This window comes from Pistacia vera, unplaced genomic scaffold (assembly GCF_008641045.1).
Source record: "Pistacia vera cultivar Batoury unplaced genomic scaffold, PisVer_v2 Contig489, whole genome shotgun sequence".
Taxonomy (NCBI): domain Eukaryota; kingdom Viridiplantae; phylum Streptophyta; class Magnoliopsida; order Sapindales; family Anacardiaceae; genus Pistacia; species Pistacia vera.
Window position 1 is genome coordinate 639,426 of NW_022196322.1, and position 70,869 is coordinate 710,294.

At 34.9% G+C, this 70,869-nt stretch overlaps 8 protein-coding genes and 1 pseudogene across 9 annotated transcripts in view; 5 read left to right on the top strand and 4 right to left on the bottom strand.

Annotated features, from left to right (window-relative positions):
* Window positions 1-2,501: 2,501 nt before the first annotated feature.
* LOC116104948 (RNA-binding protein with multiple splicing 2) lies at window positions 2,502-8,865 on the bottom strand. Its single transcript, XM_031391374.1, has 9 exons — window positions 8,577-8,865; window positions 8,102-8,281; window positions 7,936-8,011; window positions 6,675-6,804; window positions 6,391-6,505; window positions 4,400-4,491; window positions 4,217-4,286; window positions 4,010-4,092; window positions 2,502-3,905 (listed from the first exon to the last, which is right to left on the bottom strand). The coding sequence occupies exons 1-9, from the start codon at window positions 8,721-8,723 to the stop codon at window positions 3,809-3,811; spliced, it is 990 nt and encodes a 329-aa protein (XP_031247234.1). The 5' UTR covers window positions 8,724-8,865; the 3' UTR covers window positions 2,502-3,808.
* Window positions 8,866-13,422: 4,557 nt separating this feature from the next.
* On the top strand, window positions 13,423-25,462 carry LOC116104946 (small nuclear ribonucleoprotein E-like). Of its 2 annotated transcripts, none has more exons than XM_031391373.1 (6): window positions 13,423-13,578; window positions 13,683-13,709; window positions 13,808-13,870; window positions 15,070-15,148; window positions 15,251-15,296; window positions 25,385-25,462. In XM_031391373.1, exons 1-6 carry the CDS (start codon window positions 13,537-13,539, stop codon window positions 25,392-25,394), a joined length of 267 nt encoding a protein of 88 aa, XP_031247233.1. In that variant the 5' UTR covers window positions 13,423-13,536; the 3' UTR covers window positions 25,395-25,462. The 2 variants fall into 2 exon arrangements, with proteins under 2 accessions (XP_031247233.1, XP_031247232.1); XM_031391372.1 differs by lacking the exon at window positions 25,385-25,462 and adding an exon at window positions 15,433-15,709.
* Window positions 16,026-18,755, bottom strand: LOC116104944 (D-3-phosphoglycerate dehydrogenase 2, chloroplastic-like). The gene is made up of 3 exons (XM_031391371.1): window positions 18,719-18,755; window positions 17,260-17,360; window positions 16,026-17,172 (listed from the first exon to the last, which is right to left on the bottom strand). Exons 1-3 carry the CDS (start codon window positions 18,753-18,755, stop codon window positions 16,405-16,407), a joined length of 906 nt encoding a protein of 301 aa, XP_031247231.1. The 3' UTR covers window positions 16,026-16,404.
* Window positions 19,202-25,331, top strand: LOC116104922 (annotated as a pseudogene).
* Window positions 25,463-26,516: 1,054 nt separating the features above from the next.
* LOC116104943 (D-3-phosphoglycerate dehydrogenase 2, chloroplastic-like) lies at window positions 26,517-30,086 on the bottom strand. The gene is made up of 4 exons (XM_031391370.1): window positions 29,383-30,086; window positions 27,952-28,328; window positions 27,751-27,861; window positions 26,517-27,663 (listed from the first exon to the last, which is right to left on the bottom strand). The coding sequence occupies exons 1-4, from the start codon at window positions 30,023-30,025 to the stop codon at window positions 26,896-26,898; spliced, it is 1,899 nt and encodes a 632-aa protein (XP_031247230.1). The 5' UTR covers window positions 30,026-30,086; the 3' UTR covers window positions 26,517-26,895.
* A 2,165-nt stretch (window positions 30,087-32,251) lies between these two features.
* LOC116104932 ((R)-mandelonitrile lyase-like) lies at window positions 32,252-40,015 on the bottom strand. The gene is made up of 3 exons (XM_031391356.1): window positions 39,889-40,015; window positions 32,404-33,919; window positions 32,252-32,306 (listed from the first exon to the last, which is right to left on the bottom strand). The coding sequence occupies exons 1-3, from the start codon at window positions 40,013-40,015 to the stop codon at window positions 32,261-32,263; spliced, it is 1,689 nt and encodes a 562-aa protein (XP_031247216.1). The 3' UTR covers window positions 32,252-32,260.
* A 102-nt stretch (window positions 40,016-40,117) lies between these two features.
* LOC116104933 lies at window positions 40,118-41,814 on the top strand. Its single transcript, XM_031391357.1, has 3 exons — window positions 40,118-40,147; window positions 40,630-41,082; window positions 41,626-41,814. The coding sequence occupies exons 1-3, from the start codon at window positions 40,118-40,120 to the stop codon at window positions 41,812-41,814; spliced, it is 672 nt and encodes a 223-aa protein (XP_031247217.1).
* A 3,334-nt stretch (window positions 41,815-45,148) lies between these two features.
* Window positions 45,149-45,916, top strand: LOC116104934 (mitogen-activated protein kinase kinase 5-like). Its single transcript, XM_031391358.1, has one exon. It carries the CDS (start codon window positions 45,149-45,151, stop codon window positions 45,914-45,916), a length of 768 nt encoding a protein of 255 aa, XP_031247218.1.
* Window positions 45,917-68,317: 22,401 nt separating this feature from the next.
* Window positions 68,318-70,869, top strand: part of LOC116104941 (tropinone reductase homolog) — a 2,581-nt gene continuing 29 nt past the window's right edge. The window contains exons 1-4 of the mRNA XM_031391366.1: window positions 68,318-69,923; window positions 70,034-70,250; window positions 70,343-70,455; window positions 70,722-70,869. The exon at window positions 70,722-70,869 is cut by the window's right edge and continues 29 nt beyond it. Coding sequence (XP_031247226.1) covers window positions 70,103-70,250; window positions 70,343-70,455; window positions 70,722-70,869 — 409 coding nt within the window. The 5' untranslated portion in view covers window positions 68,318-69,923; window positions 70,034-70,102. The remainder of the gene's footprint in view (window positions 69,924-70,033; window positions 70,251-70,342; window positions 70,456-70,721) is intronic.

Consider the following 70,869-nt stretch of genomic DNA (forward strand, 5'->3'; position numbering starts at 1 on the left):
TTGGGGAGGGAGTTCCGATGAGTCCAAAGGTGGTGAAGGGGAGTTATTTCTAGTGAGTGAATCAACCAGAAAAGACAAAAATCGATCAACCAAAACAATGAGCTATTTGCCGACAATTGGTGGAATGAACAAGGGAAGGATGAGATGGGTTTTGGTCTGGATGCTAAGGGGAGTGTTTTTGTGGTGATGAGAAGTGTTTTCATCATTGAAAACATACCCTATTTGGCCTGGGTTGTCGACCTCTACAGTGGTGTTTGAGGTTTTTTAGTAGAATTTCAAACCTATAGGACTTACATAATTTTTAGGGGTGTTTTTGTTAGATTTCAAACCTTTGAACATGCTGATGTCACCAATTTAACCCGTTGGTCAAACCGGTTCAACCAGTCAACCCAAGACCCAACCACTTTGACGGGTCTCACTCTCACCGCAGGTCAGGTTTTAAAACCTTGACAGCCATAGGGGTTTTTAGTAAAAATTGTGACCAATGTTCTGAAACCCGAACCGGATCGGGGGGTCAAACCGGTCCGACCGGGTTTCTCTTATATTTCCGATTTGAAAAGAGTAAAAAACCGAAATTTTGCTTCAAACCGTTTCAAACCGCGATTGGACCGTCGCACGGTAGCAAACCAAGAGTCCACCTGGTATAACAAAGAATTTCGGTCCACACCAATCCGGTTTAATCATGTGAAATAAAATTAAAAAGTAAAAAGTAATAAAAACCACAGTCCGCAAACACAAAGTCAAAATGTCAAATCCCCAAAAATTTTAATACATTTTCAATTTGCTTTTGCGTTGAGCTGTGAGTTACTGAGATGTCTGCCACTTGAAAATTTTCCTTTTTGCCTTTTTCATTTTGGTTTGCTACTTTGCCATTCGCAATCTCCACTCTCCAGTCCAGTCCTCCTCCTCCTGTCCTCCATTCGCAATCTCGGATCTCCTTCAAGCTTCAGCTTCAGTGGTTCAACCTTCAAGTCTTCACTCTTCAAGTCTTCGGTCTGCTACTCTGCTTCAGTGTTTCTTCCTTGTCGTGGATGGTCTGCTGCAAGTCTTCATTCTTCAACTTCAAGTCTTCAACGGTTAAACCTCTTCAATCATCACCGTCACCATCTAAAAGTCTGCTTCTTGCTTGTCGTTGCTGGTATGCCGGATTAGTCACTTCAGTTCAGATTTTAGCCTTCACATCTACCGTCGTCTGTCGTTTGCCGTTTATGATGTGTAGAATATGTAGATTTTATTATCTTCTTGTTGTCTGTCCAGGTGGCCTGCTTGTTTTATAATGCTGGTAATTTTGCTTAGACTTTTTGGAGATTTGGTTCTGTTTTTTTGTTTGTTCATGTGGCCAACCTACATGTTTTACAATTTACACTTGTAGATTGTGTAAATTTGCCCCTTGTTTTTTGTTTTGAATTGATTCATTGAATTGATTCATGATACTGTATTATTAACTTATTGTGATATGAAATTGTGAAATGTGAATACTGAATCTGTCAATTTCTCATGGAAAAATAGAAATTGATGATGAAACTGTGATAGTTTTAATTTTTATTATTACTGCAGGGTTGGTTTGATGGTTTTTAAATTTTAGTTAGATGAAAAACCTGGATTTCTTTTCCCTTTTTTCGTTTTTGCTGATGTCAATATGTTAATGTCACCGATCTAACCGACCAATCCGACCGATCCAACCGTTCGACCCGCAAACCGGGCATTTGACCAAGTCGACTCCCGGTCTGATTTTCAGAACATTGATTGTGACTATAAAAATATTCTTAAGAAAACTAATTATTGTCATTAATGACTTAAAATTCATTTTATAAATACTTCCATGAGATCTGTCATTAAATCTGCCACAGTTTTCTCGTAAGAAGTCTAATGGCTTTTATACTTTTACAGCATTTTGACTGATTCTCTTCAACAGCCAGCCATTTTTAAACGCCAAGGAAATGCTTAAACTGTTTGGAGATCAAAATTTTGACTATGATATAGCCCTTATAGCAGAAAATGAGCTTGGTTCTTTTATACTTTTTAGTTTTAATTTGACAAGCCAAATATCCATAAAGCCGATTAGCAAATAAGAGTTCAAAACCGGAGCATTTGTTGAATCCTACAAATACAATATTACAATATCGAGAAAGTAGAAAAGCTCTGGTTTTGAATCACCTGGTCATTTAGACAACCTAGTCATTAAGAAACCAAGCATACATCAAAACTATGAGACTATTAGAACTATCAGACAAATAACCTATTAGAACTATAAGATTTATGATAAACGTGCTCTTGTTCTCATTCTCTCACTCGTCTTCATACATGTACAAGAGACAAAAGACGATATTACATAACCACATTATCACTTTTTTTCTATTTGTCCCTTATACACGTGCCAAGAGACGGCCAAAATATGAAAAAGAGAATATTGCTGGCCTTCAGACAAAGATGTAGTTTTCCTAGGACACCCTAATATATCTCTCCCTCCTCCAGATTAAGAATTCAAATACCTTAAAAAGAAGGACACAACAAAACCAAACATGAGATAAAACAATATAATACTTCTTCAGTTGAACACCTAAAGAAACATGGTCCTCAAAAAGAAGGAGACAGAGAGAGCATGCCAAGGATTGAGTAAGGCCAAGTAGTATGAGATACTTTAATCAATATAAAACCACAATTAAACTGTCCATTTCTATCTTTCATTTATTCTCGCCCTATAACACTTTTCTGTTGCAGATTTATCAAACATGCATCAAGGACCGCAAACAAGAACCCAAGACTTCCTCCAAAATCAGAGCATGCAGACCCCATTTGACTATAAGATCACAGTTAGAAACGAGCAGAAAAAGCTTCCTCGTTGATGACTAGTCTCCAGCTCAACATTTTGCATCTCAAACCAGCATCCAGTGAAACTTAACATGTTTAGTCCTAGGAGCAGTCAATTAACATCCAGATAGGGATGCTTGACCGGCTTTCTTGACAGGTATAAAGCACAATTACCTGTAACAAAAAGCAGCTGCAGTACCTGATCTCCTCAAACAAATGGAAGCTTGGTCATTTAATACAATCCTGCATATAAGATCACAGCATAATACATTTTCTGACATTTCTCAGAGTATTATGCTTTGAAGAGTCTGAATGTTAAAGCACCAATATCAGTTCTTTGCTTAACTGATTGATTTAATTCCCTAAATACCCCTATTGTGAAAGTGGAGATGGATGGCAATGGCAATGGCAATTGCAAGTAATTTTCATTAATAAAATGATCGATGGCGTGATTTCCTAGCTCTCTTGTACCATAATAAACTCGTGCCATGAAATGAAACTTAGGATCACTCTCAGATGTAATGTTAGGTAATGTAATGTAATTAAACCTTGCACAAAACTCACATCAACTTCCGATGTCATGTTGAGCAATGTAGTGTAGTTGAACCTAATGATATAGAAAAATAAGCAGTAGAGGAAGGCATTCACTTAAACTAGAATCTTAATCTTGATGTGCCACATGGTCAATGGAGTGGTAAAGCACGTGAAAACTAAAAATACGGCAACACATGCACCAGTTCTACAAATTTAACAACATCCAAGCCCCTATTAATATATCCACAAATTAACACATGCTGCTGATAAATGCATGTCATAGATAATTAGCATAACACGACAATGGTATGGTCATGACACCACTATGTGCATTCTTTCACATGAGAAAAGATGCTAATGCTGATGTTGACAATGAAATGGATGCATGCAACAGCTGCAAGATGCATCCTATCATGTAGTTGAATTTTCCCGAGCATAAAGAACAGAGTACATTCCCTTCGAGCTACTGATAGGTCAGAGCTGGTGGAGCTCCATTTGCTGCTGGAGAACCAATAGCGTGGCCACCATCCTTCCTTTTTCCAAATGGATTCTTCGAATATGTACTCTAAAGTCAAGGGAAACAAATAGTGGTGCACCATATACCCAACATTTAGACGATTAAAGAAAAGAAAGAAAAAGCACATCAGAAGAGCTAAAAGGATATTGTATCCGCATGCCAACAGAACCTGAACTGGGGATAACAGCACCCTGCAAATTATGATGCACATTGGTTGCACTGTTCACATCCTGCAGGTTGTCGACCAAAACTTTAGGCATAATTGATCAATGAAACCTTGATATGTGAATTTGAATAATATTTATAGAAATAACTAGATCAAACCAAATGTGAAAAGGAATCAATAAAACCTACTTCAAACTCAATAAAGCAAACAGTATGTCTTTCTTGTCTCAAGACCTTCATTTGCTTAAAACCAGGTTGCCTGAACCAAAAGTTAGAAAATGAAACATAAGATTCTTGTCACCAATGCAACCCATGATATCAAACAAAGAAATAATAAAGCTCAGATAATAGCCAGGGCAAAGGCATCCTTACGCGCTGAATAGCCCCCTCAGCTCTTCCTCATTTATATTCTCTCCAAGGTTACCAATAAACAAGGTATTGCACGGAGGATTATCTTTTGTATTCTGTAAGAAATTGTCATATAACTTTAAAACAAAAACTACTGAGTGAACAACATATATAAACTAACTCATCACAAATACACATACACACAAAGGAAACAGGTTTAAACTCCTCAGAAACTTGATGAAAATCACAATACAATATGAACACCACAAGTTACCAAAAGTGGCATTAAACACCATAAGATAAAACTGTGTCAATACAACTAAATATTTCATTACACCATCTAGACACAGGTGGCAACATCATAGTTAAGAGATCTAAGGATAAAAAAACAGTTAATAATGGCAATTACTTTTCTTCTTTCTTTATGTTCTAAGAAATGAAAAATCCACATAATGTACATCTTTTTAATTAATAGCATCAGTAGCATCCATCTTAAAAGATTATGATTAATTGGCCTAAGACCTTAGATGTTGATTTTATTATAGAACACATATTACACAGATGGCAGCAATTCAACTCAATTTAAAAAGGTTGATGTTTGTGGCTACATACAAAAAATGTGGTTCCCGCCAGAAAGAAAGAATATAAAAAATTAAATCTTTACACTTGTGCTCGGGCCTCTAGAACATTATTACATCAAGTAGAATTAAAATTAACAGAACAGAACTATTATTTCTGTTCAAATAGGTACATACGACCACTAACCCAAAGACCCAAAATTCCTCTACAACCCAACCCCCGCCCCCCATCCCACCCACCTCCCCTTTCTCCTCTTTCTTTGAAATACCTAATGGCAGGTTTTAGTTATTTATTTGATGAGTAAGATTTGAGAAAAAGTTTGGTTGGAGGAATTTGTCAAGGGATAAAGAAGAATCCCAAGCTTTTTTCCCATTTGATACAATCAAGACTCAAACTTCCCAAAACCCTGTCAAAAAATAATGTAGTATCTTGCTCTATGGTGAGTGATTCGTACTAAGATATGGAACAAATGCAACATGATTTTACATGTCATTTTGTCCAAGTCAGTTTATGAGAATTTAACATGTTCAATGCCCTTATTTTACATGGATAATGACTTCAAACATATGGTTAGTAATTTATTGTCTATAATTGAGTAACAAGTTCTGTAAGTGAGATAGACAATAGGATACTGAAAGATTGCCTAAGTGCCTAACATAATCAAGTAGCAGGCTACCAAAAAGGCCTTACAACAAGTAACAGTACCAGATTACATCAAAATCTTGAGCAGATGTAATTCCTTCGTGACAAGCTCTTAGTGATCACAAGAGTGTCTGCAGGAATACAAGTCACATGCCCATGGCAAAATAGGATTTTTGAAATGAGCAGACCTAGGGAAAAGTGTCAACGATAGGACATAAAAGCAGGATTTCTTAAAAATGAAAAAGAGAGAGACACAAAAAGACAGATTAAAGAACACGGTTAAAGTTTTTTCTAGGTACTTTGAAATCAAAGGTAGCCCAAAAGAAGGAAAAAAAAGCATTACTAACATTCTGTTAAAGCTTTGTTTCAGAGTGTGGCTGAAGATGATTTGAAACAAAATGAAAAGTAAAATACATCAGGATTAAACAATGACCTTCTAAATCCTAAATAAATTTAATGCTAAGAAAACTGCTGTGCTACATTGTAGACTGTAATAGATATATTTCTAACAAACAGCATTGCAGCCATAACACTAAAAGCAAAACAAATATCAGTAAGCATGTCATAGCTCTCAAAAGAACTAATCAGTTAGTATGAAAAAACTTTGTTCTGAACGATGCTGGATAAAATCACATTTCAAAGCATAATTGAGTACCAGACATCAAGAAGAAAGCAAAGAAGAGAAAGTAACTAATGCAAGAACACAAACTAGTTCTAGATTGGTATATTGAAGAAACAGCAGGGAACTTCCACAAACCCAGACACAAGCAACAGATATGGCATTTGATCATCACCTGAACAGGCACATAACTGCTAGGAGCTGGTACAGGAGCAGGTGTAGGCATTGATACTGGAGGAACTGGATAACCTCCATATGGGTCATATGGAGGTGGAGCAGGAGCCATATACCTAGACCAAAAACAGATGTATGAATCAGAGGAAATGCAATTTTTTAACAAATAAATACTGTGCATTTATCCCAATGACTTGCTGGTATCTAAATTAATTTCCCTATTCTAGGTGAGTGAGATGTAACAATAGAAGAAAATTTTCATGTTTGGAGGAAATAGTTTCTTACCCATGTGGACCCCAAACAGGAGCAGGAGGAGGGTGAAATGGAGATGGAGCTGTATAACCAGTATGTGAATAGTCACCACCAGTCCGCAAACGTTTGCTTTGATCGTACGCACTAGAATCCGCAACTATTCCTAAAAAGGGAAAAAACCATTAGCATATTGCAATAGCTTAACAAGATACTACTTGATTAAAAAACCACAGACACTTAAAAGCATGATATAAGAAAAGTGGAAGAGAAAGAAAAGAGTTCAAAATTCAAATCCAGCCATGAAACTGATTCAGTTTTTTATCAAATTTGATGAGTACAAATTATATCAGACCCAAAACTATAAGGGGAAAAACAAAAAAAGAATCCTGATCCATCTAGTTTAATTGGTGAAGTTCATTGTAAAAATTGCCAAAACTGCACAGATCATTTAAAAATGCATATTGTTTTTATTCAGAGTAGAAGATTTGCTTCCCTTCATACATGTATTAGAAAAAAAAATAATTCATTTGGATTGGATTTAGTCCTTTGAATTTTATATTGGATTGGATTATTTTGAATTCAACTAGTCATTGACTTGGTTTGGTTATTGACAAAACCAATTGCATCCAAATGAAGAACACATCGAGAGATGGCCTAGCCATGTCCCTAAAGAGACCTTGGTGAGCCTTTGGTATAGTCCTTTTATTCCCAAACTTATAAAACAAGGAATTTGCTTCACAATTCAGAAAAGAGATTGGTTCTGATCAATGGCAGCACTAGATCTGAATTCAAATACAAATCAAGAAGCATTATTCTCTGAAACACTTCCACAAGTAAACCATTCTTATGAAAACTGGAAGATAAAGTCAATGAGTTTCTCTATTACATTTCCACAAGGTAGTCACTCTCCAGAAGACAATTGAGAATATAAGTTTTAAGAAAGATAGCAAAAACAACACTCATACTACATTTAATAATTTCTTTCCCATACCATCTGGCTTTACACACACCATTAACTGTTCTTAACTTCAAAAGGCTTCAATGAAAATTGATATCCAACAGAAATTATTGATTTTCTTACAGAAAAATGAAAATACTTTTTTATGCTCCTAAACATGATCAAACAGCAAAATTGAAGTTATCAATGTCGATGTAAAATCATTTCAGTCAAAAAAGTTTAAATGTTATTCTCTCTACCTACATTTCCTAAGGAATCCAACAATCAAAAACACGAAGTCTAATTAAAAAAAAGAAAAGAAAAAGAAAACAAGCACCTAACAAGTATAAAACTCACCTCTCTTAACAAAAAGATTTTTCTTGGCCATCTCTGTGTGCAGCACAGATTTACTATCTGCATCAAATATCATTTCCTACAACCCCAAAAAAACTATTTTTTTTCAGCAAAGGTGAATAATAAAAGTAGTGAGTTAAAATAAGTCCATTAAATCAATAGGAGAAACCTGAAGAGCATCTTTCGCAGCAACTGCAAGCTGGGCAGTCGAGAAGAGAGCAAAGCCCATGGGTTTTTCTCCCTTGTAGTTCACTTGTGACGCCTCGTAACCTGGTAGCCATCTCAGTAGGTTCTGTAGCTCTCTCTCCTTAACGTCTTCAGGCAGACCAGTAATGAAAATCGTGCGAACCTAATATAGAACAACAATTTCCCATCGCTTCAAACAATTTACTAAAAGATTGAACCAATCATCAATTGCATTCTCCTAGAAAAAGGAAAGTTGCTAAAATCCTTATATTCATAATCAAATCAAGGAATAAATTTATTCCAGCTGAAAAACCAAATCATTAAAAGAGAGCCAATGTAATCCCCAATTAACACGCCAAAGCAAGATTAAATCTTCTTTTTTTTTCATTTAAATCAACTAATTTTGATTCCTAGGTTTTCCGTACAATTAGAGGAAACAGAAAGAAAGAGAATAATACCTCATCATGACCGGGGCGGTTAGCGTTGTCATAAGGAACGGGAGGAGGAGGAGGCGGTGCTGCGGCGGATGCAGCGGCCGGTGGCGGAGGTGGAGCTGGTGCCGGCGGCCATTGCTGGTGGTATGGGTGGATTCCAGCGCCTGCCATGACAACGAAATCTACAGAAAAAAACCTAATCTACAGAATCGAAAAAAACAAACCCTAGAAACAATGTACGAGGGAGAGAAAAATTTATGGCAGAATGGATTTCTTGATTATTATGCATGTGTATATAAAGATTCTGTTTCTCGTTCTATTTCGCAAGCTTTTGCTTATTTTTGATGTGCCCCAAATAATTCATTTTTTTCTTTTTAATCCCAACTTCCCCATTTATCATTGTTTCCAATTTTCCACTTTTATATATATTTTATAATGTAAGCCTAAATGAAGATTTATTAACCATCATCATAACTAGAAATCTATACCCAAATTTTATTAATACTTTGCACCACCCAAGTTGTTATGAAGATTCATATTTCATCACTCAAAATGGTCTGAAACAAAAATGGCATTTTCGGTGTAAATAGTAAATAAGGTCTCACCCAAAGGACCATTAACCTTGTGCCTATAGTTCGAGAGGTTCGAGGTGTCCTCTTAGCCCCATTGATATCACTTGTCAAGATCAGGCGCTTACCATCATTCCAAAAGCTTAAGCTATCAGCAAATACCCAACATTATTTCTTTAAATCATCAACCTAGGCTGACGGTTCGAGGTGACTTGGCCCCAAGTCTCCGCCACAATAGGGTGTTGGCTCACCTAACAAACGTACAGTTTACTTTTTCATAATTGAGTATTGTTGTTATAAAAATTCGTAATAACTAAAGGGATTCGATCGACTTTGATGGGATTGAGTCAAATGGGTGCGTTATTGTGATTAACCAACAAAATGAGATGAACTAATCGAAAACAAGGAATGAACACATTGAACATTAAAAATAATAAAGAACAACATAGAATTCTTTTAAAGAGATTTGGTGGGGTGATTCCCAAACCTATGTCCTCCGCTACCTTATTGCGAGGGGCATTCTTCCCTTTGATCATAGATTACAAAGAGTTGTTCTCTTCTCTCAATGAGATATGTGTGTTAAGTAAAGAAGATCTCCCCACCGAAAGGGCTTTACATGAGTGAGAAAAAGAGGGAGAGAGGGAGAGAATCTGAGAACTCCCTTTGTTCGAGTGGAAAGCTAGCTTATATAAGCTATAATAGTAACAAACTTGTAATTAAAGTTTAACTTGTTGTGAGCCTTTAACTTGTGGGTAATATTTAACTTGGGATAAGTATTTAACTTGCAAGTGGGTGCATAGCAAGGTGATTGCTCTTACTGTTCTCCTTTTTGAAAGGGAATGGACTTTCCTTCTGTGCTCATGTTAGATAATGGTTAGCAATTGATGATTACGAGGGGATTTGCACGCATAATCCCTTTCAATTTTGATATGAGTGACACGTGGGACAATCCTAATCGCTTGGATTTGGCTTGGTTAGAAGACAAGTGGCACAAATCTGATAGCCTGGAGAATCACGCACAACAAGTATCCACATGTCCATACTGATAAACACTTTCACCCCAAACTCCTTTAATCGATGCTTATCTTCAAAAGATTGGGACCTCCAACTGTTAGTGTATGCCCTAGGAGTGTTGTCGGTTTCAAGACATTATATCTTGTAAATGTATTATGAATAAAAGAAAGTGTTCTTATTTCACATGTTGATTTTCTGTTTCATTTATATTATATTATATTTAATATTGCATGTGAAATGTCCGGATAACACAGATCTTCAGAAGATCAAATCATCAAAGAATTCCTTACGCAAGTAATGTTAACTGGGCAATAACATTGCATAGTAGGCATGTTGAATGTCTCCATTGAATATCATGTGATGGTATTAGTATGGGTGATTATAAGAGGTATGTCACTAAAACATTAGCATGGATAAATGGTTAGTGAACTATTTATCGAATATGACCAATTACGATGAATCACATGGATGTGGTCAATGATGCATCGTAGAATCGTGCTAGTATTCCACTTATCCTTAGACCTGAGACATCACGGTTGAATTCAACATAGGATGTATATGGTTCATATGGTGTATAAGCATGAGACTAGTCATGTCTTGTGTAATAAACCGGTTTAGTCATATGTTATCCATGTGCGAGGACAAGTGATGGTCAAGATGGGATCTATTAACTCAAAATAGTTCAATCTCGAGTTCCCAAACGAATGTCAATATACATTGGAAAAGGAAAATCTCAGGCTAGAGTATAATGAACGTTAGATGAAAAGTAGTTTTATGTTGACGAGTTTCATTGTATCGATTGAGAATTCGATTAAAGATTAAGTTAAAGGTTTTGACATACCATGAATCATTCTTAATCGAGATTAGATAACGGAGGATTTGACTACACGGTACGTACGATCAGAATAGGTTCATTGAAGTTTACACTTTATTGTGGTTTATGGGTTATGGAACATTGCTAGACGTCTACCATAATCAGTGGGAGTTTCGATTATAAAGAGTTATAATGAAACATATCAAAATCCGATATTAGGCCCACGGCTAGATCACAATGAACCAAAATGGCCACACATAAAACCAAGCTCAAGGAGAGAAAGTAATACATATCATTAATCAGATTAATGATGTTTGGACGTAAACAGCTGCATCCGAATTAATGTATTGGTGAGAAATGATTATCCATGGGTAGCTAGCACTAACCAATGGTAATAAAGATTTATTAAATATTATTATTGAATTGGATTCAATGATGGGGGCAAAAGTGCATTATTTTTATTTTAAAGGGTTAGAATATTTAATAGAACTAAAATTTGGTCTAATTATGAATTAACCATAAAACCAAGGACTTGACATAAATGTTTATTCTCAAGTTAATTCTAAATTGTTTGATGCTTTCTCAAAATAATTTAAAATTACACTTTGTGCCCATGATATATAAATTAAGAATTATACTATTTTAATGCAATTGCAACAATTGAAAACAAAAAGCACTATCTCGGCTCTCTCTCATCTTTGGCTTGGGTGGATTTTATTTTGAGTTTTTTCATTCTCTTTTGAATAATCTAGACTCCAAGTTTCAACATAAAGCTTTTAATAGCAAAAGGAGTTTGTAATTTTCTATCATTTTCTTACATTAATAAGTTAATATTTTAATTGTTTATTTTCTACCTTATGCCTATTATCTTAATAATCATTTTCTCTTAATTTTCATGTCCAAAATGCGTGAAACACAATACTAACATCGCCTATTATTTGAGCTATGACCATTACCACCACTATTCCAATACTACGACTCGCGGAGATCTTCAACCTAGATCGCGGCGTGACTTGAGCCGTAATTGGATTAAGATTCATTGATGGTCAGCCAAGACTAGTGACAATTTACCAAATAGCCCAAAAGTTCAAAATTCGAATGCCCGACGCCTTAGTTCATAATCATTTTTTGCACCTATATATCCAAAAGCATGCGTTAACAACTATTTATTAAATGGAGGTATAGATAATATGTTGTACTCGTCCTATACTTTCTTTTTAATTTCCTTTTCATGTGCATTAACCTCAATTGAACACCTCTCAAGTCTTTTAATATGAGCAAGTATTATTATACAAAGTTTTTACATCAAATTTTACATCTTAATGATGTGACACTGTTTTAGAGATTTATAACATAAATTACATCATTACATTTCTCATAACAATTATAAATTAATGACATGTCACTTAGGATATAAAATCTGGGATACAAATTTAAAATGTAAACCCTAAGTGATTAGTTTGGTAGTTAAAGAGGTTTGTTCTCTTTTTTGAGTTCCTAGGTTCAAATCTTGAGGTCACTTACTACAATAATATTGTAGTTTACTTAATCTTTGGGTTTATAGAGTGTTCAATAAACTCTGAGGATTAGTTGAGGTGCGTGCAAGCTGGCCCGAACACCTCGATTATAAAAAAATTAAAAATTAAAATGAATAACATAATTTATATAAGAACAGTTATAAAAGGAAACTATATATCTCACTTTGATGTTATAGAATAAAACAATATTTATGAGTAAGTATAAAACATTCAAAGAAAACAGTGTTTTACATAAATTAATGTGTAAATTTTTTAATGTATTTTTATAGCACATGTAATTTGAAAAAAAGGAATATGTAATCTTATAAAAACTCATTTTACAAACTAGTTTGATATTATTTTACAGGGGGAACGACTTACACATACCCAAAGTTTGTTGTATGGACAAAGTGGTACCCAAAAGATTTAGAAATGACAAACACCCACTTTCTATCTTATTCTGTTAGGAATTTCCACCTGCTAAAAGACAAAAATAGTGAAAAGATTGGAATACCCACTGATCTCCATTCCCAACGTGCGCCAGCAAGGGCCAATGCCACTGTTTATCACCGAACTTCGTAGAAAAATGCTAAATCTGGTCAAAAAATCGATTGATGACGCAAAAGGACTGTGCAAACGGGCTTGGGGTGAGAATGGATACGGAGAAAAAGATTTAAAATTTAAAAATTTTATGCCTGTAGATGAAATTACTATACTTTCTTTTAGCAGATAGAAATCCCTAATAAAATATAACAAAAAGTATTTGTTTGTTATTTTCAAACTTTTTGGGTATCAACCTATTTTTATGCCAAACTTTGGGTTCGGCCTATTTTACAAATTGATGTATTACAATATAATAAGATGAATTGAAAATTAAATTGAAGTATTGTAATATAATAGGATGAAATGAAAAGTTAGGACACATTTCTCAGGGTAAAATGGTCAATTAGACATTTATTGGGTTTTAGGGTTTAGCAGGGTACCGACTTCACTTCACACTTCGCATTAAGCATTTGTGAACAGAGAAGAACAAAAGAACAAGTTTGTGGAGTGAAGGCGCAGCAGCAACCATGGCCAGCACTAAAGTTCAGAGGATCATGACCCAACCCATTGTAATATTGCTTATTTTCTTCATCATTTACCCACAAATTTTAATTCTTTTTTATTATTTCTCATAATTAACATATTTCTTTGTATTCTGGTTTTGTTGTTGCAGAACCTGATTTTCAGGTTTCTCCAAAGCGTAAGTGTCAATTTTCATGTTTTTCTCTTTGTTCTTTTTCGTATAAGCTGTTATCTTCGTTTCCCACTTTCCTTTCCTAATGGTTTTAATTTTTGCAGAAAGCTCGCATTCAGATTTGGCTGTTTGAGCAGAAAGATTTGAGGATCGAAGGCCGTATTATTGTAAGTTGTTTTAATAATTTTCTTTTGTTTAAAATTTGTTATTGCAAGATTTAAACTATACCCGTCGAGATTCTTCACTTAAATGGTGTTGGAAAAATATGGGACGAATTTCATATTGTTTCGTGGTCTTTTAACTTAAAATTTTGACTTAATTTCCAACCATTTCAATTGCTGAGTTCGGAATATTAATTGTTACTTTTTTGCTTTGAATAATAACCATTGAATGAAATTGAATGGATGATTGAGAATTTGTGTCTCATTTTATGTTAAAAAGATCCTAAACCTTTATTATTGACACAATGTATTTTATTTTCTTTCATTAAGCAGTCCATCTTGAAACTTTTACACATCTTATATAGACTGCAAATAATTTCTTGATTTTGTCTTCATCATTAGGTGAAATTAAAGTTTTACTAGAATTGATATCTATATCAATTGACGGCTTCTATGTCTCAAAATCTTCAGAGTAGTCTTTATTCCATCTGTTTCTAGTCTATTGTAGCATAACTCATCAGTCCTACGTTGATATGTCTTTATGTGATTAATGCTATGTGGGTTTTTAGAAAAGATGAAATGGTTGCAAACTGTTCTTGGTCACTGGCAGTAAATTCCTCCAAATGCTTTTTTCTTTTAACCATCCGACATTGACTGAGTGTGAGTCCAAATGCCTGTTTAATAACACTTTATACTTAGGAAGTCTTAAATATTTCTTTGTTTTCTCTTTTTCTATATTTGCTCTTCAGTTTTTGTAACTGTGGTTGTAATCAGAATCTCGACATTAAACATTTTTTTTTCCTTCTATTTTTGATAATCCATCTGAGGTGTTATATATCTGTAGATCTAGGAAACATGTCTACCTCTAATAGCAATGTAATCTGTTTTTACTGAGAGAAGGAACAAGCAATCTCGTTACAGAAATAATAGGGTATTATTCTTGATATATATATATGAAGAAGTAAAGTGATCTGGTAGACATTCTGACTGTTTAGATAAAAAATGAATACCAAGGCATCTTTATTCTAGTTATATCTGCTGAGGGAAATTACAATTGTATTGATATGAATACTACTCATTTCATGTTTGCTTGCAGCTGGATAGTAAATTGTATGTCTTTGAGTTTGATGTTCTGTACAATGTTTCTTTTTTGAGGCTGTTTCTCATTTTTCTAAAAATTATATTCTGAACCTCTTTTCTTTTAGGGATTTGATGAGTACATGAATTTGGTTTTGGATGATGCTGAAGAAGTTAATGTAAAGAAGAAGACTAAAAAGTCACTGGGTGAGTTGCATATATAACGTTGTCAAGAAAAAAAAATAGTTACAAATGACTACTCGTATTTTTGTTAGTTCACTATGTTAACTAAATCTTGATGTTGGGTAGGGAGGATCCTCTTGAAGGGAGACAATATAACTCTGATGATGAATACGTATGTTATCTCTCTCTCTCTCAAATTCACCGATATTGACACACATAAGTTTCTTTTCTATATTCCTTTTCATGCATGAACTATTTTTCTTCTCAAAATTAACTGTCTCATGAGAAAACATTTTCTTTATGTCCAGGGGAAAATGATAACTGAGGTGATGGTGGTTTGTGATATGGCAAAGTTACTCTTTCTTCCTTTTGTAGTCAATCTTCTTTCTGGAATTTTCTCTAGTCAATCAATCAAGCAGAATATTGGAATTTCACTGCTAAGCTTTCAATTACGATGCCTTTTGTAATGATGAATCCTCCTGGAGACTGACCATGGATGTATAGCTATTTGTATGACATTCTGTCTGCACATTTTATCCCCATTTTATGAGATTATATGTGATCCTTTTCCATGGTTTTCCTAAATCTTAAGGTTTTACTCAATACATAAGTGGATGATGATTAATCTTGTGCTTATTTTGAATAGAAGAGAGATTTATTTAGGCTAAGTTATCGTGAATACTTGAATTTACTTTGAGTGGAAAAAAGAAAAAATTGAATTGATGAATTCTACATTAAATACGGAAAATGGAGATGAGAAACTATAATCTTAATAGATTGAAATTAAGAAAGTGATCAAGTCAATACTTGGCTATGGCTACTGTATCCTTGAAAGTTTTGTTGTAGGAGAGATTTTCTGGTCTTAAAATGGAAAATGAATAAATTGAATACGACATTAACATAACCATTAAACATAATACTAATTGCTTATAAGCACTTCTAAGAAATAACACTATTACAAACTGGAAATCTTTTCATTTTCCATTTACTAGGATATGGAAAGGACTTCAGTCATGCACACCTTTATTAAAACTTAGAACTACTCCTGTTACAACCACCACCACTAAAAAATAAAAATAAAAAATCAATTATTACTACTAATACTACTACAACAACAGTTTTGACTTGAAAGAAATCAAAATGGCACCAACTCACCATAGATATAGATACTACTACCATTTATTTCCTTTCATATTTTTTCTCTTCTGTTGGCAGGCAGCCATATTATCTGGTTACTTATTGCATAACCAGTAGGTAAACATGTTCCTAGATGTCTTTATCTATAATTCAAGGAACACAAACTCTTCAATGGCAGGCACATCCCCTATTTCGTTGAGAGCCTCCTTGTTCGGTTCTTCATCGATGCCGATTGCCATGACAGCTTGTTTTCTCCTGTAAGTTCTCCCTACACTCATGAAGTTGACATTCACATTGTGCTTTGCAAGTATGTTACCAACCTTGCCAATCATGCCCGGTTGATCCACCTGCCTGCACAGAATTAGGTTCCCTTCCAGGCTCACATCCACGGCAAATGCTCCGACACATGTCAAGTGAGGTACCCCATATTTCACTTTACCCTCAACGCTTATATCTCCATTGTCTGAAATAGAGCTAGCAAACTTAGAATCAACACTGGATACATGCAGCTGGATTGAATCGATGGGGACCTCTGGGGATGAGTCCACGACCACGCGTTCTTCACTAATGCGGAGGCCTTTCTGTTTAGCTGTGAAATCTGCATTTACCAGATTGATAAATGAGGATGATATCGGTTCAATGATGCCTTTTGTGATCATGGCTCGGAGAATTCTCGTGTCCAAGTCATCTGGGTTTCGAGATGATCGATAAGTCACCTTCACAGATTTGATTCCACTCCCACCAGAGACCAACTGCACAGCTAACCTACCAAGCTTCTCAGCTAGCACAACATAAGGAGCCAACTCTGACAAGACTTCAGCAGGAACCATTGGAGCATTAACAGCAGTAGCAGAAAGCTCCCCGTTCAACGCTCCAACAACAGCCTCTGCTATTTCAATAGCTACTCCTTCCTGATACGTGGTACGTACACATCTATGTATTAGCGAAGGATAAATTTAGATCCATATTTCTGAAAAGAGCCAATCGAAACATCATACCTGTGCTTCCTTGGTGCTAGCTCCAAGATGAGGTGTGACAGTAACATTCTCATGTTGCACTAGCTTACTGTCTTTTGCTGGTGGTTCTTGACAGAACACGTCTATAAATAAGTATTATACTTTTTAATGCATGTAACAATTGAAACAAAAAGAATCTCTCATTTTCTCTCTCACTCTCTCGCTCTCTCTCATCTTTGGCTTGGGTGATTTTATTTTGAGTTTTTCATTCTCTTTTGAAAATTAGACTCCAATTTTCAACATAAGCTTTTAATAGCAAAAAGAGTTTGTAATTTTCTATCATTAAATAAGTTAATGTTTTAATTGTTTTTTCTACCTTATGTTCATCATCTTAATCATCATTTCTTTCATTTCTTGTCCAAAAGTTGAAACACAACACTAACATCACCTATTATTAGCTATGACCATTACCACCACTACCCAATACCGACTCGCGGAGATCTTCAACTAGATCACGTCGTGACTTGAGCCGTAATTGGACTAAGATTCATTGATGGCGCCAAGACTAGTAACAATTACCAAATAGCCCAAAAGTTCAAAATTCGAATGCCCGACGCCCTAGTTCTAATCATTTTGCACCTATATATCCAAAGCATGCGTTAACAACTTAATCTGTAATGTTAACATATTAAATGGAGGTACAGATAATATGTTGTACTCGTCCTATACTTTCTTTTTAATTTCCTTTTCATGTGCATTAACCTCAATTGAACACCTCTCAAGTCTTTTAATATGAGCAAGTATTATTATACAAAGTTTTACATCAAATTTTACATCTTAATGATGTGACACTTTTTTGAGTTTATAACATAAATACATCATTACATTCACATAACAATATAAATTAACGACATGTCACTTAGGATATAAAATTGGATACAAATTTAAAATGTAAACCCTAGGTGATTAGTTTGGTAGTTAAAGAGTTTGCTCCTTTTTTGAGTTCCTAGGTTCAAATCTTGAGGTCACTTACTACATAATTATAGTTTATCTAGTCCTTTGGTTATAGAGTGTTCAATGATCCCGATGATAGTTGAAGTGCGTGCAAACTGGCCCGGACACCTCGATTATAAAAAAAAAAAAATTAAAATGTATAACATATTATATAAGAACAGTTAAAAGGAAACTATATATCTCACTTGATGTTATAGAATAAAACAATATTTATGAGTATTATAAAAATTAAAGAAACAATATTTTTTACATAAATTAATGTGTAAATTTTTAATGTATTTTTATAGCACATGTAATTTGAAAAAAATATGTAATCTTATAAAAACTCATTTTACAAACTAGTTTGTATTATTTTACAAGGATGACTACACATACCCAAAGTTTGTTGTAAAAAAAGTGGTACCCAAAAGTTTAGAAGACAAACACCACTTTCTCATTTCTGTTAGGAATTTCCATTGCTAAAACAAAATGGTGAAAAGATGAATACCCACGATCTCCATTCCAACGTGCCCAGCAAGGGCCATGCCACTGTTTATCACGAACTTCAAGAAAAATGCTAAATCTGGTCAAAAAATCGATCGATGACACAAAGAGCTGCAAACGGGCTTGGGTGAGAATGGATACGGAGAAAAAGATTTAAAATTTAAAATTTTATGATTGTAGATGAAATTATTATACTGTCTTTTAGCAGATAGAAATCCCTAATAATATAACAAATATTTGTTTATTATTTCCAAACTTTTGGTATCAATTTTTTATGCAAACTTTGGGTGTGGTCGGCCAATTTTACAAATTGATGTTTTACAATATAATAAGATAATTGAAAATTAAATTGATTATTATAATATAATGATGAAATGAAAAGTTAGGACACATTTCTCGGGTAAAATGGTCAATTAGACATTATTGGGTTTTAGGTTTAGCAGGGTACCGATTTCACTTCACACTTCGCATTAGCTTTGTGACAGAGAAGAACAAAAGAACAAGTTTGTGGAGTGAAGGCGCAGCAGCAACCATGGCCAGCACTAAAGTTCAGAGGATCATGACCCAACCCATTGTAATATTGCTTTTTCTTCATCATTTACCCACAAATTTTAATTCTTTTTTTATTATTCTCATAATTAACATATTTCTTTGTATTCTGGTTTTGTTGTTGCAGAACCTGATTTTCAGGTTTCTCCAAAGCTGAGTGTCAATTTCATGTTTTTCTCTTTGTTCTTTTTCGTATAAGCTGTTATCTTCGTTTCCCACTTTCCTTCCTATGGTTTTAATTTTTGCAGAAAGCTCGCATTCAGATTTGGCTGTTTGAGCAGAAAGATTTGAGGATCGAAGGCCGTATTTGTAATTGTTTTAATATTTTTTTTGTTTAAAATTTGTTATTGCAAGATTTAAACTATACCCGTCGAGATTCTTCACTTAAATGTGTTGGAAAAATATGGGACGAATTTCATATTGTTTCGTGGTCTTTTAACTTAAAATTTTGACTTAATTGCCAACCATTTCAATTGCTGAGTTCGATATTAATTGTTACTTTTTGCTTTGAATAATACCATTGAATGAAATTGAATGGATGATTGAGAATTTGTGTCTCATTTTATGTTAAAAAGATCCTAAACCTTATATTGACACAATGTTTTTATTTTCTTTTAGTAAGCAGTCCATCTTGAAACTTTTACACATCTTATATAGACTGCAAATATTTCTTGATTTTGTCTTCATCATAGGTGAAATTAAAGTTTTACTAAATTATATCTATATCATTGAGGCTTCTATGTCTCAAAATCTTCAGAGTAGTCTTATTCCATCTGTTTCTAGTCTATGTAGCATAACTCATCAGTCCTACGTTGATATGTCTTTTGTGATTAATGCTATGTGGGTTTTTAGAAAAGAAATGGTTGCAAACTGTTCTTGGTCACTGGCAGTAAATTCCTCCACAAATGCTTTTTCTTTTAACCATCCGACATTGACTGAGTGTGAGTCCAAATGCCTGTTTAATAACACTTTAACTTAGGAAGTCTTAAATTTCTTTGTTTTCCTTTTTCTATATTTGCTCTCAGTTTTTGTAACTGTGGTTGTAATCAGATCTGACATTAAACATTTTTTTTTTCCTCTATTTTTGATAATCCATCTAGTGTTATATATCTGTAGATCTAGGAACATGTCTACCTCTAATAGCAAGATCTGTTTTTACTGAGAGAAGGAACAGCATCTCGTTACAGAAATTAGGGTATTATTCTTGATATATATATTATGAAGAAGTAAAGTGATCTGGTAGACATACTGACTGTTTAGATAAAAATGTTATTTCACATGTTGATTTTCTGCTTCATTTATATTATATTATATTTAATATTACATGTGAAATGTCTGGATGACACGGATCTTCAGAAGATCAAATCATCAAAGAATTCTTTACGCAAGTAATGTTAATTGGGCAATAACATTGCATAATAGGCATATTGAATGTCTCCATTGAATATCATGTGATGGTATTAGTGTGCATGATTATAATAGGTATGTCACTAAGACATTAGCATGGATAAACGGTTAGTGAATTGTTTATCGAATATGACAAATTATGATGAATCACATGGATGTGGTCAATTGTGCTAGTATTCTACTTATCCTTAGACTTGAGGCATCACAGTTGGATTCAACATAGGATGCATATGGTTCATATGGTGTATAAGCACGAGACTAGTCATGTCTTGTGTAATAAGTCGGTTTGGTCATATGTTATCCATGTGCGAGGACAAGTGATGGTCAAGATGGGATCCGTTAACTCAAAATAGTTTAATCTCGAGTTCCCAAACGAATGTCAATAAACATTGGAAAAGAGAAATTTCAGGCCAGAATATAATGAATGTTAGATGAAAAGTAGTTTCATGTTGACGAGTTTCATTGTATCGATTGAGAATTCGATTAAGATTAAGTTAAAGTTTTTGACATACCATGAACCATTCTTAATCGGGATTAGATAATGGAGGGATTTGACTACAGGGTACGTACAATCAGAATAGGTTCATTGGAGTTTACACTTCATTGTGGTTTAGGGGTTATGGAACGTTGCTAGACATCTACCATAATCAGTGTGAGTTTCGATTATAAAGAGTTATAATGAAACATACCAAAATCAGATATTAGGCCCACGGCTAGATCACATAAAACCAAGCTCAATGAGAGAGTAATACATATCATTAATCAGATTAATGATGTTCGGACGTAAACGGTTGCATCCGAATTAATGTATTGGTGAGAAATGATTATCCATGGGTAGTTAGCACTAACCAATAGTAATAAAGATTTGTTAAATATTATTATTGAATTGGATTCAATGATGGGGGCAAAAGTGCATTATTTTTATTTTAAAGGGTTAGAATATTTAATAGAACTAAAATTTGGTCTAATTATGAATTAAATATATAAATTAAGAATATACTATTTTAATGCAATTGCAACAATTGAAAACAAAAAGCACTATCTCGGCTCTTTCTCATTTTGGCTGGGTGGATTATTTTGAGTTTTTCATTCTCTTTTGAATAATCTAGACTCCAAGTTTCAACATAAAGCTTTAATAGCAAAAGGAGTTTGTAATTTTCTATCATTTTTACATTAATAAGTTAATATTTTAATTGTTTATTTTCTACCTTATGCCTATATCTTAATAATCATTTTTCTAATTTTCATGTCCAAAATGCGTGAAACACAATACTAACATCGCCTATTATTGAGCTATGACCATTACCACCACTATTCCAATACTACGACTCGCGGAGATCTTCAACCTAGATCGCGGCGTGACTGAGCCGTAATTGGACTAAGATTCATTGATGGTCGCCAAGACTAGTGACAATTACCAAATAGCCCAAAAGTTCAAAATTCGAATGCCCGACGCCTTAGTTCTAATCATTTTTGCACCTATATATCCAAAGCATGCGTTAACAACTATTTATTAAATGGAGGTATAGATAATATGTTGTACTCGTCCTATACTTTCTTTTTAATTTCCTTTTCATGGGCATTAACTCAATTGAACACCTCTCAAGTCTTTTATATGAGCAAGTATTATTATACAAAGTTTTTACATCAAATTTACATTAATGATGTGACACGTTTTGAGATTATAAACATAAATACATCATTACATTTCTCATAACAATTATAAATTAATGACATGTCACTTAGGATATAAAAATGGGATACAAATTTAAAATGTAAACCCTAAGTGATTAGTTTGGTAGTAAAGAGGTTGTTCTCTTTTTTGAGTTCCTAGGTTCAAATCTTGAGGTCACTTACTACAATAATATTGTTTACTTAATCTTGGGTTTATAGAGTGGTTCAATAAACTCTGAGGATTAGTTGAGGTGCGTGCAAAGCTGGCCCGAACACCTCGATTATAAAAAAATTAAAAATTAAAATGAATAACATAATTTATATAAGAACAGTTATAAAAGGAAACTATATATCTCACTTTGATGTATAGAATAAAACAATATATGAGTAAGTATAAAACATTCAAAGAAACATGTTTACATAAATTAATGTGTAAATTTTTAATGTATTTTATAGCACATGTAATTTGAAAAAAAAGAATATGTAATCTATAAAAACTCATTTTACAAACTAGTTTGATATTATTTACAGGGACGACTACACATACCCAGTTTGTTGTATGACAAAGTGGTACCCAAAAGTTTAGAATGACAAACACCCACTTTCTATCTATTCTGTTAGGAATTTCCACCTGCTAAAAGACAAAAAAAGTGAAAAGATGGAATACCCACGATCTCCATTCCCAACGTGCGCCAGCAAGGGCCAATGCCACTGTTTATCACCGAACTTCAGAAAAATGCTAAATCTGGTCAAAAAATCGATGATGACGCAAAAGGACTGTGCAAACGGCTTGGGGTGAGAATGGATACGGAGAAAAAGATTTAAAATTTAAAAATTTATGCTGTAGATGAAATACTATACTTCTTTTAGCAGATAGAAATCCCTAATAAATATAAAAAAAGTATTGTTGTATTTTCAAACTTTTGGGTATCAACCTTTTTATGCCAAACTTGGGTTCGGCCATATTTACAAATTGATGTATACAATATAATAAGATGAATTGAAAATTAAATTGAGTATTGTAATATATAGGATGAATGAAAAGTTAGGACACATTTCTCAGGGTAAAATGGTCAATTAGACATTTATTGGGTTTTAGGGTTTAGCAGGGTACCGACTCACTTCACACTTCGCATTAAGCATTTGTGAACAGAGAAGAACAAAAGAACAAGTTGTGGAGTGAAGGCGCAGAGCAACCATGGCCAGCACTAAAGTCAGAGGATCATGACCCAACCCATTGTAATATGCTTCTTTTCTTCATCATTTACCCACAATTTATTCTTTTTTATTATTTTCATATAGTTAACATATTCTTTGTATTCTGGTTTTGTTGCTGCAGAACCTGATTTTCAGGTTTCTCCAAAGCGTAAGGTCAATTTTCATGTTTTTCTCTTTGTTCTTTTTCGTATAAGCTGTATCTTGTTTCCCACTTTCCTTTCCTAATGGTTTAATTTTTGCAGAAAGCTCGCATTCAGATTTGGCTGTTTGAGCAGAAAGATTTGAGGCGAAGGCCGTATTATGTAGTTGTTTTAATAATTTCTTTTGTTTAAAATTTGTTATTGCAAGATTAAACTATACCCTGTCGAGATTCTTCACTTAAATGGTGTTGGAAAAATATGGGACGAATTTCATATGTTTCGTGGCTTTTAACTTAAAATTTTGACTTAATTGCCAACCATTTCAATTGCTGAGTTCGGAATATTAATTGTCTTTTTGCTTGTTGAATAATAACCATTGAATGAAATGAATGGATGATTGAGAATTTGTGTCTCATTATGTTAAAAAGATCCTAAACCTTTATATGACACACAATGTATTTTATTTTCTTTCATTAAGCAGTCCATCTTGAAACTTTTACACATCTTATATAGACTGCAAATAATTTCTTGATTTTGTCTTCATCATTAGGTGAAATTAAAGTTTTACTAGAATTGATATCTATATCATTGATGGCTTCTATGTCTCAAAATCTTCAGAGTAGTCTATTCCATCTGTTTATGTCTATTGTAGCATAACTCATCAGTCCTACGATGATATGCTTTATGTGATTAATGCTATGTGGGTTTTTAAAAGATGAAATGGTTGCAAACTGTTCTTGGTCACTGGCAGTGAATTCCTCCCACCAAATGCTTTTTTCTTTTAACCATCCGACATTGACTGAGTGTGAGTCCAAATGCCTGTTTAATAACACTTTATACTTAGGGTCTTAAATATTTCTTTGTTTTCCTTTCTATATTTGCTCTCAGTTTTGTAACTGTGGTGTAATCAGATATCGACATTAAACATTTTTTTTTCCTTCTATTTTTGATAACATCTGAGGTGTTATATATCTGTAGATCTAGGAAACATGTCTACCTCTAATAGCAATGTAATCTGTTTTTACTGAGAGAAGGAACAAGCAATTCGTTACAGAAATAATAGGGTATTATTCTTGATATATTATATATGTGTTGAAGAAGTAAAGTGATCTGGTAGACATACTGACTGTTAGATAAAAAATGATACCAAGGATCTTTATCTAGTTTATCTGCTGAGGGAAATTACAATGTATGATATGAATACTACTCATTTCAGTTTGCTTGCAGCTGGATAGTAAATTGTATGCTTTGAGTTGAGTTCTGTACAATGTTTCTTTTTGAGGCTGTTTCTCATTTTTCTAAAAATTATATTCTGAACCTCTTTTCTTTAGGGATTTGATGAGTACATGAATTTGGTTTTGGATGATGCTGAAGAAGTTAATGTAAGAAGAAGACTAAAAAGTCACGGGGAGTTGCATATATAACGTTGTCAAGAAAAAAAAAAGAGTTACAAATGACTACTCGTATTTTTGTTAGTTCACTATGTAACTAAATCTTGATGTTGGGTAGGGAGGATCCTTGAAGGGAGACAATTAAACTCTGATGATGAATACGTATGTTATCTCTCTCTCTCTCCAATTCACCGATATGCACACACATAAGTTTCTTCTATATTCTTTTCATGCATGAACTATTTTTTTTCAAAATTAACTGTCTCGAGAAAACATTTTTTTTATGTCCAGGGGAAAATGATAACTGAGGTGATGGTGGGTTGTGATATGGCAAAGTTACTCTTTCTTCCTTTTGCAGTCAATCTTTTTCTGGATTTTCTAGTCATCAATCAAGCAGAAATTGGAATTTCACTGCTAAGCTTTCAATTACGATGCCTTTGTAATGATGAATCCTCCGGAGACTGACCATGGATGTATAGCTATTTGTATGACATTCTGTCTGCACATTTTATCCCCATTTTATGAGATTATATGTGATCCTTTTCCATGGTTTTCCTAAATCTAAGGTTTTACTCAATACATAAGTGGAGATGATTAATCTTGTGCTATTTTTGAATAGAAGAGAGATTTATTTGGAGGGGTGTTTGTCCGAGGTATAAAAATAGCTTATAAGCAACAAGTAATTTTAAGCTAATTTTAACTTATAAGCATTTGAAATTTTAAGCAATTCGTGTTTAGTTGAAGTACTTATAAGTGATGATAGTAATTGACGTGTTTGATAAAATCTGGTTTATAAGTACATTTTATTATAAAAATGACTAAAAAGGGTACTACATTAAATAATGGTATACTATGAAATTTTAAGATTAATAAGGATAATGTGGTAATATATTTGGTCAAATAGCTTATAAGCAGAGTACTTATAAGAAAAAAAAAAAAAAAAAAGTACCTCCATTTAACTTATTTTTTTTTAGCTTATAATCTCAATTTAAAATTAAAAAAAGTTATAAACAAACAAATAGTTTAATTTTAGAGCTTATAAACTAGTTTGACCAGTTTATAAGCTTAGACAAACATCCCCTTAACCTTTTCCATGGTTTTCCTAAATCTTAAGGTTTTACTCGATACATAAGTGGATAATGATTAATCTTGTGCTTATTTTGAATAGAAGAGAGATTTATTTAGGCTAAGTTATCGTGAATACTTGAATTTACTTTGAGTGGAAAAAAGAAAAAATTGAATTGATGAATTCTACATTAAATACGGAAAATGGAGATGAGAAACTATAATCTTAATAGATTGAAATTAAGAAAGTGATCAAGTCAATACTTGGCTATGGCTACTGTATCCTTGAAAGTTTTGTTGTAGGAGAGATTTTCTGGTCTTAAAATGGAAAATGAATAAATTGAATACGACATTAACATAACCATTAAACATAATACTAATTGCTTATAAGCACTTCTAAGAAATAACACTATTACAAACTGGAAATCTTTTCATTTTCCATTTACTAGGATATGGAAAGGACTTCAGTCATGCACACCTTTATTAAAACTTAGAACTACTCCTGTTACAACCACCACCACTAAAAAATAAAAATAAAAAATCAATTATTACTACTAATACTACTACAACAACAGTTTTGACTTGAAAGAAATCAAAATGGCACCAACTCACCATAGATATAGATACTACTACCATTTATTTCCTTTCATATTTTTTCTCTTCTGTTGGCAGGCAGCCATATTATCTGGTTACTTATTGCATAACCAGTAGGTAAACATGTTCCTAGATGTCTTTATCTATAATTCAAGGAACACAAACTCTTCAATGGCAGGCACATCCCCTATTTCGTTGAGAGCCTCCTTGTTCGGTTCTTCATCGATGCCGATTGCCATGACAGCTTGTTTTCTCCTGTAAGTTCTCCCTACACTCATGAAGTTGACATTCACATTGTGCTTTGCAAGTATGTTACCAACCTTGCCAATCATGCCCGGTTGATCCACCTGCCTGCACAGAATTAGGTTCCCTTCCAGGCTCACATCCACGGCAAATGCTCCGACACATGTCAAGTGAGGTACCCCATATTTCACTTTACCCTCAACGCTTATATCTCCATTGTCTGAAATAGAGCTAGCAAACTTAGAATCAACACTGGATACATGCAGCTGGATTGAATCGATGGGGACCTCTGGGGATGAGTCCACGACCACGCGTTCTTCACTAATGCGGAGGCCTTTCTGTTTAGCTGTGAAATCTGCATTTACCAGATTGATAAATGAGGATGATATCGGTTCAATGATGCCTTTTGTGATCATGGCTCGGAGAATTCTCGTGTCCAAGTCATCTGGGTTTCGAGATGATCGATAAGTCACCTTCACAGATTTGATTCCACTCCCACCAGAGACCAACTGCACAGCTAACCTACCAAGCTTCTCAGCTAGCACAACATAAGGAGCCAACTCTGACAAGACTTCAGCAGGAACCATTGGAGCATTAACAGCAGTAGCAGAAAGCTCCCCGTTCAACGCTCCAACAACAGCCTCTGCTATTTCAATAGCTACTCCTTCCTGATACGTGGTACGTACACATCTATGTATTAGCGAAGGATAAATTTAGATCCAGATTTCTGAAAAGAGCCAATCGAAACATCATACCTGTGCTTCCTTGGTGCTAGCTCCAAGATGAGGTGTGACAGTAACATTCTCATGTTGCACTAGCTTACTGTCTTTTGCTGGTGGTTCTTGACAGAACACGTCGAGCGCAGCCTGTTTTGTGCCATTACACATCAATATTAGGTACAAAAGTTTCACCATAATGTCATTTGTTAACATAATATGACTAGGAATGAATCATACCTGAGCAACTGTTCCATTATCAAGAGCTCTGACTAATGCATCTTCATCGATAACTCCACCTCTGGCGACATTAACGATGCGAACACCCTTCTTCATTTTAGCAAAAGTTTGGTCATTGAAAATCTTAGCAGTGGTGGGAGTGAGAGGCATATGGAGGGAGATGAAATCTGCAGTAGCAAGAGCCTGATCAAAAGAGACCAAATCAACACCAATGGCACGGGCTCTGTCAGCTGGGCAATATGGATCATGAGCAATAACATTCATGCCCAAACCCTTTGCACGTCTTGCAACTTCTGACCCAACTTTCCCAAATCCCATCACTGCCAATGTCTTTCCAACCAGTGATACTCCCACATATTTGTTCCTCTGCCATTTTCCTGTCACATTCCACCAATCTATATTAGCGTTTCTGGTGTTTTTAACTTGTCAAATCAACCTAACAAGATTATATTGCAAAACTTCTTAAAACAAGTAAGTCATAAAATTTTAAGATAAGTTTTTGATAAGCATCAGCAAATAGTAAGCATGTTTAAAATGACATTTGCATTTGGTGGGCAGATCAGATCCAAAAGTTTCAAAGTGATATTTGGTGAGCAGTCACCTCAGTCAAGAAACATTATCAAATTGACTGTGTTACATAAAGATATGGTTTGAAAAATAGGGTTCTATTTGCAATTAATTTTGGTTCCGTATTTTACCAACTCTCTTATTTTTCTTTAAAAAAAAAGGGGTCTGTGGAACAGCATCTTTCTGATATTTCCAATTGTTTATGAAAGCAACATATGATAAATAATTCAAAGCACCAACTGCCCAAATTGACAGTATTAGATTAACCATAAAAGTGGAAAATCGATTACGCTAAATAATTTACCGTTAGAAAAGTAACTTTCTTGAAACAAAAGAATAAATTTTATGCGATCCAGATCAACCAATCAAATAAAAACTAAAATTATTCTTCCTTTAAGCACTAGAAATAATTCATTTTAGTAAATAAAATAGTAAGAGTTCTAATGGTCATCTTTATTAGTATTCGAACTTGAAAGACCATATTAGATCATATTCTTGTTCTTTTATCTTCAAGAAGACTCGAACGAGATAAATCATGCTAGATCCTCCTCTTACTCTTTTTATCATCATAGAAACTTGAACTTTATAGATCATGTTAGATCTTTCTTTGATCTTGTATCATCCGTGGTGGTAAACCCTGCCCCCTTTGATTATGATTCTTATATCATAATTTTAAGGGTTGACTAATAGGGTAACCTTAAATTGGATTATATAAATATGTATAGATTAACCATAATTTAACATAAGAATAAGATTTTAATTTTGTATTTGACGTGATTATTATAAAACATTGCCACTGTGAATTTTTAAGAATAAAATTCAAACAACTTCAATTAAAAAATGAAAAAAGAAAATTATAGTTACCAGATTTCATGGAAGCATCAGCCTGAGCAACATTTCTGGCCATGGCAGCAAGCAACGCGATGCCATGTTCAGCGGCGGCCACCGTGTTGGCGGTGGGGGCGTTAACCACCAGGCACCCGAACTCCGTGGCGGCATGGAGATCCACATTGTCAATGCCAACACCAGCTCGGCCGACCACCTTCAACCTCCCCTTGGCGGCCTCAAAAACCTGCCGGGTAACCTTGGTGCCACTCCTCACAATTAGCGAATCAAATTTCGAGATCCTAGCGCAAAGCTCCTCAGGAGAAAGATCGTAGCAACATTCAACTTTCCCGAAGCCACTCAAAACCTGAAGACCGGCGTCTCCAAGCTTCTCGGAGACCAGGATGGAAGGCCTGTCTTCCGAAATCAAATCTTCAAGATTCTCGAAGTTGGACAAGGAGATGACCTCTTCAGTTTTCAGGGCGTTTGCGACGGATAATGAATGAGAATTACGGTGAGAATGGGAGAGCTTGAGGGAGGTGGGCGTGGAGGTGGGGTGTTGGTGGAAGGAAAGGAGGGAAGATGGTCGTGAGGAAGAAGGTGAAGGTGAGGAGGAAAAGAGAGGTGTAAAGAAGGGTTTGGTTGAAGAAGAAGAGGAAGAAGAAGCAATAGGAGTAGCCATTGAAATGGAGGATTGATTGGAAGGATTTCTGTTGAGAGTTGGTGCATCGGAGAGAGATGGGTGTTGGGATCTTTATAGTAAAGGTTGCAACCACAAAAAGTAATTAACTAAGAATAGACAGTAATTACGTCAGAGTTTTCGGTAAGACGGATGTATAAAAAATGTATGTACATTAAATTTTAGTCGTACAGTATAATTGTACAAAATTATGCTAAACAAAGTTCATTCAGAGAGTTTTCTGTTACTTGCATAGGTCAAAAATTAGTTGATTTTAAAAAGATTACACTAAAAATAGATCATTTTTATATTAAGTGATAGTTCAAATGGTAGAACAAACATTAGGATTTGTGGTTCAACATACGGTTTCAGGTTTGAATATATGAACATAATTTGATGGAAGCAAAATTAGTTTATTTTTAATTATGATTATAAATTTTCATTAATTTCATCATAAATTGGTTGGTAAATAGAGTGAAGTATTCCCCCCGTTTTGTCACACTCTTGATGGAGACTATTGGAGGAAAACTCAATTTCAAGTAATAAAGAAGCAAACATTTTGATATTTTATAATTTCATTTATTAATGGTAATTAATCATTCTTATCCAATATTTTTTTTAGGTATACGAGGTATCTAGACCCATATTACAAGTTCAATGAACCAAGGTAATTACACAAATGTAATAGATATTTCTCCTACGACTCGAACACAAAACTCTCTTAGATATAAATAACCGCAATGACCAAAGGGTTTACCATCGGCCACAAAAAGAAAGGTATTTATCCAATATTTTTTAGACTTAAATATTGCAATAATAATGATATGGCAATAACAATTAAATTTAATAACAACATATTCAGGTAAAAATCAAGGAATAAAAGTGGAAGTAATGATATTGGTGTAGAAATTGAATTGAAATACGATAAAGTTGTAAAATAATTTCAATAATTTTGTGATGTTACTTTTGAAAAGTTGAAATCCAAATTTCCCATTTGTTGATAAACAAATGTGTTTAATGCATAATTTAAAAATGAGAATCAACTTTATGCCCATCTAAGGTCTTATCTCAATTATTGCATTCACAAAAAAAAAAAAAAAAAAAAAAAAGACAATACTATATTTATAACTCAATCTCACAGATTTTCTTTTATAACCTTGATATAACAGTTTACAATTGGTCAGCTCACGATGAATTTTATCTGTCGTATAAAATGTCATGTCGACCTTATTGCGAACTGTTATGTTAAGATTGTAAAAGAAAGTTTGTAAGATTGAGTTGTTAGCCAATCTTTATTTAAAAAAAGAAGACCTTAAGTTTAGAAATACTAATATACTATATGGTATACATATATATAAAGACATTAATTAATATACTATATAGTAGAAATACTAATATACTATATAGTATGGAGCCAACAAGTATAAATATATAAAAAGACATTAATTAATTAATTAATTAATAATCCCAAACTGTATGGAATATCAAATAAATCTTAGTTTGTGACTTGTGGCATATGCATCTTTTGATTCTCCATCCACTTGCTCTGAATTCTGTCTTTTTTGTTGGGTCCATTATTTTTTTGTCATTCATTGCTACTTCTTAAATGTCATTCATTCATTGCTACTTCTTAAATGTCAGGAACCATTATTTTTTTGTTTTAATTTATACCATAAAGTTTGACTCAATTATGTATAGTTAGATCTTAACTAATAATAAAATAAAAAAACATAAAATTTGTATAAATTAATCTCTCCAATAATAAATAAAAGTATTCTTGGTATGAAATCTTGAAGAGCAATTTGAGCCCTACATAGTGGCCCATATATAGATAGAATTACAAAGTGCTAAACTTTCTGAAAAGAGCTATGAACTTGGACCAAATCCTGATCAATATTTCATACCTACACAAATTATGAAGAGAGCCTAGCTGTCCTGTCCTACCAACATGCTATGATTTATTTATTTTTCTATTTTTGGATTGTTCCTTGATGTAGATTTGCCTTTAGTTTAATTCCACGAGACCTGACAGTTTGGACTGTTAAAGTGGCCTTAATCCAAATCAAAAGCCCAAAGATGGGGCATGTCAATGTTATTCCATTGAATGAATGAATCAACAAAACCACTACTTCTAATACAACAGGAATCTGACTACCAAAAGAAAATTTCACAACATTTTAACACAAGTAGCAGAGAGAGCTACATACAAGTAGTCTATGTAAACCTGGAAGAAAACGATCATCGATTTCTTAACCGCTCTTTGAGTATCTTCAGTCCAACATATCTGTCAAATGAATTACCAGTGAGTTAGTTTATTTCCTCTATACAATGTATGCTATCAACTGAGTTTATACATAATGTAGATCAAGCAAGCAGATTACCTTCCAAGCATCATCAAGGCAGCTTGAGGGTTGGTTCCTGGTGATATGTCAAACGTCGATCCATCAACAACTCGGAGAGCATCTATACCAAGCACACGGAGTTCACCATCGACTACTTTCCCCACAACACAGCCTCCATGGTAATGCCAAATAGTGCTAACAGTGCGGTGACAGAATTCAGCCATTTGGGCATGGTCAGATTGATCAACAGGCAATGCAGGCCCAACAAACCTGAAGTTCCTGGCACCAAACCGTTCACGGAACTTGAAAATATCCATGGATCGGCTTCTTAGAACATCACCAATCTTGCGTGTGCCATTTATACACCTTTCGATATCCACTGGATTGCTGAAGTAATTAAACCGAACAATTGGATTCACCCTGACATCTGTTGAAGCCAGCCTTAATGTACCACTTGAAGCTGGCCCAATAATCTTCTCCATGAGGGTAGCCACAGTGAGATAAAGAGGCGAAGACGGTGTCCTGATGAAAATAGACTGAGCTGGGGATGCAAAAGGGATAACATTGGAAGCTGCTTCAAGATAAGCCCCTAATTCAGTAATGCCAACAACCTGAATCAATGAGTGATCCAGTGGGATTGGAGGCACAATTGAGATGCCATTCCTCGGATTATCATATAGATACTGCCCCACATGTGGATTATGAAATGCTACCGGAATTCCCCAAGATGATAGATAAGGCCTTGGACCAATGCCACTCAACAGCAACAACTGTGGACTCCCAATAGCACCAGCACATACCATCACCTCACCATTTTCCCTCAACATTGCGTGATGATACTGCCCTATTGCATCACGATAAACCACACCAATTGCCGTCCGCTTAGCTCCAGAATCAGCTGAAGAAGATGCCAACAAAATCCTCTCCACACTTGCATAGACAGCCACTCTAATATTCAAACTTTTTGCATAACTAAGAAGATCAGCGGCACTATGCCTCCTCCCGGAACTATCAAAAGTTGAACCACCAATCTTAGTCCCCACAACATGATTCAAGTTAAACCCGTTATAAGGATCAACACCAGCCTCCAATAACCCATCTCTAACAGCAGATTGCCAATTTCTCAAATCAGGCCTAAACACAACCGCCTTCTCTACCCACTCATAAGACTCATTCACAACTCTAAGGTCCCAATCCATACCTGATTTCTGATAGAAATCTTTATCCGCCCGGCTATAAAACCCAGCATTGATTGCACTACTGCCACCAAGAACACGGCCTCGAGCATTCGGAACTCCATCCTCAGAGGTGAAGGCTTGAGCAGGAGAATTGTAAGTATCAACCTCCATAAGGGTGGTCAAGAACCCTTCTTGAGTCATCAAATTGTGCTTGCCATAGGGCACACCACCACGTTCTAAAACAAGTACTTTAAAAGATTCTGAAATTGTTGCCGCTAATGGACTCCCCGCAGTGCCTCCTCCTACAATAATGTAGTCATAAGAGTCCTCTGATGGAAAGGCCGTGGCATTGTACACAAACTTTAAGTAACTTGGTTCTGCAACCAAAGAAAATTTTTGTTTGGTAACGAATAATATCGAATGAAAGCCAATAAACAAGACAATGAAAGTTTTAATCTTTTATTGATTTTTTTTTAATTTTCTACAAGTTATAAACACAACCCAATTCAGTAGAGCCAATAAGGGTTCTGTTCTTTTATCAAACTAACAAAGAAACAACAGGAAAATCTGTTTGTTTCCCCAGAAAATGAATGATTTTCTCATCATTTGTCGCGTTTTCCCGGGAGTCAAACAGAAAATAAAGTAAAACGAGAAAAGAAAAGCAATAAGTGGAGTAAAGCTAACCTTGCGGTTGTTGTTGTTGAAAGTGTCGTCTTGCACAAGAAACAGTTGAACAAAAGAGCACCAAGAACGCATTGTGAAGAAGAAAAAACCAAGAGGGTCTGGCCATTTTTTATCAGAAGAGTAAGAAAAAACGATGGTTGGTGATTAATCTTGAAAGAATGAAGAAAAATTAATGGCTTGGGGGAACAAGGGAGGAGAATCAGAAGAGTAGAGCAAAGGGTGGTGTCTTCTGATTATGAATTCAGTTAACGATCGTAATATAGTTGTTTTTCGAGCGGGATTCTCTGCGGCAGACCTCACCAGTGATCTTTGAAACTGAAGGAGGGAAGGAGGGGATTTTTGTAAACTTTATAAAGTTCAATTTATAGAATGACTAAATTACCCCACTATTTTTGTAAACTTCGTAAAGTTCACCTATGATAAATTCGACATTTGTTTGATAAATTAAAATAAAGCAAAGTTTTTGAACCTAAAAATGTTGTTAGTGATATAAATTGTTATGAAAATTATACCACATCAAGTAGTTTTAGTGTTTAGTACGTATACTATATGGTATTTGTATCGATATTATAGAAGGACTAAATTACCCCTCTGAGAAATTAAAGTAATAGTGTTATTAAGGGGAGTTGAAAGTTGTAACCGTACCTGATGGAATTAATAAATGTAAAAATTACATACATCTCAACTAATTATTCGAAACCTTAGAATTATCGGTCGGATAAGAACTCTAGTGATTACCTCTATTAACAATCGAAGAGCAACTCAAACTCAAGACTTCTTGAATAATATACATAAAAGTCTCCATCGAATCGCTTAAGTACCCAAAGATAGTTCAAATGCATTGTATTAAGCTCAATTTTGCTTTGCTATCATTATATTTCACTTTAGTATTTTCAATTAATTTCTTCTATATTTATGTTGTAAAAAAATTGCATAATGTTACAATTATTTATGGAGTAGTCTTTTTCTAAGCTCCAATAATATTTAAAATATAATTTATTCCAAAATTAACTTTGTTTAATAGTTTTCTTTCTAAATCTCTTAGTTAACCCCACTATCTATTTTTTAGGTTTAATTTCCATTCCCATATTTCTATTTTGGGTTTAATATAAAGATGATACTGTACATGTATAATAATATTTTGCCCCTTTATGAGAGAGATGAAGACGGTAAGAGAGAGAGGAGAGAGGCTTTCGATTTGGCCATATTCCGGTGTCGGGTTCTTGCCTAGTGACTAGAGGAAAAAGAGGGAGAAGAAAGGGAAGAAAGGGAAGAAAGAGAAGGGAGATAATAAGAGAAAGATAAGAGAAAGAGAAGGGGGAGAAGAAGAAGAAGGATAAGAGATTTGAGCGGGTTTTTTTAATATTTTATTAATGCAATATCTTTTTTAACTTTTTTTATTTTTTTATGCACAAACCCTAAAACAGAAAAAGTCAAAATTACCCCCCAAAAAATGATAGAATGTTGATAATACCATTTTAGTTAATAGATTTACTAACATATTTGGACGAAAAGTTGGTATTTATCATTTCAAAACTTTTTGGATACCAATTTGTTTTTAAAGCAAACTCTGAGTAGGTGTAAGTCGTTTCCCCAATAATTTTTTTGAAAAACTTTTATTGGGGCTTGGAAAGTGATTGGATGTGACTTAAAATAACATCACTCTTGATCATTTTATAATGCCTAAATTAGGTCCAAATGATGGAATTAAGATGATGCCCATTTTTTAAAAAGTAAACGTCTTTTTCTCACCCAAGGTTTTCCTTAATGACTTTCCTACCCAAAAATTTTAAAATTCCACTTTCCCATCCAAAGTTAATATTCCATTATTACCCAAAACCAATTCTGGCGATGAGAACTCTCTTTGTCACCATCATTTGAACCTATGGTCTTCTCTCTACAAAACTCCACTCACTTCGGCATTTGATTTCTCACCGATTGCCTACTAAGGGTGGACGGGTTCGAGTACCCGCCCAAAATCAAAGGAACTAGAATCGGAACCAGTTGGTTCCTTTAATTTGGAATCAGAACCGAAACCGTTGGTTCCGATTCCTAAAAACTTGGAACTAGAACCTATGTTACAGGTTCTGGTTTTGGTTCCAGGTACCCTAAAAAATTATCAATTTCCCCCAATTTTCTAAAAAAATGACAAGTTAACCCTTATAAAATTACAATTACACCCCTAACAATTAAGTGCAAAACATTAAATAATATATTTGTTTATATTTACTTGATGTTTGATGCTTGATTATAAGTATTTAATTGTTTGTTTTCACCAATAATAAATATTTAAAAGCTATTATTTAACGTAAATGTCTTAATGTATATTAATTTCTTAACCAAGTAATAAGTTAAACTTAAATATTAATAAGAATATTTTGAAAAACGGATCTTTTAATGAAAATTAATAAGATTTTTTATACTAAGATAAAAAAAAAAAAAAAAAACCAAAATTTTCTTATATATTTATATGATATGTAAACTATTAAGAAAACCCATATTCTTTATTTAGTTTCAGTTCTTGGTTTTGGTTCCAGTTCCTTTGATTTGGAACTGGAACCGGAACCGTATAATATCTTTTCCAATTTTTTGGAACCAGAACCTATCCTATTATGGCCAGTTCAGTGTAGAATTGGAACCGACACCTAGGTACCCGTTGGTTCCGGTTCTACCCTAAAATTTTGCCCACCCCTATTGTCTGCCATTGCAAAGCTAGGGTATTCTGTTCTTAGCTGATTTCCGATGGCGAATATTTAATTGGTCACAACCATTCGATCCACTAGCCTCCACTCTACAAAACCCCTCTTACCTTGGCTCCTGGTAACTTGCCGAACGCTGACTGATAAAGTCAAGTGTATTTTGTGTATTAACGGAATATAAAACTTTGAGTGAGAAAGTGGTAGTTTGAAACCTTTTGGGTGGAAAGTTTCATTAAGGAAAACCTTGGGTGGGAAAAAGTCAGTTACTCTTTTTTAAAATAATTATGGTCTCCACTTTTTATTTTTTGTGATTTGATAAATTGGGTATATTTCATTTATATGTATAGACTATAATTATTGAAAATATTAATTACATTATAAAGAGGTTTTTAATATTTTTAAGATGTTTTAGATAATTTATAGAAATATATAATACTTTTCAATAATAGTGGATAAATTTTATATTAAATCATCTCACAAAGATAAATGAAACAAACAATTGAATTTAAACTTAAATAAATTTTCTATGAGAGATAATATTGATCGGAGGCTACTTTTATTATTATTTTTTGTAGAGGTATTATAATTTTGATTTTTCTTTTAAGAAATGTATTATGTAGTTTTTCTATCGGCACAAAATTGAAATATGACGTGGCATTCTTTAGTTAGCGTCAACTTTGAGGCTATTTATTTATTTATTTTAATTTTCATTCATATATAAATATATATCCCCCTTTCTTCTCCAACTTTCTTATTGGTGCTAATTCCAGATAATCAACCAATCTCCAGGTAACTCTCTATCCTTAACTTTTTCACTTCATCCGAAATGGGTTTCCTTCAGTTTTCTGTTTGGTTGACTGGAAAAAAAGAAAACAGGATAGCACTTTTACTGTCTAAAAACCATCAAGTGATAAAAGAAACCATACAACTCATACAAAACTTAGTGTTGACTCTTTTCCCTTGAAATTTTAAGCTTGTTTCAATCATTGATTTCATTTTTAGTTTCAAAATTTGAACTTTTAGGAGACTTTGTTAAGATTTAAGGAAGATTGCATTGATTGGTGTGTGCAAATTTCCTACAAAGCGTGAGAAGTCTGTATTTTTGTGGTAATTTTGGTCTTGGATGTTGAGATCTCTCTGGGAGTATTGTTTACATAGAAAAAAAGAAATATAACTTTCCTGGCTTCTTCCGTTGGCTGATTAGTGTGGCAATAAGCCTAGAGCATAAATTTTCTTTAACAGGGAGCAACTCAAAATTGTAGAGTTTGTGTGTTGCAGAAATAGGGATAAGTAATTGCTAAAATGCTCCCATACATAAAGTTGGTAAAGATGATAATTATGAAAAGAATGAGAATTAATAAAGACGGCCGAGGATGATGACTTAATATTTTTGTGAGTGTGGCAGGGAGAAATCTCTAGTTTTCTTAATGAAGATGATGACTTAATTACATATTTATATCTATAGTTGAGAAGGAAAATTATTAATCGACTGGAAATGTATAAATTTAGAAGTGTAAATATGAATTTGATTTCCCCCCAAGTGTACTCACCATCTTTGATTGCTTGTCAAATGTCAACAAACTTCTTCTGTTGTAAGAATTAGAATTCCTACCAAAAAGAGCAAAGGTGCTTATCCATGCGTCCTGATCCACATTTTCATTTGATTTCTCCCCTGATGTTCTCACCTTCTTTAATTGCGTGTCAAAATGTCTACAACCTTCCTATGATGGAAGAAATCGAACTCTCACCAATGAGAGCAAAGTTGTTTATTGATACTTCCTGATCCACATTTGGGCCTTTTGTCTCCATAATCAACTTATGTTTATCCAACCTCTTAGCTCCAAAATTTTAGTATGTGGAATCAACTTATGTCTGTCCTACCACTCAAATACAAAGTTTTATTATGCAACCTGATCTGGAACCAGTAGATTAACTTTAGTAGTTATATTAGAAAGTATTTTGATTTAATTTTTCTAATTAAGTAATTGCTATTTCCTTTTGTGAGTAGAACTAGGGGATAATGGCTGGCCTATGTATATAAAAGATTTAGGTGTTTGTGAATGTTGTCTATTTCTCTTAACCCTCCCCAGTTCCTTATTTTCTTCTATTTCTTATTTTTCTAGCTTTCTTCCCTTTCTTTTCATTGCCATATCTCTACTTCTACCTCTCTTCTATATCCTGTCCTACTGCATATTCAATTGCTACTTCTTTTATTTTATTTTATTTTATTCTATTCTTCAGTCTATAATCAGGTTCATGAATTCTTATTTTATCACACTGATACCAATTGTGGACATGCAAAATCTTGCAGCTTGGTTGCTGTTTTCGGTAAGAATTTCCAATTCCACATGGATCTTAATGATCTTAACAAGGTCTGGGAAATTAAACCTCTCAACAAGATTGGAGAAGATGAAGCGAGGAAAATTCTTGAGAAAGTTGCCAAGCAGGTGCAACCAATAATGCGGAAACGTAAATGGAAAGTCAAGATTCTTTCTGAGTTCTGGTACGGACTTCCAGACCTGCCTCTATTTGTTATACATTTTGCATATTTATTGCTCTCATCTATAATTTCAAATTTGTAGTCCATCCAATCCATCTCTTTTGGGGCTGAACATTGGAGGAGGTGCTGAGGTTAAGCTGAGACTGCGGAGGCCAAATAGGGACTGGGATTTCTTTCCTTATGAACAGATACTTGATACTATGCTTCATGAGCTCTGCCACAATGAATATGGACCTCACAATGCTGAGTTTTATAACCTTTTGGATGAAATCAGAAAGGTGCGTCTTTCTTTTCTTCATTTAAGTAATTTAATAGATATGCTATCAAAATAGTAGCCCAGATAATAGTCTCTCAGCTGGTTCCTGTGCACTGGTATGAATTATATAGTACTTTCAGAATTAAATGGTTGTTATGAAGTTGAAATCCATTACTGTTGGTGTAGGACTTTTTCTAGCATTTAAACCTTGAAAATTGTCTGCTATGTACAAGACTGATTTCAAGTTATGGACTATTCCTACTGCTCTAGAAAGGGTTGTTATGAGATATACAGATAGGGTTGTTATGAGATATACAAATACTCTTTTGTTCATGACCCTGTTGCATTGCGGCTCTTAATAAGTTTCTTCTGTCAGACATCGTTTGTGTCCTTGTATCTGCACTGTGAAATTGCTTTTGGTATGCTAAAACCGAGTATGGAAAATGGGGAATCATCCCTTTTTATGGTATAGGCTAAATTAAGAATGTAGTTTCCAGATAACGAGTACTAGAACTCACACTTGCAATGTGTTGTCTTGTTGCTCTCATTGTAAACAGTGTTGCTTAGTCTGGAGTTGAGTATACAAATTAATGAATAACTATAGAAGAAGCTTGTAGTCATAAATTGAAAATGTTGAAAAATTCAATATATGCATACACGTGATAGTATATATGCATTGAAAAATGCCTGGTTCATTGAAAAGTCACACACCTGACTGCTAATTTCAAGAGCACCAGTTCATGGCACAATGTTGAGTGTTAGGAACTTATGATATGATTGCATCACTGTCACCCTATGTTTAATGGGGCATCTGATCACATATACATCACAAACTGATGGCATTTCATCCTGAGTGTCGCATCAACTATACGTTTGTTATTAGTTGTTATTTCAATTTGATTTTGCAGCCATTTCTTTATTTCCTATTTTCCTTCATTTTTTCTGCAGGAATGTGATGAACTGATGGCTAAAGGAATTACTGGGTCTGGGAAAGGATTTGATCTTCCCGGGAGACGATTGAGTGGGTTCTCCACCCAACCCCCATTGTCATCGCTGCGCCAGTCTGCCCTGGCTGCTGCTGAGAACAGAGCACGTCACGGAGCTCTTTTGCCATCAGGACCTAACCGTCTCGGTGGTGATAGCAATATCAAGGCTATACTCAGCCCAATACAGGCTGCTGCCATGGCTGCTGAAAGGAGACTACATGATGATTCCTGGTGTGGATCCAAAACTTTGGAGAGTGAGAACAATATTGGATCTACTACTGGAACTTCTCAAACAACAAACACAATTTCTAATGGCAGATTTAACCAAACATCATCCATCGAATCTACACCTGGTTCGGAAGCAGTAGATGTTGGACGGTTGTGGGAGTGCCTGACATGTACCTTATTAAATAAGGTAATCAATCTTTTGCGGTGTTCAAAGTTGCTCTCAAATAAACTATAAACTTAAAAAAGTTATTATCTATAAGTTCAATAGAAGATGAGGACATTATCATGATTAAATCTGTCTCCTATATATCGAGTGTATTGTCGTGATTAATGAATGTTTGCAGTAAGAGTTATCAAGTATAATAATTTATATACAAGTAGAAGGATGTTGATCCTAGTTCTCAAAAGTTGCTTTCTCATGGAATGTTATGGCACATTTGAATATGTAGACAACATTTCTAAGTCATAAAATTAACATCGTCGAATAAAAACAGAAATCAACATTTGAGATGTTTAAGGATTGACATTTGCTGGTAAGGCTTCCCATATTTCTTTCTTTATGATTGCAATCAAATCTTATGCAATTATATTTTATTGCAATAATATGTTTAATCCTTAAATCATTTCTGTAAATCATTTCAATTTTCCCACCTCGCTGTGTGTATTGTGCATGGGCGCATTTTGCTCTCCAATCTTTACATGTTCTAATGCTTACAAGTTCCTGCTGCAGCCATTGGCACTGATATGTGAAGCATGTGGAAGCCAGAGACAAAAAAGAGACCCCAAATTGAAGGTATGGTCATGCAAATTTTGCACTCTTGAGAACAGTAGTGAATCGGAGAGATGCTTAGCTTGTGGAGAGTGGAGATATTCATACGGCCCTTCTGTCTCAACTCATGCACCTTTTCTTGGTACCTGATTTTTATCAGAGAATAGACAGTATATATTGAGTTTTATGGTAATTCTCTATGTGAACGTCGACTTTCAAAAATGAGTAGGAAGCAGACGGTCATTTTTTAAAGTTCTACAGCGTGAACTCTTAAACGTACTCAACATATTCTACACGTTTAAACATTACGTTATTACATATCATTTCTTCTTTGTTCTAATTATGTTAAATATTAGAGTTTACAGTTTAAATATTGTGACTTACATAGTAAATATCAATGTTCTTACTATAATTTAAAAAGTAAAATTTACTGTACAGTAACATATACTATAATAATATATCATATATATGTTACTGGTGAAACTCTCGGATGACTGCACTCGAACCCCCATCCACCGAGACATTTTTTGCGGCGGCGCTGGCTACGGTTAATTAAGCAGAGCTTCCTTGGGGTTTACAAACTTTTCATATTTACTCGAGGGACCTTAAACACTTAAATCAACCTAACAAAATCCTTAAGTTCACTACGGGAACGTTATGTTTTAATGCTAAAATTGGATTATATTATAAATTCTTAAGTAGAAATTTCTCTCTATTGATAAATACTACTTCACCGTGTTCTTCTACTACACAAGTATAACGTTCACTATATCTCTTATTTTTATTATATAATAAACTTTTTTTCTTTAAGATTTATAAAAAAATCCTACATATATATGTCATATGACAGTAAAAAAGATATATATTAAGTGAATATTTTTAATATAACATTACGTTATTTATGCTATTTAAAAAACAAACCAAAAAAAAAAAAAAAAACATTTGTATTAAGAATATCCACATATAAAAAAAAAAATTAAAAAATAACCAATTAACTGTAAACTAAGGTTTTTCTTATTAAGTCTTTGTACCGACGTAAACAAATTGATAAAAAGGTGATAGAATAAGGTGATAGTATAGGATATTTGGAGTTTTACGTAATATTTCATATTCTCAAAATCCAATCCTACTTTATTCAACTCAAAACATTACAATTACATTTCTTGTAAAAATAATGCAATTAAATTCAACTTTACTTTTTCTAAAATACTATTCTAAAAAGCATTAGAATAGTGAACCAAACGGAATATAAACAAACTTTCTATCTTCATTAATTGCCGTTTTAACTTATAAGGTATATGAATTCCAAAATTACATCTTGAGATTGGAATTATTTTCATGAACAAAATCATTATTTTATTGATTTTCAATCAATTTGTAGATGGCGGGGTAATTAGTATACATTGTTATTAGTAACAAACAAACAAACAAATAAACACATATATATTTCAAAAGAGAGTGGACCGTTGCAAATTTTTTGGGGTAAAATACTAAAATGTTGCCACGACAACAAGTACGAAGAATTTAAAATCCCCCCATACTTTTGACAAAATTACAAACTCTTCCTTTGTTCTTGTAATCATCACTAAACTCCCTAAACCCTACTAAATTACAAACCACGCCCAATACAATAAATGAAAGAATAAAGAAAGGCAAACAAACGCATCTCACAAACGCACCTGAGTTAATAGCCCTCACTAGAATTGTCGCAGAATGATTTCGACTAGAACTAAAAAAGTCTGTTCCAACTCCAAGGAACAGTCATTTCTCATGGAATGACCATTCCACCTAGAGGAACTACCATTCTATAATGGAATGGTCATCCTTCTTATGGGATGACCATTCATTCCTCATGGAATAACCGTTCCTTATACGATGAATGGTTGTTCATCCCTAAGGAATTCCGTTCCGTATACGATGAACAACTGTTCATTCCTAAAAAATAGACGTTCATGTCTAGTCAGAATTAAGAAAGTTTGTGAGATTTGTTTGTCAACATAGTATTACATTCTTAGATTACGATTTAACTTTGATTTTTTTTAAAAAAGAAAAATTAATCATTCTGAAATGTCCTTGCACCTCAGAATGACGGTTTTAACCCTAAGGTCTTTTTTTTTTAAACCAAAAAAATAAAAAATAAAATAAAATAAATTGTTCAAAGAGAAATATTTATAATGAATATAGTATTATATATACTATGTAAGTTATATATCATTTGAGACAATTTTTTTTTTTTAAGTTATTTAAATATACAAAATTACTCTCTTTACTTAATTTTAACTTAAATTAAAAATGTTGAATGTGGAGGCTTTGTTGCTTTTTTATTTATCTCTAAATTTGGCAAAGTTGAAGTGACCTCCACAGGAATTTTTTACTTTATTAAAATTTAACTTTAAAAATAAAAAAGAAAAAGAAAAATTAATCATTCTGAAATGTCCTTGCACCTAAAATTACGGTTTTAACCCTAAGGGTTTTTTTTTTTTCTTCATAAAAAGAAAAATTAATTGATAAAGAGAAATATTCATGATGAATACAGTATTATACTATGTAAGAGATATATCATTTGAGATATTTATCTAAACAATTTCTTAACATTTTTATGTTACTAGAAACATATAAACAATTTCTTAACAAACAATTCTATTGCAAACTTAAAGAAAATAAAAAATAAAAAAATTAACGTTAAATCTGTAATTAAAAAGTATTAGAAAATGTGGAATAAATAATTAAAGGTAAGTTAAAAGAGGAACTTCTTTAGTACAATGATAGGGGCGCATAGACCCACTCTTTTTAGTATTAACACGAACATTTATCATAATATTAGTAGACTATTACAATATTTTTCTGCCTCGATAGAATTGTATCATTAGATCTAACAATATCATGGATTATTTATTCGTTAAAACAATTAATCCATCATTAGATCTAACAATATCATGGATTATTTATTCGTTAAAACAATTAATCCATCATTAGATCTAACAATATCTTTCGTATAACTATAACAGAGGTGAAGACTTTAATTATCTCTGGTTTCATTTCTTTGACAAAATAATATAAGAAAACATGGTTATGTTCACTTTAACATTTTTCTTAATTTCATTTAATCAAAAATCATGGATTAGCTTTCACATACGTTTTTTATTTTAACTATTTTTTTACGAAAAGTTCTAGTTAGGTTGAGTTACATTAAGAGTCGTGATTTATTTCGGTTTCGCATAATCTTATTTTGCCACTTCATTGTATTACACTTAAATATTAATTTGAAGGCGAAAATGCATTTTAGAATGACTAATTTCGTTCTTTTTTATATTAAAAAAAATATTGTAGGGTTAAAATCGTAATTTGACGCCGCAAGGGTATCTGAAGATTCCAACAAAATCAGTTAAATTTTGAGCATAATAAATTCACAAATTGCTGGGAGGTCATTAACACCTTTGCCAACCTTTGGGGTTTTCTTGAAGCCTCGGAGTCCCGCTCTCTCATGGCGAATTTCGATTACCCTCCTTTCAACCAAATTCATCCTCCTCCCCAAGAAATCGACTTCTTGGAACTTGAACGGCAACTGCTAATAGGCCACGGATACGGCTACGAGTTTCACCATGTAATACACACACCCACCGCACAGCCTTATATTCTTGCAGTGAAATATGGCTTCAGAGAAAGGCTGGAGGACTTCATGCTCCAAAACGAGATTCGCTTCCTCTGCCTGATGGACCACCGTAATCTCGTCAATTGCCACGGTATCTCTTTTACTGAGTACGAAATTCAATTACTCTTTGAATTTTATACCGATAATCTTCATGGTATAAGAATCAATAAAGAACATATTCTTTCTATTATTGCTAAACAGATATTAGGTGGGTTAAGGTGGCTGCACAGTTATGGCTTTGCTCATAGAAACATTAGTCCATACAATTTTGTTATAGATTTGAGAGGTAACTTGAAACTTAAAGGATTTGGATTAAGTACGGAGTTGATGTGGGTTTTGCCAAAGTATTCTAGAATGAATGTGGGTTGGAGTCTGTATAAGAGTCATTGGTATTTGTCGAATCATTTGTATAGTGATGATGTTTTGGGAGAAGATATATGGGGTTTCGGAATTAGTATGATGGAGATTTATTTGGGAGGGCCGCCATATGATTATGATAGAGTTTCAGAGTTCAAGAATAATGCTTCTTGGGCGTTTCAAGATTTCGTCGACTGTTGTTTAGAGTATCTGCCATGGAAGAGGTCGAGCGAAGAGTGTTGATCAAATGATATTATGCTGGAAGGTCTGAAGTTGGTCAAATTGAAGTACTGGAGCTGCATGTTTCGGCGGCAAATGTGTCTTGTTGTTATGTTGCTGTTAGTTTCTACTGTAATGCAACAGCATTTCTTTGTTTTTATAATGTTTATCTTAGGTGAATTCAGTAGAAATTGCTGTTGATTAGGTGCAGGTAATGTGATGGGGTTGTAGTTGTTAGTAAAGTATGGCTGTTTAATTTGATTTTAAGTCCGCTGCAGAGTAGGTGTAACTGCAGTGCAAACCTTGTTATATTCAGTTTTTTGTTCAATGAAATAGCATTCCGTTTGTAACTTTCTTTGAGTGTGTGTGCCATCTTAACAGCAGTTTTTTCCTTAGAATTCTCCAGCTCCAAAACTTCATTTGGTATCAGAGCCTCTGTGAGTTTTCAGACTAAAACCTCAACTCTTCAAACACAGCTCAACTCCTTAAGATCTCCTCCATGGCAACAAATCAGCACCTCTTTCTCCACCTATCTTCAATGGTGAGCAGTACCATGTTTGGTGTCAAAATGAAGACCTATTTGAGAGGCCATTCCTTATGGCAATATGTGGAGGAAGAGAGACAAATCCCTCAACTTGGAGCAAACCCAACACTGAATCAGATTAGGATTCATGAAGAGGAGGTTGCAAAGACTCCAAGAGCACTCTCCCTGCATCCATTCTGCAGTAACTGACCAGGTCTTCTCCAGGTAATGGCTTGTGAACTCCTAAAGAAGCTTGGGACAAGCTCAAGGAGGAGAGTTTGGGGGAAGTACCCAAACCAGAAACATGCAGATCCTAAACTTGAGGAGAGAGTTTGAAGTGCTCAAATGCAAGAAACTGAAAATGTCAAGGAGTATGTGGATAGATTGATGAGTTGTAAACAAGATTAGCTACTTGGTGAGGAGTTGACTGATCAGCGGATTGTGGAGAAGGTTTTGATTAGTTTACCCGAAAGATTTGAAGCAAAAATTCCTCACTTGAAGACTCAAAAGACCTGTCCCAAATCAGCCTAGCTGAACTTGTGCATTCCCTTCAAGCACAAGAACAGAGGAGGCTGCGAGGCAAGAAGATTTGAGTGAAGGAGCTATGTTTGTAAGTCAAAAAAAGAAGGGATTTCAAGGGGAAAGCAGGAGGTACGCTGAGAGAAGAAGGGAAAGAAAAGCAGAGTAATCAAGGAGGAGAAGTGGGTGCGCAAGAACTTTTGCTCCTTGTCCTCACTGCAGAAAAAGAACCACTCTGAAATAGATGTTGGTTCGGCCTAGCATTCAATGCAGGTCTTGTAAGCAATTGGGCACATTGAAAGAGTGTGTAAGAACAAAGGGAATCAGCAGGAACAGCAGCTCAAGCTGTGGAAAGTTCCCAGCACTCCCAGCAGACAGAAGAGAGTTCAGAGCAGCTGTTGTGGTCTCTGAATGCATGGTTGCAAGCAGCCCTGACGTCTGGTTGATTGACAGCGGCTGCACCAACCATATGACCCCAAATGCCAGCAATTTCGTGAGCTAGATGAGGGTTACCAATCCAAGGTGAAGGTGGGAATGGTGAGCTGTTAGAGGTGAAAGGCAAAGTGATGTTTCTGTCCAAACCAAAACAGGTACTAAAACTCATAGCTGATGTTTTGTTTGTGCCTAAAATTAGTTTGAGCCTACTAGTGTAGGACAAATGTTAGAAAAAAATTATTCTCTGCATTTCAAGGACCTCACTTGTGTTATTTTGAGGAGTGATGGGACTGAATTGATGAAGGTTAGAATGCAAGGAAAAGGTTTTCCTATAGATGGGAAAGGTTACTTTTCAAAACTACTCAGCTAGGATAGATGATTCAGAGTTGTGGCATGGAGATTTGGACACTTTATATTCATGCCCAAGGAACTTAAACACAAAAACCTTGTAACCTACCCGAAATAGACCAAGGTGAAGGATTGTGCAAAACCTGCCAAATTGGCAAACTCAGCAGGCCCCCCATTCCCTACAAATAAAGCTTGAGAGCAAGTGAAAAGCTCCAGCTTTTGCACACTGATGTGTGTGGTAAGCAGCAAACTTCTCTAAGTGGGAGGGTACTTCATCCTCTATAGATGATTACTCTAGGGACATGGGTGCATTTCTTGAATCAAAAAAGTGAGGTAGCTGCTGTGTTTAAAAGGTTCAAATTGCAGGTAGAAAACCAAACGGTTTGACACTTAAGTCATGAGAAGTGACAATGGTGGTGAGTACACTTCCAATGAGTTTGAAGAAGCATGCAAAGGGGCTGGAATTTGGCATCAGTTCAGCGTCCATACACTCACAACAAAATGGGAGTGAGTGAGAGAAAGAATAGGACAGTGATGGAAATGGCTAGGTGCATGATGATTGAGAAAAATTGCCAAAAATTTCTGGGAAGAAGTGTCAACACTGGGATCTATCTACTAACGGTACCACCAAAGCACTTGACAACAAGACTCCTTTGAAGCTGGTATGGTGTCAAGCCAAAGGTGGATCATTTGAAAGTATTTGGAAGTGGTGTGTTATGTGTTTGTTCCAGCAAACAAAAGGACTAAGTTGGATGAGAAGGCTGAAGTAGGCATCATGATTGGACTCAGCACCAGTCTAAAGCCTACGAATTACAATCCATGCTCCAAAGGATTGTGATAGTAGGGATGTCAAGGGATGAAGGAGCTACTTGGAATTGGGAAAAGAGGCAAGTTGAGAGAAGGATCAGCAGCCAACATGACACAGATCCAGAAATTCAGAATGCAGAATTGAATCCTGAAGAGTGGATGAAATGCCAGTCTGGGGCACCAGGTCTTGCATGACATATTGAGAGGTGTAATGTGGCTGAATGGAGCCTAACTGCTATGCTGAAGCGCAAAATCTAAAGCCTGGGGGGCTGCAATGCAGGAGGGATGAAATGGTGACTTAGGAAAAATCAAACTTGGGAGCTGGTTGATAGGCACTTGACAGAAAAGTAATACAAGTTAAAGGATATTTAAAAGGAAACTGAATCCTGATGGATCAGTGAAACAAACTCAAGGCAAGACTGTTGTTAAAGGCTGTTGCACAGCAATTTGGAGTTGATTTCAGAAACTTTGCACCTGGGCAAGACAGGACACCATTCGAACTTTCTCATGGCAGGGCAGCACAATTCGTTGGGAAAACTTCCAACTGATGTAAAGTCTGCATTTTTCAAGGATTGCTTGATGAGGAAATCTACATTGAGCAACGGAGGGGTATGAAGTCAAGGGAAAGGAGGAGAAGGTCTATTGCTCAAAAAGGGCTTGTATGGTCTCAAACAGGCCCATAGAGCTGGTATAGCAGATAATGACTATTTGGCAAGCTAGGATATGCTAGAAGTCCAATGAGCACCACCCTTTATGTAAGGGACAAAGAGGAGAATGATGATAGTCTCTCTTTCATGTGAGACTACTGGTGACTGGAAGCAATCTTGTTCAGTTGGAAGAGTTCAAAAGGCAATGAGATGGAATTTGACATGACTGATTTGGGTGAAATGAGGCACTTTTTGGCATGGAATATTACCAAAGTTTAAAGGGTATCTTGTGTGTCAAAAGAAGTATGCAAATGAGGTGCGAATTAAGTTCAATATGGAACAATTGTAAAGAGTGATATCCCTCTGATTCCTAGCCAGAAGCTGAGCAAGGAAGATGGTGCCAAAGGGTGGATGAAGGTGTCTATAGAAGCCTTGATAGGATGCTGTGCGTACTTGACAGCAACCAGGCTGATTTGTTACACCACCAGCCTCATGTTAGCATGAGCAAGCCAGTGAGATGCATTATAAGGCTGCAAAGAGGGTGCTACGGTACTAAGGGACTACTGAGTTAGGAATCTGGGTCAGAAGGGCAGAAAAATTCAGTTAATAGGCTATTCAGACAGTGAATGGGCAGTTGCTCAGTGATGATATGAGAGCACTTTGGATATGTTTTCTTGTTAACCTTGGTGTCTTCAGTTGGCTCTCAAAAAAACAGGAGACAGTAGCCCAATCTACTGCTGAGGCAGAATACATTTTGCTGCAGTGCTACAAACCAGGCAATCTGGTGAGAAAAATTCTGACAGACTTGAGGCTGCATCAAGAGAGTCTACCACCATTTATGTGATAATAGCAACGGTTGCAATTGCTAAGAATCCTATTCTCCATGGTCGAACTACACATATCAAAATTAAATACCATGTGTGAGAGAGGCAGAGCAAAGCAAAGAAATCAGCTTGGTCATGTGCTTGGGAGAGAACCAAGTTGACTGATATTAGACAAGGGAATGAATAAGTCCAAGTTTGAAGAATTAAGACTCAAACTTGGAGTTCCAGCTGAATACAAGGAGGAGTGTTGATCAAATGATATTATGCTGGAAGGTCATGAAGTGGTCAATATTTGAAGTACTGGAGCTGCATAGTTTCGGCGGCAAAAATCTGGGTTCTGTTGTGTTAGTTCTATGTAATGCACAGCATTTCTTTGTTTTTATAATGTTTCTTAGGTGAATTCAGCTAGAAATATGCTGGTATTAGGTGCCAGAGTAATGTGGATGTGTTTGTAGTTGTTAGTAAAGTATGGTGTTTAAATTTTGATTTTAAGTCTGCTGCAGAGTAGGTGTAACTGCAGTGCAAACCATGTTTCTATTCAGTTTTTTGTTCAATGAAATAGCATTCCCGTTTGTAACTTTTCTTTGAGTGTGTGTGCCATCTTAACAGCAGTTTTTTCCTTAGAATTCTCCAGCTCCAAAACCTTCAAGAAGAATTGTTGCGTCATCCATTTATAACTGGAGGAGGAAATAATTTTTTACTTTGATTGAGTCTTCCATCGATCTTTATGATCAAAGAATCAATCTTGTTTTTGTTTTTCTAATTTCAAGTAGATGGAGATAATTTTTGACTAAACTGATCCGGTTCTTATTTCTTTCATCTTCTGGTCAGTGTATGTTCAATATCATTTGCTATACAATAGTATTTTCTTCTGCTTAATTTGGTACATTTTGATTTGCCACTCTTTTACCATACCGTCTTTTTAGGCCAATTAAGGGTTAAGTATTGGAAAATTTTGAGCTTTGTTGTCTTATATTGTTGATAAATATTCGGTGATTTTTGCCTTTGAAAACTTGCATGTTTTTGGATGACTTTCTCATTTAATAATTTTGATGAAGCTGCCATTCAACCTATTTCAAAATCATGCAGTTTGAAATATTTGTTGTGGTATTGAATTAGATTAGATGTAATTGATTAGTTTATATACCATTTGTATATAGATGATTAAACTCAAAATCAAGCTTTCAAAAAAGGCTTTCAAGTTTGAAGTAGGACTGTAAACGAGCCGAGCCGGCTTGCGAGCCTCGATAAAAGCTCGTTTAGAGCTCAGCTCGATAAGGCTCGGTTCAACTTGACTCGAACTTGGTTCGTTAACCGAGTCGAGTTCGAACAAAGTGAAGCTCGGCTCGTGGGCTCGCGAGCCTGGCTCGGCTCGATTAAGCACTGTACACTTCACAGGGTGTTTTGGTGATTTTTTTATACTATTAGGTATTAAACTGATATTTTTCAATAAAAAAAGTTTTAAAAAATGATATTCCCCCTCCCCCCCTCTCCCAAAGTGCAAATTTGAAATAACATGATACACCAAAACAGAGCATCAATTTCAGTTCCCCATCCCAGTTGCCCTAAATCCCAAATCGCAATCAAAGACCCCCAAATCCCAAATCGCGAACCAGACACTCTAAAATTGGTAATCTCCTAGGAATGTTATTTGTATATATTCAGAACTGTTTTTTGATTTTGAAAGGTAATAGAGATTTTGTAATGTTCGAAACTGTCATGGTTAATTCAACATTGGATGTAAATATGAAATGCTGTACGCAGGCAGATTGCTGTAAAAAAGGGGAACTTGGCTCGATCAAACCCAGATAAATGGTGGTTTGATCGAGCCTTATCGAGTTCGAGTCTCAATTTTGAGGCTCGCCAGGCTCGAGCTCGAGCTCGACACTGTTGTAAACGAGCCGAGCTCGATAAGCCAAAAGCTTGGCTCGGCTCGGCTCGTTTACACCCCTAGTTTGAAGCAAGAAAGCCTCCACAGGCATCAATAATTTCATTTCATTTAATGAATAATATCTAAAAGTTATTTCTCATCTCAAATGATTCATATTTTATAATCACAATATTTTATTAGGGGTAAACCGACAATTTTAATGTACAAGGGCAAGGACATTTGTAAACTCCAACAAATCAGTTATTCCCATTGTAAAACCCCTCCTCAGTTAGCCACCCTTTGAATATCCCTTAATGAGAATCCAGAGAATTCATGTTTGGGGAACGAGTTGTATTTAGAAAACCTGTGCAAGAATAATAACAATAATGTCCGAAACATTACTATAAGATGTACCGCAGGATCAAAATTTGTACCTTCAAAAATAAAAATAAAAACTTAAATTCATTTGGGCATCAATCAATCAAAACATATTAATGCCATTTCATTCATATGGTGGAAACTTAAAAAAGGAGTTTCAAAAACATTTGTCATTTACATTATTTATATCAAGATAAAATGTCAGGATGACAATAAATTATCTCCCCTCACGTACGCATAGCCTTGCTGTCTCTAGCATCCCTCGCTTCTGGATTTCCTGTAAAACATTCAACCATGAAAGGGTGAGCACTAATCGCTCAGTAAGGAATGATCCATTTAATACCAAGTATGTTATTTGACATCCATTCAAACACATTCATTCACATACCACACGTCTTTTGCTTCTAAGTATGGTTCATTTTCTTTACTAACTCATATACTTTTCATCATCTTCCCCATGGTCATATAAAACATCAAGTGTACACATACAAATAAGTATGTAAACATAGTGCACACACATCACATGTCATGACATAACATCTAAATATCATCTAACATGAGTACGAATCATCTCATAATGTAAATAACATCATAACTCATATAATGCAACTAAATGCATATCCAATGTCTAGCCTATCGAACTTTTACTAGTGTCTTAAGCATTTCATATCATCTAGCCTCAAATTCATTTAGAGCTCATATCATCGTGAGACATGCTTATGGGTTATTTAGCATTTAAAGCATATATTCATCTTTCCTCAACCGGTATACGAGGATATGTTTACGAGTTATTTAGCATCTAAAACATATATTCATCTTTCCTCTCATCTAGCCTCAAATTCATCTAGAGCTCAGATCATCGAGATGTATGCTTACGTATTCTTTAGCATCTAAAGCATATATTTATCTTTTCTCAACTGGTATATGAGGATACGGTTACGCATTTTCCATCCTGTCTATATGCATCTCTAACATCTTATGGCAAGTAAATACATGTTTTAGTGAGCTTAATACTTTTGATTCATTTATGGATTATCAATCCATTTACATTACCTCTTGCTCACATTCATCATCTTAAAACATATATTACATTGCATCTTCATGCCATTTCATAATATTAATCATGCATTGACTTCATGACCATGTATATCTTTCAAAGATCATCTAACTAATGCGTAAACATTAGTACATAGCGTAATTATAACAATACATTAATAATCAATTAATAATCATAAGAATTAATCATGTTAAATCTTAAACTTTAATAACCAGAAGTTTATTCTTTAGGCCATTTTCCATCCATTTCTCAAACGATTGGCTTTGGGCCTAAACATAAAATTTATAGGGCTTTGTTTTAACTTCCTAATGCTTTAAGAATCATCTTATTTTGATTTTTATAACTCAAGTTATAGTCGAAATATTGAAGTATGTTTAACATAACCCCTAAACTTGCCAAATTTGAAATTTTCATATTAAACCATGTCATATCAACTTCTATTGACAATTAACAAATACGTCAACTTATAGATCAATTAAACCTCCCTTTAATAGTCTTTAACATCTTAAAGGAAGTGTAAAACATCATTCCCATGATCATCCATCATTGCTATAACATTGTAAGTTAATGCAAACAACAAATCAACACTTCTAATAGCAACCATTCAACACCATGTGACCTCCAATACTACAAGTTTTGCCACAATTAACATCAATACTTCATTTTCTTCAATTAAACATAAGAACTCATAAAACATAAATAGTAATAAATTCATGTATAATGAATTCAAGGTAATAAATAACATTAATGAGTTCAACTACAATTGCCATCAACTAATTCTATGCCTTAAAACCTTAATTTAAGGTTTCATTAAAATCTACAAACCCTAGCATAATCCCTAAAGTCATAGAAGGTTCTTCCTTACCTTTTTGAAGAATTTTCCCCACAATTCTTGCTCCTGTGAAGAAAATTAGGCCAATCTTCTTTGATCGATAGAGAGAGAAAACTTGGATTAGAGAAGTTATGGTGGAATTTGAGAGAAAATGGTGAAAAGTTGAAGAAAATGGCTCATTCTCCTTCCTTGAATGAAATTTATGGATAAAATTTATTGAATTTAATTTTCATCTCCCTTATAACATGTAATTACCTTATTGCCCAACTACTTTAATTATCTAACTCATAAGTCCTTAATTTCTCATATAAGGGCAATTTAGTCATTTGGCACTAGACATAATTATTACTTAATTAATGCCATTAAAGAAAATTAAATCTACTCATCCTTGACTTTTTACAATGCTTATCCATAGGTAAAACGACTATTTTGCCCCTAATGCCTTTTTATGGATAATTGATTCATACCGTTCCAAATGACTATTTTGCTCTTAGTTAGATTTTATATATGCTTTTTAACATAAAATTAACTTCTAAAGGACTATTTTGAGTTGAGAACATGGCTTTGACATCTTGGGTTATTACACCCATTGTAATAAAATTCACAAATCACATGTGAGGTAATTTGTCTACTTTCCAAACATTTGGGATTTTCCTAAAATTTCTTGAAAGCTCAGGCTAGAGTGATAATCCCAGTTTCAATGATTTCAAATTAATGTACATATATATTGAAAGTTTTAAAGGGGTTACCAAGTGATTAAAACTTATGCTAAATGGGTTACTTGTTCAATTTAATGCAAATAAGTTGGGAATAACTGAATTAAAACATACATAAAAATAAGTAAAGAACACGCTCATTTTTATATGGTTCGGCATCAAGCCTACATCAATGGGACCACGTCCAGAGGAAGCAATTCACTATGAAATACTTATGAGTTCAAATACAAAGTAAGATATCCACAATAGTAAAACACTCCCTGTTTTCTACACGGTGATTCAATCTTCTTCGGTTGAACTTCAAGCCATCACAGCAAGCTTCACGTGCACAACCATAGTAATGTTGAAGAAGAGTTCCTCTCAGGGTTCAACAATGAAGACAGGACAGTAGCTTACACTCAAGCTCTCTTCACAAGGGAAAACAACAACCTAAGATCTCACACAAGGATAAGTGATGAGGGTAATTTAAAGTCTACCAAAGCATAGAAGAAACCTTAACAAAAACAAGAACCTCAGAGAATATTCAGAGAGGCAGAAAAATGTAGTGTGGTTTCTTGTCCAACAATATAAAACGAGAGAATATAAAGGATCAACACGTTAAAGGATAGGGGACAAAAAAGTTAAACTTTAACTTTTATGTCTTTCTTGTTTGCACAAGACATTTTGGGATCACAAACAAGACAAATATTCATTTTCTTATTCAGCAAATAAACAGGAGACAGGTGTAAATAATAAGTCAGAAAATCAATTAAGGAATAATTCTGCCCAGAAGACAAACAAATACGTGAGGTGTGATTTGAAGAAAAATATCTGCCAGAAACGATGTGAACACTCATAGGTAAGGGTGTTCACACTTGTGAAGGTGGTTAACTTTAGAAGTGTGTGCACAATGGATCAAAAGATGACAGAGGTGCAGCGAGAACATTCCGGTATGAGACTGTGTGGACAGTGGTGGTCACAACTGGTTTCGAAGTGCTAGCCTTAATGAAGGTGGTCACGCCAGGTTAGGAAGAGCTTATTCCAGGGGAAAAACCCAAACAAGTTTTGTCACCAAATGACTTCCCTTGGCCAAGACATCATCAAGTTTAAAAGAACTTACATTCAATCTTTCAATAATTGCTTTGGCCTCCGTTACTTCATTTATAGCTTGATTTAATAGAAGTTCCTTGTTAGCTAAATCAATAAACACAGCTGTCAATTTATCATTCAACACTTTTTTATCTTTTGTTAAGGTGCAATTTTCAAATTCAAGGGATTTGATCTTTTTGATGGCTTTCACCCATGACTCATACATCTTATCATAGGCCTCTTGCTGCTCCTTATAAACATCACTTGAGTCATCTGAGGATACGCTTCTACTGTCCTCTTGGTTAGCAGTAAAAGCTAGGAAATTCTCATCCTTATTAATGTCATCACCTCCACTCTCACTGTCATCACTTTCACTTAGTGTGACAGCCATGACTTTTCCTTTTTTCTTTAGAGTGTTCGCACACTTTGACTGAATGTGTCCGTATCGTTCACATTCATAACACCTGATGCCTTTGCTTTTCTTCTCATTATCTCTTGAAAATCGTTTTGAGAATGCACCTTGACCAACTTGGTCAGAAGGCTTCTTCCCAAAAGGTTGTATACCCTTTTTGTTCAACCTGGGTTTTCTCATATTCTTTTTCAAGAATTTAGCAAAATTCTTTGTAAGTAGCGCACACTCATCTTCCTCACCTTCACTAGAGACAACACACACAGAAAGTTCAGATGTTACCTCATGTTTTAGAGTGAGACCCTTTCCTGGTTTCTTCTCCTATCGTTTCAGGTTGAGTTCGAACGTCTGAAGTGATCCAATGAGTTCATCCAACTGCATCTCATCCAGATTTCGGCATTCTTCGATAGAAGTTGCTTTGGACATGAACTTCATAGGTAGAGAGCACAAAACTTTCCTGACAAGTTCAGCATCAATATATATTTTATCCAAGGCAAAGCATTCATTCGTGATATCACATAATCTACCATGAAAATTAGTGATAGACTCATCATCATGCATAAAAAGATTTTCATACCCTAAACCCTAAACCCTAAACCCTAAACCCTAAAGATCCCACTGAATTGAATTGGGTCCATGAATCTAAGAAATAGTGAGAATTCTTGATCTCTCTCAATTCGAAAATCCAGGATTTGAATTGATGTCCTTTCATTGATTCCTCCTAAATTGCATTGATTTATCCTAAAGATTTCATTTCAATTGGAATTTGGTTATTCACCATGTACGCAAAGAGACTCAGCGAGTGAACTTTCCCTCTGGTAGAACTACCTTTTTTTCCATATTCAACTGCAGGAAATTTGCAGTATCAGACATCAACAAGACTTCCTATTTAAAAAGGGCAAGGGATCAAGCTTACTACTAGTTCTTAGGTTAGGAAATCACTCTCGGCTCTCTCTATAACAGTTAAAAAAAAAACAAACAGATAATGGGAATGTTCGAAAGCTTCAATAGCTAGATATAAATTGTATAACCACAAATAAAGACCAAATAAAATAGTTCGACTGACTTTAATTTAAACGTATAGTGTGTTTTTCTATTTTTATAAGCAGGTCTTTTTGACAGTGTTTGTTCCTTCATTCTTAACTTGGAGTCTGTCCCATGCATCTTTAGCTGTTTCATAGTTGGCTATGTTTTTCATTTGGTCAATACTTACATCGTTAAAGAGTGCATGACGAGCTTTAGAGTTGAAATTGGACTCATCCAACTCAACTTTAGTCCATTGATCAAGGGACTTTCCCCTACTACTACCTTTTTCTCCTACAACTTGTGGTTCTTTCCAACCAACGACAAAAGCATTCCAAGCCCTTTCATCAATGGAGTTTAAGAAGGCTTTCATCCTAGGTCTCCAGAAGGAAAAACTAGTTCCTTCCAACAATGGTGGTCTATGAGTAGATCCAACTTCAACAAAGAAACTCATAGTGACAAAACAGAAAATATGGTCACACAAAAAGATGTGATCACACAGAACAAAAACGAACTGACCTGTTCAACCAGACACGAGAAAGAAGTTTACAAACAAGCAATGACCAATTGAAATAATTTTTCAGAACCCGTTCTGATACCAATTGAAAGTTTTAAAGGGGTTACCAAGTGATTAAAACTTATGCTGAATGGGTTACTTGTTCAATTTAATGCAAATGAGTCGGAAATAGCTGAATTAAAACATACATAAAAATAAGTAAAGAACACACTCATTTTTACATGGTTCGTCATCAAGCCTACATCCATGGGACCACATCCAGAGGAAGCAATTCACTATGAAATACTTATGAGTTCAAATACAAAGTAAGATATCCACAGTAGTAAAAGACTCCGTGTTTTCTGCACAGCGATTCAATCTTCTTCGGTTGAACTTCAAGCCATCACAGCAAGCTTCACGTGCACAACCATAGTAATGTTGAAGAAGAGTTACTCTCAAGGTTCAACAATGAAGACAGGATAGTAGCTTACACTCAAGCTCTCCTCACAAGGGAAAAACAACAACCTAAGATCTCACACAAGGATAAGTGATGAGGGTAATTTAAAGTCTACCAAAGCATAGAAGAAACCTTAACAAAAACAAGAACCTCAGAGAATATTCAAAGAGGCAGAACAATGTAGTGTGGTTTCTTGTAAAACAATATAAAACAAGAGAATATAAAGGATCAACACGTTAAAGGATGGGGGAAAAAAAAGTTAAACTTTAACTTTTATGTCTTTCTTTTTTTCACAAGACATTTTGGGACCACAGACAAGAGAAATATTCATTTTTCTTATTCAGCAAATAAACAGAAGACAAGTGTAAATATTAAGTCAGAAAATCAATAAAGGAATAATTCTGCCCAGAAGACAAACAAATACGTGAGGTGTGATTTGAAGAAAAATATCTGCCAGAAACGATGTGAACACTCATAGGTAAGGGTGCTCACACTTGTGAAGGTGGTTACCTTTAAAAGTGTGTGCACAATGGATCATAAGATGACAAAAACAAGAGGTGCAGTGAGAACATTCTGGTATGAGACTGTGTTGACAGTGGTGGTCACAACTGGTTTCGAAGTGCTAGCCTTAATGAAGGTGGTCACGCCAGGTTAGGAAGAGCTTGCTCCAGGGGAAAAACCCAAACCAGTTTTGTCACCAAATGACTTCCCTTGGCCAAGACTTCATCAAGTTTAAAAGAACTTACATTCAATCTTTCAACAATTGCTTTGGCCTCCGTTACTTCATTTATAGCTTGATTTAACAGAAGTTCCTTGTTAGCTAAATCAATAAACACAACTGTCAATTTATCATTCAATACTTTTTTATCTTCTGTTAAGGTGTAGCTTTCAAATTCAAGGGATTTGATCTTTTTGATGGCTTTCACCTATGACTCATACATCTTATCATAGGTCTCTTGCTGCTCCTTATAAACATCACTTGAGTCATCCGAGGATACGCTTCTACTGTCCTTTTGTTTAGCAGTAAAAGCAAGGAAATTCTCATCCTTATTAACGTCATCACCTCCACTCTCACTGTCATCACTTTCACTTAGTGTGGCAGCCATGACTTTTCCTTTTTTCTTTAGAGTGTTCGCACACTCTGACTGAATGTGTCCATATCGTTCACATTCATAACACCTGATGCCTTTGCTTTTCTTCTCATTATCTCTTGAAAATAGTTTTGAGAAGGCACCTTGACCAACTTGGTCAGAAGGCTTCTTCACAAAAGGTTGTTTACCCTTTTTGTTCAACCAAGTTTTCTCATATTCTTTTTCAAGAATTTAGCAAAATTCTTTGTAAGTAGGGCACACTCATCTTCCTCACCTTCATTAGAGACAACACACATGGAAAGTTCAGATGTTACCTCATGTTTTAGAGTGAGACCCTTTCCCGGTTTCTTCTCCTATCGTTTCAGGTTGAGTTCAAACGTCTGAAGTGATCCAATGAGTTCATCCAACTGCTTCTCGTCCAGATTTCGGCATTCTTCGATAGAAGTTGCTTTGAACATGAACTTCATAGGTAGAGAGCACAAAACTTTCCTGACAAGTTCAGCATCAGTATATATTTTATCCAAGGCAAAGCATTCATTCGTGATATCACATAATCTACCATGAAAATTAGTGATAGACTCATCATCATGCATAAAAAGATTTTCATAATCAGTAATCAATCTCCTAAGCTGGTCTTTTTGACAGTGTTTGTTCCTTCATTCTTAACTTGGAGCCTGTCCCATGCATCTTTAGCTGTTTCACAGTTGGCTAAGTTTTTCATTTGGTCAATACTTACAGCGTTAAAGAGTGCATGAAAAGCTTTAGAGTTGAAATTGGACTCATCCAACTCAGCTTTAGTCCATTGATCAAGGGGCTTTCCCCTACTACTACCGTCTTCTCCTACAACTTGTGGTTCTTTCCAACCAACGACAAAAGCATTCCAAGCCCTTTCATTAATGGATTTTAAGAAGGCTTTCATCCTAGGTCTCTAGAAGAAAAAACTAGTTCCCTCCAACAATGGTGGTCTATGAGTAGATCCACCTTCAACAAAGAAACTCATAGTGACAAAACAGAAACTATGGTCACACAAAAAGATGTGATCACGTAGAACAAAAACGAACTGACCTGTTCAACCAGACACAAGAAAGGAGTTTACAAACAAGCAAGGACCAACTGAAATAATTTTTCAGAACCCGTTCTGATACCAATTGAAAGTTTTAAAGGGGTTACCAAGTGATTAAAACTTATGCTTAATGGGTTACTTGTTCAATTTAATGCAAATGAGTTAGGAATAACTGAATTAAAACATACATAAAAATAAGTAAAGAACACGCTCATTTTTACATGGTTCGGCATCAAGCCTACATCCATGGGACCACGTCCAGAGGAAGCAATTCACTATGAAATACTTATGAGTTCAAATACAAAGTAAGATATCCACAATAGTAAAACACTCCCTGTTTTCTACTACACAGCAATTCAATCTTCTTCGGTTGAACTTCAAGCCATCACAGCAAGCTTCACGTGCACAACCATAGTAATGTTGAAGAAGAGTTCCTCTTAGGGTTCAACAATGAAGACAAGACAGTAGCTTACACTCAAGCTCTCCTCACAAGGGAAAAACAACAACCTAAGATCTCACACAAGGGTAAGTGATAAGGGTAATTTAAAGTCTACCAAAGCATAGAAACCTTAACAAAAACAAGAACCTCAGAGAATATTCAGAGAGGCAGAACAATGTAGTGTGGTTTCTTGTCAAACAATATAAAATGGGAGAATATAAAGGATCAACACGTTAAAGGATGGAGGACGAAAAAGTTAAACTTTAACTTTTATGTCTTTCTTTTTGCACAAGACATTTTGGGACCACAGACAAGAGAAATATTCATTTTCTTATTCACAAATAAGCAGGAGACAAGTGTAAATAATAAGTCAGAGAATAAATCAAGGAATAATTCTGTCTAGAAGACAAACAAATACATGAGGTGTGATTTGAAGAAAGATATCTGCCAGAAATGATGTGAACACTCATAGGTAAGGGTGCTCACACTTGTGAAGGTGGTTACCTTTAGAAGTGTGTGCACAATGGATCATAAGATGACAAAAACACTAACATATATGATGCTAAGAATAATGTTAGGATTATAAATTTATATACAGATTTTTATATTCCATGTGATACAAAATGAATGAATAAGTGTACATAAAATATTGGAGTGACCATATCATTTATATTAGGGTTCTATTTGATGTTTTAGATAAGAAAGAAAACAAAAGAGAGAAGAGTACTCCAACTTAGACTTGTTGTTTGTATCATATATATGAGTTTATTATTATTATTTATTATTGGAGAAATTAAGGGAGAGACAAAAAGAAAGATTAAGGATAATAATGAGATCTAAAAATAAAGAGTTTTGATTTCTATTTTTGTTATTGTATTACAAAATTAATAAAAATATCATTAGGCTTGTTAAAGAGAAGAGACTTCAGTTGAATTTTATTGTATTGTATGAATTGGAAAAAGATTGACCAGTCCCACCTTAATTTCATACGAAAAGGGTGGGAAAAAAGAGAAAAAAGAAGAAAGAAAATCTTTTTTATTACAATGTATCTCTCTTTTCAACCTCATCTAAAGAATATTATCAATTTTATTTGAAGCTAAGTAATATCAGATATCCACATGGGTTAACACTATTTCTTGTCACTTGGCCTGCAATTCTCACATATAGCTTTGTCTTTATTCAAGGGGGGGAATGGCTAGAACAAAATTAATTAGAGAACATTAATTGATTTAGTCAATTATAAGTATGTAATCAATATTTAGCTTTAAACATTGAGAATCTCAACTAACGTATCATCGATGTGCAATTAATTTGATAAATTATACTTAAAGTAGTATATGACTATGACTATGACTTTGTTACACCATGTTGCCGTGGCCGGGCACATAGAGTATCTTTTTTAAATGTTGGGGAAGGTGAAATTATTTTATACAACTATTTTATTTGATGTTGGGGTGCAAATAAATGTCTTGTTATGTAAGGAATTATTTTTCAGTAATGAATAATAAGGAATATTACAGAATTTATGATTACATTAAACAAGGAAAGATGAAAGAAAAACTCAACAAGCATCTCCATTATTCTTCAAACTCGTCTACACAAAATGCATAAAAATAATCACATGAAACTCTAGATATTTTTTTCTTTCTTTCATACAAATAATTAAGCAAGAACATAATATTAAACTAATAAATTAATATTACTCACCATACTAAAACGATTTGGTGAAACAAGACTCTCCTCATAATAAGCTACTACATCACCACCATAGAACAAGACTTCCTTAAGTTCTCCTTGGTAGAACAAAACTTTCTTAACTTCTCCTGTTCTAGGGTTGAATGAAACCATATGCCTCCCAGCTATGAGCAGTAACACTTCATCACCATTCTTTGAAACACTCAATGGCATTATGTCATCTAAATTACAAAACCTCGAACCCAGGGACGTAGTCAGGATTCTGAGTTAGTGGGTTCAAAACATCAAGGTAGATAAATTTACAATAAAATATATACTAAAGTAATGAGCATAAAAATATACTTTTAAAAGTTATATATACCAAATTATCAATTCTATAATTGTCCTCGATGATTTTTTTATATTTTGAAAACGTTGCATAATTGCTTCATTGACAATTTCATCAAATATCTCTCTCTCAATGTATGTAATAAGACAATTAAAATTGATGGTTTGTCTTGAACTAGATTTTATAAGCTGATTATGAACACTATCGTTGACTTCTTATGTTTTGTTCAATTGATGGTTCCCTATTAGAAAACTTTCTTTTGATAAAAAACTTGTTTATAACTAAAAAAATAAAAGAATTTTTATTATTAGAAATATAATTTATTTGCAATTACAATTAAAAAAACAACACAAATTTATCAAAATTCAACTCTTAACTTAGGTTTTTAAAACAATTTCTACTAACCCAATAAAATTCAACTCATAAACCCATGAAAAGTTGAAAACTCATCAAATCTAACTCTAAATATTAAGCAATTAACCAATATATCAAAATTAAACCAAATCCCCAAATCTCTGCCACTTAGGGTTTCATCAATTCTTTAAACCATATTCAAAATTAACTCAATAACTAACCAAAATTTATCAAACCCGACTTAAAACAATAATTAATTAACCCATACATCAACATAAATAAGATTAAATCAAAACCCACATCAAAATCTAGAAATTATTTCAAACCCATTTATTAAACTCAACAAAAACCCACCATTCATGATATTTTCATCAATTAAGAAAGCTAAAAGAAAAGAATTTTAAGTAAAAAAATAAAAATAAAATGAGCACCATCTTACCTTGTAAGTTGTAATGCAAAGGAGTAACCTTTCTTGAATATCCAACCAAAGGAAAAGTATAATATGAAAGAAAATGAAAAAAAGAGAAAAGTTTAATAAGTATTAATTAATAATTCATTTTGTGGGGTCAACATAAAGTTAAGTGAGGTTAAAATTATAAAATTCATACAATATTACTACTTTTTTGAAATTTTTGAAAAATCAAGTGGGTTCAATTGAACCCACAACCCATTATGTGGCTACGTGCCTGCTCGAACCCAACGACAACTTCATCAACTTAATCCATGATTCCTTCACTCCATATTCCTTCATAATCCAATCTCTGGTGTATATACACTAATACTTTCCTCCATTCCAAGTCGATTTTCACAAAGGCATTCCCCAAAAATACTTAGTGAAGTCCTAAAAGTACCTGCAGAAGGAGGAGGAGATTGAATCTCCTTGAACTTCTCCTCTACTAAATCAAAGTAAATTATTTTATTAACCCCAACTCCATTTATGCTCAACGTTACCCAATGTGGAGCTCCATGCACAAGTTTTGTTCCTCTTTCATAGGGTAAGTACTCGTTAGGGAAGAAAATATTTCCAAGTTGTTTCGAGTTCCTGTAAGGGAAGTGAACATTTTCAAGTTGTTTCCATAAATTTGTCTTGAGATTATAAACATAACCACGAACTAAATTACTCATCCGTAGATTAAAAATCACTACCACTTTTTAATTATCAATAGATGAATTGTAACCACGCCCTTTAGCAGTAAAGTCTACAACATCAGGAAATGAAACCCCACCAAAACTGCAGTACCGAAAGCTTTGAGGAATCATCTTGAATTCCTTGATCGTTCGATTCCATAGCACGAATATGGTGCCAAGACTCCTGGATTAACCTCATGTCAACACCAGCAGCAGGGCAAATACAGAATCTCTCTGTGACAATGGAATCACTCCAAAGAAAATTCAAATTCGTTGAATGGCCAAAACTGCCTTCATTATTTTCCATTCTTCCTTAAATAACAAACCAATATTACAATCTCCAACTCCAACTAGGAAAGCAATAAACTAGGAAGAAGTAAATAGGAAAGCAATAAACTCGGAAAGAAATAAACAGAACAAAAAAACAGAATTGCAACAAATACGTAAGCTTCCTAAAAATCCTCTACATATCATAACAGCTCCATTGTTTACGGAATTATCGGGTATCCTTCTCCTGATTTGCATCAATTGTCGGCTCTCCTGAAGAACTTGACTCTGGCAAGTTTTGACGAGTGTAAGCAACAAATAGGTGTGGATGTAAACGCTTGATTTGTGAAGCTTGCAACCAAACAGAGTCCGAATTTGGATGATTTTTCCACTGCACTAAGAACTTGTAATATCCGCCCCAACGATTTGTAACAAATTGATGGTCAAGAATGGCAGCAATCTCGTCTCGCGGTGCTGTAGTTTCTGGAACTTATAGAACTGGTGTTACCTCTGGAATAGGTATTGCGGAAATTTCATCGACATCACCCTTGAACTCCGTAAGGTCTTCTATGTTAAAAACGGGGTTAATACCAAAATCAGAGGGTAAGTCCATAACATATGCATTAGTGCCCAACTTCTTGGTTACTCTAAAAGAACTTGCTCAGTGTGCATGAAGCTTGGTAAAACTTCCCGGAGGGAAACTCTCCGGCCTTAAACGAACAAGAACCATATCCCCTTCATTAAATTGCCGATCCTTGTGTTGTGCATTTGCTGAAGCTGCATAAGAATTTGTATGGAAGGTAAGGTGCCGTTTATAGAAACACTGCAAGGATATTAAAATGGAAGCTTTCACCTTATATTATATTGAAACTTTACAAAGTAATATATACAAGTCTGTGATCTTACAGCAGTAAATTCCTAGGATATACATCAGTTACAATATTTCAAAAACAGAAAACGTATGACAGCAAATATTCTACAGTAATTGCAAATCATTCATGCAGATTTCCGTTTCTGATTTTCTTTAATGTGTTGACTTCCTTTTGTATCACTTTCCTTAATACCGTTTGCATTCATCATGGACATCTCGCATATAGCTAGAAAAATCTAGTGCAGCCTCACTTGGTCTGTGTGGCAATGGTAATGAATTAACATCAAGTGGAGTGCTAGGTCGGAACCCATAAACCACTTTGAATGGAGTGCAGCTTGTTGACCTGTTAACAAAATTATTGAAGGCAAATTTGGCATGTAGAAGCACTATATCCCAGCTGGTCACATGATCCGTGACGAGGCAGGGTAATAAATTTCCCAAACTTCTACTGGTTACCTCAGTTTGGCCGTCAGTTTGGTGATGGAATGCACTAGAAAACATATGTTTTGTTCCCTTTTTGTCCACAATGTCTTCCAAAAATAACTTACAAATTTGACGTCCCTATCAGACACAATCGAAACCGGGATACATGCAAATGGATGATTTCCTGCAGAAATATTGCAGCAACTTTTGATGCATCATAAGTTTTGTGACATGGAATAAAATGGGACATCTTGGAAAAGCGATCGACCACCACCATAATTGAATCATGTTGTCGAAGAGTTCTTGGCGAACCAAGAACAAAGTCCATACTAATATGCTGCCATGGTTTGTCTGGAATGGGAAGTGGCGTATAGAGCCCCGCTTGTTGCTTGGTTCCTTTATTTAATTGGCAAATTCGACATCGATCAACCATTGTATGCACGTCTCTCCACATCCAAGGCCAATAGAACCAATAAGCAACAATAGCAAAAGTTTTATCATGACTGAAATGCCCAGCTAAGCCCCCGCCGTGGAGTTCCATAATTAGAAACTCCCGAAAAGAACCACGCGAAACGCATAGCCATGATTTGTAAAATAAGAAAATATCGTGCAACATATAATCATTACCATATGCGCGCTCATGAGTGGAGAGATCACTCCATACCTTGCCGAAGTCTTCATCATTGGCATACTCTGTTTTTAGACTATCGAACCCTGCAACATTAGCTGAAAACATATGTAACAAGTGTGGTCTCTTGCTTAAGGCGTCAGCCACCTTATTTCCAGTCCCTGACTTATGTCTAATAACGAATTCGAATTGCTACAGATAGTCCATCGAACGAGAATGTCGTGCATTCAGTTTACTTTGAGAATTTAAATGCTTCAAAGAATCATAGTTTGTATAAAGAATAAACTCTCAGTGGATCAGGTAGCCGCCATTAGGGGGGGAAGGTTGAGGGTGTAAGTTTCTCATTAATTTAGCAGTGATATTGAAACAACAATGGGATTTTTCGTGTAGAAGAAGAGTTGAGCATTTGGAGTTGGATTGGGGAAGACATGATGGCGTTTTGGATCGGAATCTCGTTAGAGTCTGGTTTGCTCTGATACCAATAGTAAAAACACGTGGGTTCGAATTGGTGGGGTTTCGGGATTGTTGGATGACCTAGGTTCAGTGATTTGGGATGGTTCATGATGAATTAATGGAGATGGGTTTGTGGAAACCGAGTTGAAACCCGAATTCGTAAGTTGAGAACTCGGATTTGGAAAGCCTAGGTCAACTTGTGAGTGTGTGAACTCTTGAGAGGAAGAAGAAGAAGTGTTACCTGAAGATGATGCGATGACGACGGCTGCAGTTTCCGAGAGCACTGGTGGCGGTGATGAAGACAATGGAGACTCCGTGTGCACTGGAGAAGATCGCACAGTTGGAAGAAAAAAATGAGTCAAACCTTGCGAAGAAGGAAAATGAGAGAAGGAAGTGTGCAGTGGGCTTTGTTTGGTTTGTGGGCTGAGTAATGATTTTAGGCTTGACATTTCATCAAAAGTTACATGTCGTGAGATGTAAATTTTGTTGGATGTGGGGTCCATGCATTTATATGCATTTTGATTTTGAGAGTAGCCAAGAAAAATACATGGTATGGATTTGGGCTGTAATTTGTGGGTGTTATAAGGCCTTGTCAATGGAAAACACACACTTCCAAATTTTCTTAGCTTTAGGTAGTTGGGCTTTTGTCCAAAAAGAGCCTCAAAGGGAGATTTGTTTTGCAAAAGAGGAGTGGGTTGACGATTTATGAGATATGTGGCGGTTTGAAAAGCATGAGGCCAAAATGAGAGAGGTAGAGATGCATCATGAAGAAGAGTGAGTCCGGTTTCCACAAGATGACGATGACGACGCTCCGATACACCATTTTGTTGAGGTGTATATGGAGCAGTGGTGTAATGATTTATGCCATGAAGTGAAAGATATTTTTTTAAAGTCAAAAATTCACCACCATTGTCAGAGTATAGACTCTTGATTTTGGACTTGAACCGTGTTTCAACAAGATTTTTAAATTGAGGAAAAATTGTAGAAACACCCGATTTGGTTGCCATAGGATAGTACCACATATACTTCGTATAGTGGTCTACAAGAATTAAGTAATATCTAGAGCCATCAAGACCGGTGTAGTGAGCGGGTCCCCAAACATCCGTATAAATAATATCAAGAGGTGCAAAGCTTTGAAAACTAGTGAAACCAAAGGGTTGTTGATGTGCTTTATTCAAAGAACACGAAGTACATAGAGATGAATTTTTTTTTGTGGTAAGCGGAAGGGAAAAAGAATTGACAAGATTTTGAACGATTTTAAGTGATGGATGTCCAAGTCTCTTGTGCCATCCATCAATTGAAGTTCGTTCATGCACATTTGCAACAATCTTGGATGAAGAAGCCACCAGTGAGTTCGGAAACTTGTAGACGCCATTTTCACATGCACCTTTTAGTAGAATCACTCCCGTTGTTTGATCCTTCACAATAAAATAAAATGGGTGAAATTCAACAAAAACATTATTTTGTTTAGTGAAGTGATGCACAGAAATTAAGTTTTTGTGAAGATTGGGAACACAAAGTGTATCACGAAGGTAAAATGTCTTTGTAGGTGAGTGTAAGGCTAATGAACCAACGTGTGAGACTACCAAACCTGTACCATCACCAAGAATAACTTCGTCAGTTCCACAATATTCAGAATGATTTGTCAAATTTGTAGGGTCACTAGTAATATTATGGGAAGCTGCTGAATCCATAAGCCATTTATTGTCAGATGCATTGGTTGTGGCGGTGCAATTTGCCATCAGATCATTTGACTGCAGCTGTGGGCAAGACTTTGCTATGTGACCTAGTTGGTCACAAAACTGACATTTGGGCTGAAAACGCCTGTTATTAGACCGGCCCCAATTGTTAGATCGACGCTGGTCCTTCTGCTGAGCATTTGAATCACGGGCTGAGCCCTGTTGACGAGAAGGTCCATAGGCCTTGTGAGAACCCTTCGACTGGTGCGAACCAGAATGGTTGTTTCGCCTGGCCGTGAAATTCGCAGTAGCAAGGAGCTGCTGTGCCGTCACCTCCATCCTGTGGAGGTAGTTTTCGTGACTGACGAGGAGGTCATGTAACTCCTCAAATGCAAGAGATTTCTCTCTTGCCCTAATTGGAGCAGCAATATCTCTGAAATCGGGACCCAATCCGTTCAAAACGTAGAGAGTGAGATCATCATCCGAGATGGGGTGATCGATGATGGCGATTTCATCAGCAAGTGCTTTCACTGCATGGAGATAGTCTGGAATCGAGCGATTCCCTCGCTGGATCAAGGTAATTTCTTCCTTGAGTTGCATTGCCCTTGTGCGAGAACGATTTGCATACAATGTTGTCAATTTCTTCCATGCCTCATGGGAGGTTTTTGTCGTAGCAATGAGAGGAGTTATGGTAGTGGATGTCGAAGCAAGGATTGCACTTAGGATTAGTTTATCTTGTCTAGTCCAGTGCGTTTTTTGGTTGGAAGATGAAGGGGTGCCATCGGACGATGGACACTGTGAAGTGCCATCAACATAATCCATGAGGTCGTAGCCAATGAGGAGTGCTTCAAATTGAGCACGCCATTGGGGGAAGGTTGAGGGTGTAAGTTTCTCATTAATTTAAGCAGTGATATTGAAAACAACAAGTGGATTTTCTGTGGTAGAGAAGAGTTGAGCATTTGGAGTTGGGATTGGGGAAGACATGATGGCGTTTTGGATCGGAATCTCGTTAGAGTCTGGTTTGCTCTGATACCATATAGAAACACTGCAAGGATATTAAAATGGAAGCTTTCACCTTATATTATATTGAAACTTTACAGAGTAATATATACAAGTCTGTGATCTTACAGCAGTAAATTCCTAGGATATACATCAGTTACAATATTTCAAAAACAGAAAACGTATGACAGCAAATATTCTACAGTAATTGCAAATCATTCATGCAGATTTCCGTTTCTGATTTTCTTTAATGTGTTGACTTCCTTTTGTATCACTTTCCTTAATATTCCCATAACAAATTTTATTTTACTTAGGTGAACAATGCTGGAACAACTATAGCTAAAGAAAGCACGGATTTCACTGCCGAGGATTTCTCAACTTTAATGATTACCAATTTTGAGTCAGCTTATCATCTATCTCAACTTGTACATCCCCTATTAAAAGCATCTGGAAAAGGGAGAATTGTCTTTGTTTCCTCTGTAGCAGGCCTAATAGCTCTACCTCGATGTTCTATTTATGGAGCGACTAAAGGTAAAGTTCAATCTTTTAAATTCTGTTTCCGCGAGAAAGCGACAATATTAGAAACAAGTTACAAGTAAATCTACTCATCATTTGCACTTCAGGAGCAATGAATCAAGTGACAAAGAACTTGGCGTGTGAGTGGGCAAAGGACGATATTCGTGTGAATGCAGTTGCGCCATGGATTATCAGAACCCCACTAATCGTTGCTCTGGAAGTACAAATCTATGCCCTTCTTTATTGTTTTATGTGAATTATTTGTTAAAATTTCTCATTTCATATTTGAAAACTCCCCCCACTGTTTTTGCTGCAGATAGCACACCTTATTAACTGGGATGCAATTCAAAGAAACATTTCAATAGGACAGAAAATTAGAAAACAAAAATACCCCATTATGTCAATAGTGCCACATAATTGTCATTTTTCATAAATCTTTTGTAGTAAAAAGAAATGACTCTTAATTGTTAATATTCGGTTTTCCAGGAAGATCCCCAATCAAAGAAAAATGTAACTCAGCTAATATCCCGCACTCCTATTACCCGTGCCGGAGAGCCTAATGAGGTTTCATCAGTGGTAGCATTCTTATGCCTCCCAGCGGCTTCATATGTCACCGGGCAGGTTTATTGCGTTG

Bases quoted from the DNA above. Each gene is read 5' to 3' on its own strand.
- LOC116104946 (XM_031391373.1), top strand. From the start codon at position 13,537: ATGGCCAGCACTAAAGTTCAGAGGATCATGACCCAACCCATT. The intron at 13,710-13,807 runs GTAAGTGTCAAT...TAATTTTTGCAG, and splicing joins TTTTCAGGTTTCTCCAAAGC to AAAGCTCGCATTCAGATTTG. The intron at 13,871-15,069 runs GTAAGTTGTTTT...CTTTTCTTTTAG, and splicing joins GGATCGAAGGCCGTATTATT to GGATTTGATGAGTACATGAA.
- LOC116104932 (XM_031391356.1), bottom strand. From the start codon at position 40,015: ATGAACAAAAGAGTATTTGTATATCTCATAACAACCCTATCTGTATAT. The intron at 33,920-39,888 runs GTTTAAATGCTA...CTTTGGTTGCAG, and splicing joins CATAGCAGACAATTTTCAAG to AACCAAGTTACTTAAAGTTT. The intron at 32,307-32,403 runs GTAATCTGCTTG...TTCATTTGACAG, and splicing joins GCCTTGATGATGCTTGGAAG to ATATGTTGGACTGAAGATAC.
- LOC116104948 (XM_031391374.1), bottom strand. From the start codon at position 8,723: ATGGCAGGCGCTGGAATCCACCCATACCACCAGCAATGGCCGCCGGCA. The intron at 8,012-8,101 runs GTTTCTCCTATT...TTGGGGTTGTAG, and splicing joins CTGCGAAAGATGCTCTTCAG to GAAATGATATTTGATGCAGA. The intron at 4,093-4,216 runs GTAGGTTTTATT...GACAACCTGCAG, and splicing joins TTTGCTTTATTGAGTTTGAA to GATGTGAACAGTGCAACCAA.
- LOC116104943 (XM_031391370.1), bottom strand. From the start codon at position 30,025: ATGGCTACTCCTATTGCTTCTTCTTCCTCTTCTTCTTCAACCAAACCC. The intron at 28,329-29,382 runs GTAACTATAATT...GGAATGTGACAG, and splicing joins TGATGCTTCCATGAAATCTG to GAAAATGGCAGAGGAACAAA. The intron at 27,862-27,951 runs GTATGATTCATT...GGCACAAAACAG, and splicing joins ATAATGGAACAGTTGCTCAG to GCTGCGCTCGACGTGTTCTG.
- LOC116104944 (XM_031391371.1), bottom strand. From the start codon at position 18,755: ATGGCCCTTGCTGGGCACGTTGGAATGGAGATCGTGG. The intron at 17,361-18,718 runs GTATTCATCTTT...ACTTATTTATAG, and splicing joins CGTTGGAATGGAGATCGTGG to ACGTGTTCTGTCAAGAACCA. The intron at 17,173-17,259 runs GTATGATGTTTC...ACCACGTATCAG, and splicing joins CTAGCACCAAGGAAGCACAG to GAAGGAGTAGCTATTGAAAT.
- LOC116104933 (XM_031391357.1), top strand. From the start codon at position 40,118: ATGGAAAATGGGGAATCATCCCTTTTTATG. The intron at 40,148-40,629 runs GTATAGGCTAAA...TTTTTTCTGCAG, and splicing joins GGGAATCATCCCTTTTTATG to GAATGTGATGAACTGATGGC. The intron at 41,083-41,625 runs GTAATCAATCTT...TTCCTGCTGCAG, and splicing joins CATGTACCTTATTAAATAAG to CCATTGGCACTGATATGTGA.
- LOC116104934 (XM_031391358.1), top strand. From the start codon at position 45,149: ATGGCGAATTTCGATTACCCTCCTTTCAACCAAATTCATCCTCCTCCC.